The sequence below is a fragment of the Dermacentor variabilis genome, chromosome 2, assembly GCF_050947875.1.
Source record: "Dermacentor variabilis isolate Ectoservices chromosome 2, ASM5094787v1, whole genome shotgun sequence".
Lineage (NCBI taxonomy): Eukaryota > Metazoa > Arthropoda > Arachnida > Ixodida > Ixodidae > Dermacentor > Dermacentor variabilis.
The window spans coordinates 134,407,321-134,479,409 of NC_134569.1; the positions used below are offsets into that span (position 1 = coordinate 134,407,321).

Below are 72,089 nucleotides of genomic sequence, written 5' to 3' on the forward strand. Positions count from 1 at the left end.
GAAAGGCTTGAAGCATAATAATAATAATAATATTTGGGGTTTTACGTGCCAAAACCACTTTCTGATTATGAGGCACGCCGTAGAGGAGGACTCCGGAAATTTTGACCACCTGGGGTTCTTTAACGTGCACCTAAATCTAAGCACACGGGTGTTTTCGCATTTCGCCCCCATCGAAATGCGGCCGCCGTGGCCGGGATTCGATCCCGCGACCTCGTGCTCAGCAGCCCAACACCATAGCCACTGAGCAACCACGGCGGGTGGCTTGAAGCAAACTGTCTTTCAGTGTTTCTGACTATACTTCCACATTGTGTAATGCATTGATCGTACCATTTCTTAGTGTTCCCACATAGTTATGGCTGCTCATGAAGTATCCAATCAGTCACTTAATGAGCGGTTCTGTTCATAGGCATACTGAAGAGCAAATTCTAGCCAGACAGCAGCACCAGCTGCATCCCTGCCAACTCTCCCTAATTTTTTTTTTTTAATTCTTCAATTAGGGCTCATTCTATGACTTTGCATTTTTACAAATTCTAAAGTTCACTGGTTGACAGGTATGCAATGGTACTGCCATCAAACATATCTCACTTCACTGTCTCTTGGCATATTACATCAACTGCATTTATCCTTGAAATTGCATGTGGCTCCTTGCTGCCTCTGTGTGCAAGGTAGCTGCTATGCCTTGCAGGGACTGTGGTATGGTTGCGGCTGTATAACTATTCATTTTGCTTATTAGTGCCTTGATTCCACCAGGACTCCACAGTTCCGTGTTGATTTGTATGGTACATCTTCCAGCTATGTCACTGACTGATGCCTTGGTTTGTGATCGGATAAAACGCCTGTGATAATAGGATGGCCATCCCATCTTTTGAGGTAGCGTGTTTGTTCAAACACACAGTATAAGCCTGTCACTGTTTTGATTCTATTACTAAACGATTGTTACGGACTTTTATATGTGCCTCATTCTCCTTTGTTCTCATCCTTTTCAGCCAGTGTTAGCAGATCTGACAACCCCTTTGAGTGCTGCTAGTCCACCCGTGTGTATAAGAAATGCTGTGTAAGAGCCATTTTATTTAGTGGGGTCAACCACTTACAGGTACTTCATACCTCATTATGTACCTTGTTCTGGCACAAGCCTAGGTTATTTCATACTATTCACTGAGGCCACAACAGTGGTTACCGTTGGCATGGGATTGCTGTTGAACTAAAGCACCGCTGCAGCAGACAGCCCAAGCACTTTGGGGGAAGACGGCATCGTGGCTGTGCATGGTTCATTCAAACAGTTTGTCGAAGACAGGAATGAATACTTGCAGTCCTTCATTGAGCACTTCGAATGCTACCTCCAAGTCACGCATGTGAACACAGAGTTGAACATCTTTGTTTTGGTAACAGCCAGAAGAAAAAAGGCATATCATACACTGAATAATCTGCTCATTCACAAAAAACGGTAACAGAAGGGTTACGAAGAGCTTGTCAATGTTCTCAAGGAATACTGCACCCCGAGAAAGATGGTGATTGCAAAATGGTGCTGGTTTAACCACAGAGTATAGCAAGAGAATGAGTCAGTGGTAGTACTTGCAATTGAATTAAAATGGCTAAGCACCTGATGCAATTTTCTAGATGAAGCAATCTGCTTTGTGGCTGGGAGACCAGGTTACCCAAGCGGAACTCTTGAAAATGAGCAAACTGAGAGAGAGAGAAACAACTTTATTTGACCAAGGGGTTCGGGCACGTAGGTCCCAGGGTCCCCTCACGACCCCACTGCACTACACGCTTGTGAGTTCGTGGAGTTCGATGACGTGGGCGGCCCAGTCAGCGGCGATCTTCTGCCTGGGTCCATCAAGCACAGAAGGGTCTCCCATTCCTCCCAGGTAGTCAGGAGCTCCGTGCCTCATGGGGGAGGGTCCGCCGGGCATTCAAGGAGAATGTGGGTAAGCATAGCATGGGGGTGAGTGCATTGAGCACACGAGGGTGTGCATGCTCCCGGGCGAAGGCAGGAGAGGAAATAGGGGGAGGGAAGGGTGCGGGTCTGGAGGTCGCGCCATAGTATTTGGTGATAATTGCCAAGAGATTGGTGGGGTGAGTGGTATAGCTGGCGTTCGGCGCAATATGCCTGGGTCAGCTCGCTGAACGAGTGCATGCGCTCCCGGGAAGAGCTCGACTCATTGGCGGCTTTGTTGTCGGGATTCCCAGAGTGCGCAGGCACCCAAGGGTCAATTTTGGGTTCACTGTTTTTTATTCTATATGTAAACGATATTGTAAACCTACCGCTTACTCCACATATAGTCTTGTATGCTGACGACACAAGTTTGTTTTTCTCAGGTGACAGTCTACGAGTGCAAGAAATTACAGCTAATAATTGGTTAGATCAACATTTAGTTTGGTTATCAGCGAACCACCTGCAGTTAAACGTCAATAAAACAAAATATGTGGTTTTTAAGCCTAGAAATAGGCCTGATGACTGTGCTTTTTGTGTAAAGTTCAATAGTTGTGTAATCGAGCGGACTTCAGCTTTTAAATTTTTAGGTGTGCCTTTTGATGAGAACCTGAGTTTTACACCTCATGCAACGAAGATTCATTCTAGCGTTTGTAGTTCAATAGGCATATTGTTTAAGATTAGATACCTTGTTCCTACTTGGTTGAAACGTCGTTTGTATTATGCTTTAATTCAGTCCCATCTTAGTTATTGCCTGTTGGTATGGGGGACTACATTCCAATCAAACTTGGATCGATTGATATGTCTCCAAAAACAAGCAGTTCACTGTGTTGAGAACCTTAAACCCCGCGATCACACAGCACCTTTTTTCATAAAACATGCACTTTTAAAAATTAATCAACTGTACGAACTTAAGCTCGCTATATAATACTTTATTTTATTTATTAGATACCTGCATCGCCCATGTGGGCATCACAGCAGGAGGGCGAACTACAAGGCAAACTCAAGAAAAATTCACTCATTTTTTATCAAAGCCACCTCTCAAGTTACACCCAATACAATTTCAGGCATGACCATATTAGAGTTCCATTTTGCAGGACCAACTACGGTAGAAAACAACTAGCATACTTAGTCCCATCCTTCATGAATGCACATCCTAACACGATCACTATCGCGCAAAACTTCAGATCATTCAACTGCTTTAAAAATGCCACGAAAAAATATTTGCTTTCCCTTTCTGATTGACATTGTGCTAATTGGTTTCTTGTGTGTTTTATGTACAATTATATTAAGTGCGTTTCATATTGTGCTTGTATATATATAAAGCTTTTTTCGTGTTCATATTACTCTGTTGATCGTAAACTGTTTCTACTTAGAAAGTTGTATGGTGATTGTTGTATTTTATGCACGTATGTTTGTAATGTATGCTATGTATGTCTAATCCACGCTATTGATATATGTGTATACTATCTATATGTTATGATATGCTACCTCACTGTTGAGCAATGTATGGGTGACAGGGCCTTAGTCAGGCAGACAATGTACTGCCTTTGGCCTTGCCATCCAAGACCTTCACTGTGTCTAAATCAATGCTGAATTAAAAAAAGAGAAAGAGCAGTTCCACATGGCGAGGCGGGTTTGCGAAGGGCAAGCTGAGAATGCAGAAGGCGGTCTTGTGGACTTGTCCTCTTTCAAAATTTAGGAGAGCGGTTTTTGACTCGGTAAGGACGTACCGGGCATCAGTGTGTGTGAGGGCAAGCGCGATCGCCGCTTCTTCAGAGGATTCCGGGGTGGATGCACCGATGGGTTGGAGTGTATTGTCAACGACTACAGCTGCCGCGCCTCCGCCCGTGCAGGCCGCGTCCACCCATACGGCGTCAGCTTCAAAACCATAGTATTTGTGTAGAGCTTTTGCACTGGCTTTGCGGCGGGCCGAATGATAGGTGGCATGGGTGTTCCGAAGGAGGGGTTTTATTATGAACTGAGTGTGTATGGGGCGGGGAACTGGTAAGAGTGTGGGGTCGGCTGCTGGTATGAGAATTCGGAGAGTGTCAAGTATGTAACGCTCTGTGATAGATTGAGCTACGCGAGTGTATTGTGCTTGTCTGTGGGTCTCAATGAGTTCATGTGTGGTGTTGTGGAGTCCAAGCTGGAGAAGTTTGGTGGTTTGCATGTTAGGGGGGAAGTGTAGGGCCACCTTGTAAGCTTTATGAAGCGTAGCAACTAGGGTGGCGATTTCTTCTTGTCGAAGTCGAAGATATGGGATGGTGTAGGGAAAATGGCTCAGTATGAAGGAACGAATGAGATGACACAAATCGCGCTCCTTCGTGCCATAGTGTTTGCCAGTAACTCTGCGGATGAGGTGCCACAGCGCTTCCGTCACCTGCTTGAGCTTCCGGAGAGTGAAAGTGTTCCAGCCGTTGCTCTGGATGCGAAGGCTCAGGATTTGGAGTGTGTCGACCTCCGGGATAGGGTGTCCGGCCAGAGTAATGGTGATGGGGGCCGTGGGAAGAGTACGTGGTGAAGGACGCATGAGAAGTATCTGAGACTTTTCTGGGAAACAGGAGAGACCAATGCTTTGTGCATGTTGTTGTGTGATGTTTGCGGCCGTTTGTAAAGTTTCCTCTATGTCACCATCAATGCCGTGGGTAGTCCACAGAGTGATGTCGTCTGCATAGAGGGTGTGGTAAAGGTGAGGGATATTGTGAAGAGCGTGGGCTAAGGGAATGATTGTGGAATTGAAGACAAATGGGGAAAGGACAGAACCTTGCGGAGTGCCCACTCCGCTGAGGGTGTATGAAGGGGACGCATGGTAGCCCATAAGAACCTCGGCCGTGCGTTGCGAGAGGAACACTTGTATGTAGGCGTACATGCGGGCACCTACATTGAGAGGGGAGAGAGCAGCCATGATCGCTTGGTGTTCTACACAATCAAAGGCCTTGGACAAGTACAGGGCCAAGATGGCTTTAGTATGAGCGGGGATGAGAGGGTCAAAGATGTCGTGCATCAATTGAAGCATGGCATCTTGGGCGGAGAGACCTGGGCGGAAGCCCACCATGCTGTGCGGATATAGGTTGTGGTCGTGCATATGCTGATTGAGTCTGTTTAAAGCAACATGCTTGAGCAGTTTCCCGAGACGTGACGTGAGTGATATGGGGCGGAGGTTTGATATGGTGTAGAGTTTGTTGTGTTTTGCGATGAAGATAATTTTGGCATGGCGCCAGGACTGTGGCAGGGTGCCCTCTCTCCAGCATTGATTAAAATATTCTGCAATCAGTGTGATAGATTGATCATCCAGGTTACGGACCAGAGAGTTCTTTATTCTGTCCTTTCCCAGTGCAGAGCTTGTGCGGATGTTTTGGAGGGCCATGCGGACCTCTTGCTCCAAGATATCGGTGTCAAGGGCCTCATTCGGGGCTCCTGTGTAGGGTGATAGATGGGGGGAGGTGCCAGGTTCCGTGTGTTCTGTCCGGAGTTCGTCCAGAAGAGTGTCGGGGGAGAGCGTAGAGTTGTGAATGAGGCGTGTAATGTGATGTTTTGATGCTGTGCGCGAGTGTGTGAGGTCAACAAGATGCCGTAGGAGTTGCCATGCGTTCTTGGTAGAGAGGTTGCCAGGTATACTGTTGCACACCTGATCCCAGTTGGAACGGCACAGCTCCTCGGCGTGTGCAGCGATTTGCGTCTGTCGCATCGCCAGTCTTCGTTTTAGCTTTCTATTATGTTTTGGCTTTTCCATCTCTCTAGGATGCTGTGGTGTGCCACCCAGAGGTGGGCTAGGTGCGTGTTCAGTGTTGGGGTGTCGGGTGACGTGGTAATGTGTTGTGTGTGTGCGGTTATGTTTACGAGAGATGCGACCCAATGATCAATGTCTTGTATCGGGGTGTCTGGGTGTTCTCATCGTGCGAGCCGGATTGCATCCCATTTAATAAGATTGTGGGTGAGGAGTCGAAGGCTGTGTTGTGTATGAGGTATTTGGATGGCGATAATGTAATGGTCGCTTCAGAGTGTGTTGCGTACGTGACCACGAGATACCTTTGAGGCAACGGCTGAGTGTAAGGTCCGGACTAGTACCCATGGTTAGACTGTTGCCGATTCGGGTTGGTGTGTGAAAGTTGTTATATGTAGTAAGGCGCAGGTCTTGTATGGTAGTCCAAAGCCTGCGACCCCGTGCTGTGGTGTAGCAATAACCCCAGTCTGTATGCTGAGAGTTAAGGTCGCCTCCTATGAGTAGGAGATTTCGGCCTGCGATGCAATGAATTTTCTGGAGTACAGCCTCTAGAGTGGTCATGGCTTGGCGTAGGGTGTGGTATATGTTGGCAATAAAAATCGGAGGTGTATTACGTTTCATGGGGATGATTTTGATGAAAACACGCGGGGTGGTGGAGGTGATTGTGTGTTCTTGGTAGGTAATAGTGCAATGTATCAGTGTGAATACCCAAGGGTTGTCGGTGGTGTCTGAGTGTACTGCGTGGCAACTGGGAAGTTTGGCTTGGTGTTTTGTGTCCTGTAACAAAAGGAGCTAAAGTATGGCAGGGAGGGTAGGTATTAAGAGCTGCAGCGGTAGGCGCTTGCCCCGAAAGCCGCGGCAGTTCCATTGGATTAGTGATAAGTGGGTAGAATTATCCCGGTCTGCTATATTGGAGTGTGGGTGGGGCGAGGATAGGTTTTCACTGTGGTGGTGGAAGTGGGATAGGAGGAGTAGGTAGGTGTAGGACGGAGGTAGGGGACCCCTCATGCAAAGAGATGGTATTTGTCTCTAGCCTCTGAAGGCACGTCTCAAATTGTGCAAAAGTATGTTCAAGAGTTAGATTTAAGTGTGTGAAAAGTGTGTCCATCTGTTGCTCAAGGTGAGACGATAGCTGTTCAGCGAGTGTGGTGAATTTGGTTTCGAGGCGTGCCTCCAGAGCAACCAATTTAGCATCAAATTTTGATTCCAAGTCTTTGGCTTGATAATCGTCATGCGAGTCCGATGTGCGTTTCTTATTATGGGGGGGGGGGGGGGGGGGAGGCTGGTATGGCAGGTGCGGTGGGTGATTCCACAGTGGGTGGGAGGATTCGCTCTGGGGAGGGATGTTGGGGTGGGCAGGGAGGAACGGGGTAGTGTGTTAAAAGTGTTGTGAGTCGGCTTACCTCCACACGCAGAGCCCGAAGCTCCTGGTCACGGGGGTCCGGGGTAAGCGGGATGTTGCTTGCCAGTTTTGTGTTCACGTTGGGCGTCTTCAGCTTGTCGGCCTATGTCGGTCGCTCCGAGCTCTTGAAGCGCCGTTTGCTGGCCGGCGGATGGTTCTGGGCATTCGGATCCTGCACTGCGCAGTGAGTGGTGGTCTACTCATCGCCGGGATCATGCTTCGCGTTTGGAAGTGGGCTTGGTTGTCCTATGGAGGTGGCAGTGCTTGCATTCCCAGGTCCTGGACAAGTGCAGGCCTTGGAAAATGATGCAGACTGGAGTGCATGTTGGAGTTGGCTCCTTCGGGTGTGACTCTCCGCATCTGGGGCACTTTCGTGTCCTAAGTTGGATACAGACATCCATGCGGTGGCCTATGGTCTGGCAGTTACTGCAGGTCTTGACCCTTGGTGTAAGGGTGCGCACCAGATGCAGTCCTCCACCATAAACAATTTTTCGGGGGACAATGGCTTGACCGAAGGTGATGAGTATCGAGTGTGTGAGTCCCATCCGCCGAGCATCATTGGGTTTGCGGGCGATCAAGTGTGCTAGAAGTTCTTGCGGTGATTCTTTCCAGTAGGCATTTGTGATAACTCCCCTAACTGAGCCATCAGGGAGTGCAATATGTGCCGCCATGGCATACTCAAGTTGGTAGTAGATGATGTGCTGGAGTTGTACGAGCTCGAGAACGTCATCTTGATTCGCCGCAGACACTATGCAAGTGTTATTGACGGGGTGAATCCGAAGTGTGAGCATAGATGGGTCGCTCAGTGCAGTGGCCTGCATGAGAACGGTGAGGAAGTAGCATGGCTGGAGCATCGTCAGGTCAAGTCCTCCCTGGGAGCAGAAGGCGACTGTATATTCGTCTGGGGGAAGAGCCGGCAGTTGCTTGACCTTTTGTGCAGCTGTACGGAGTGCACATAGCTGTGTAGAGGAGCGGTGTACTGCGGGAGTTGTGGCGGTTTCCTGCGTTTCCCGCGACTGACTCTGCGTCTCCTGAATGGCAGGATCGGCGTTTGAACCTTGGGTCGCTTTTCTGGTTTCCCGGTGGTTCGCCTGTGTTCTCAGGACTTGGGTCCAGTCCCGAGGGTCATATTGGCTCGGGTCCATGTCCGTACCTTGCACATGAACCTCCATGCTGGTCACAGTAGAGGGAAGTTGCGTCGCGAGGTGTAGCATGGCAGTGACGCAAAGGGGCCGGGTTTGCAGGCCTGGTGTCCTCCCTCGGGCTCGCCCAAGCTTCAAGAGGGGTCAGTAGAGAGCGCTCACCTGTATGAAGACGTTGGTGTACTTGTGCACACTTGAGATACCAGCGAATAGCAAGTTTCGCTGTCACGGTGCGGAGCCGAAGCGAAGAGGACCCAGCGGCCAGTCCCAGGAAAAAGGTGGTCAGTGGGAAACGTTGAGAAGGCCGTTTCCCTGATGTTGTTCTCAGAGACAAGCGACATCGTGAAGAGCATCAAGCTTGCAATGCCTGCACAGAGATAAAGAGAATGCTGCTGCACTCTCACTAGCAGAAAGTGGGAAAAGAGCGAAATTGCAGAGCAGCTAAGAAAATTTATTCTCTAACAAATTGTTTTCAGCAGTTCTCACTAGAAATGCAATGCTTTTGCTGTAACTTCTTTTAGTTTGAAGTTGTTTTTTAATCACTTGAGGCACGTAGCACAATTTGTTTTACTCATGCTGATCATATGAAGATGTGGCCATTACATGCACAGTAAATTGCAGTGTTCGTTTGAATGACTTCCACTAACTTAAGACATGTTTAGATGGCAAAGTTAAAGATATATTGAAGTATTGCGATGGGACAAGGACGAAGAAAACACACACACACAACAGGGCTTTCTTCGTCCTCGTCCCATCGTGCTACTTCAACACACTTTCAAGATGAACCAACTCGCTCAAATCAAGTTGTTGCGGCAAAGTTGATGTTCAGCGGTACTGTCATGTTAGTCATGATTCTTTAACAGGATGATGTGGCCACATTACTCAAACATGTTACAAGCTTCTACTTGTAGTGCACAACATGTTAACTTGACGTGTTTAAATTCTTTTTTACCAAAAATAAGCACTGATTGAAATCATTTCTGAGCCTCCGTCACCTCCATCAGTGTCTGTAGTGCATTCTATATTGCTTTTACTGATTATGCTATGGAGCAACATTGCTTGTTTGTATGCTTTTCTTGTTTTTATATAACTGCACTGTTCTATTTGTTGTTTGTTATAATTTTAAAACTCTACTTTGGGATGCCTGACCCCTGAGAGAAGATATCTTGAATGTTTCCTTGGGACCATTCTGTAAGTAATGGTTCCTTGATATGTTGCAGGAAAGAAAGAAACTTTGGGGGTTTATGGTAAGCAAACTTCAAAATATGAGCGCAACAGCAGTGGTCAGTCTGCAGCCAAAAATGCCAGCTCTCTGCAGGTTCTCTCTAGCAAAAATTTAGTGCAACAGTGCCTGTTGCACAAGACATCACTTGAACATTTCTCTCAAGAGCATTCTGTAACCATGATATTGTTCACAATATTTCCGCAGCCTTTGACTTCCTCCTAGTCACACTGCTCTGCATGGACATGTTTGGAACTGGTGTTCTGGTGGCCTTCTGTGTAACCAGTAGAGTCGACAGGAAAGCCATGCAGCTCTTCAGAGCTGTGTGCGAGAAAATAGGCCATGTTCAAACAAAGGCGTTCATGTGTAATGGTGCACCTGCATTCTACAATACTGGACAGCCATCACGAGGAATGCTAAGCAGAAAATGCTATGTGCTTAGCATGTCAGCAAAAACTGTAGAGGGAATATCCAGAAACCCATTTAAGACCTGCAACCAGCGCTGGATTAAGGGGGGGGGGGGGGTCTAAGGGGGCTGCAGCCCAGGGCCTCACCTCGGACAGTAGAAGAAGGGGGCCCATTTATTCTAACCTGCTTAGTATATGAAACCATGGGCAACGGAACTTCGAGCGACATGTATGAAGCGAGAAAACCAGAACAAGCAGACGGCGCCCCCCACCTAATATAACTACTTGCATTTGGCCTGATCATTTGGGGAGAGCTTGTCGAGCTGCGAAAACAGGAATCCCCCACCACACCGGCGGGGCCCTCTTTTTTACGAAGCGAGGTGCATTTGCTTGGAAAAGTTTTCGTGGTTTCCTGTCAGTCTGTCTGTCCAGTGCTGTCTGGAGAGGAGGGGCAAGGGGGAAACATCTAAAACATGTAATGTGGGATGAGGACCTAAATCTCCCTTGCCCCTTGTCACCACCACACCACCCTCCACCTCTCAAATAGTTCCGCCGCTGTCCTTCTCATAGAAAGGATGTGCTGCTGTACCCAACAGTGCCTCCCATTCGACTTTTCTTTACCATGATGGTAATTTGGGCAGAGGAGGATGAGCCCGATAGCAGATGGTGATGAGTCTGATGGCAGAGTCTAGGCAGGAAAGGAAAGAAGACGTCACACATGCTTTTGTCCGCGTGCCGTGGGGCTTGGAATGTTCACTGTTCGGGCTAGGGTGGTGGAAGTGTGAAGGGGGAAGTTGGAGAGCTGGACGCAAAAGCCTGTCTCCAGGGCCCATTCCTGCTTAGTGGCTGCGTACCTGCGACTGGGTGAAAGAAAAATCAAGAACCACCCAGAACAGACGATTTCCCCTAGCCAATATGAAGACGAGACCGGAACAAGAGAAGGAGTGTGTTTGTACGGAGAAGGAGGGAATTTGTACAAGGAGCTCTATGTGTATGTGAACACCTGTTTGGCGCTAGTAACAGACAGATGAGGCGCGCGTCTATAAAAGGAAGTTGATCGCGGGCTGCAATTCAGCCCCGAGCCGCCAGTTAAGCTTGCATAAGCCCACCCACTGAGGAGCTCCCGGGAGACGCACCACTCTCAGTCAACCATGGACAATCCAGGCAGCGTGCGCCAGTCATCGGGACGGCCACCGTTGGACACCTGCGGTCACATCGGACTGATGAAGTGCCCGGTGAACAATTAGCATCCATTCATGCGAAATGTTCGGTTGGAAGCATCAAAGTGGTGCGTCTAAACGAAAGGCGAAGTTAGAAAGAGAAAGAGCATGAAAAGAAGCTACCAAAGATGACAAAGTACCTACTGAATGCAGCTTCTGTGGAGCAGTATGATCACTCTACCCAGAGTCCGTGTCAAACTCCCAATAGTACCGACTGTGCTTCTGTGGAGGACTTGCCAATTCCATCACCACGGTTTCCTGGCAAGAAGCAAGGTTTGGCTCACCTTGGTTGTCTGGATCCTGTGAAAATGGTGCCAACCTCGGTTGTCCAGATTTCTGAGCAACTGACACTAACCAAGCCCTGTCCTGTTCCTGAGTCAGCAACGTAGCTAAGTGCCAAACATAGCTAAGTCGTATAAAGGAAACCCCACACGGGTTCCTCGAAAGAAAAGCTTCGCAGTTGAAGAAAAATTCGACATGGTCCGGGACTTAAACACGGGACCACCGCCTTACCGGGGCAGCTGCTCTACCATCTGAGCTAACCAGGCGGCTAGCAGATGGCAGGCAAAGTCGAGTTTATGAACTCAGATGCAAAGGCAAGAGTTTGACGTAATAGTTCCGCGGAAACCCGCAAGGTGGAGAGAAGTAATTAAAAAAGAGAAAATGAGACATCCACCTAAACGTAGCTAAGTGCTACAAAGGAAACCCACACGGGTGCCCCCAAAGTAAAGCTTCGCAGTTGAAGAAAAATTTGTCCTGGTCCAGGAAGAATTATATTAATAATTACTTCTCTCCACCATGGGGGTTTCCGCAGAACTATTATGTCTTCCTGAGCAAGTTAGGGGCAACGTGGGACAGGAGTCACTGTGCACTGCACTATGTTGTTAGTCGTGTGGATGGGTTAGCCCAAACCCCATTAGAGTGATTTTGTGCACGACAGCAATGAGCGATAGCTTCAAGCAATGAAACAGGCTGTCGTACAAACCGATTGCTCATTCTTGTTGCTCAATCGCTCAGTTCTGGAAATCCAGAATCCGTAGCTTGTCGCCCGGAAATGCTATGAGCAACTAATCAATTGCGTGAAGCCGGAACAGGATGTACATCAGTCAAGTGCCTGCTGAGGCATGCGCCTGTGGTCAAATAGAGCATGGGCCTGCTGTGCTAGGGGTCCTCTGCTCAATCCTGCCACTGAAAAATTATATATATGCAGTAGCACATATTGGCCCCCACATTTATAGGCTGCATTATAAACGGGATCGGCCCGCAGTAAGAGGCTAGAAACACTAGATACGGAAAAGTGGTGGTAACTCACTAAGAAAAACTTTGTCCATAAAGATATCAACCAATTGGGCATTGGTACCACCTGGTGGTGAAAGATACCACTGTTACATGTATACCATGGCCTCAGAAATCGGACGATGCAACAGACTTGAATGACACAATATCAAGCTCACATAGATACAAAAGGGTGGCATGGTTTCAGAAGCATGGCAGGTGTCATTTCACTCTGACATAGAGGCAGAGTATTAAATGCAATTCAAGCTATGTAAAGGAGAGGAATGCCATAAAGCCGTGGGAGCAGGTGAATTTCTGTTGATAAATCCATTTATACAAAGCCCATTCAAGACCTTTTGTTGGAAGTGTCTCAGAAGATTCCTCCCAGTACTACTAGTCCCATTGGTTTCTCTTATTTACGACAGGTGTTTTATTGATGCAGTCCTGGTACCTTCACTAGTCTCAAAAAGAATCATACACGAATCAATGTGCCAGAAATTATCCATTTAGATGTGCTTCAAAACTGTGTAAAACTTTCACAGCTTGGCCATTAAATAATTGACAAAAGGTAACGTAGTTTTCAATCAGAAGTGACACTAAGACAAGTGTTTACTTCCAATACGACCAAGTGATACAAAATTTTACTGGTGGATACTCTATGATGGAACACACACACACACGGATTGGCAAGAGTAACCAATGTGCAACATGAAGTAAATAAAAATCAAGTCATTTAAACGAGACATTACAAGTGAAGCAGTGGCCAAAAATATGTGAAAAATCCTTAATTCTTTCTATCAAGACCACTGAGCATCAGCATTGTTAATTTTAAATTAAAATTGACTTGTCCAGGCAGCCACATATTTCTTTATCTTATTCAGCCGAAAAGATATGTTGCGCCTCTGTGGCTCTAGAATTGTCACATTATAGAAGGCGCAAAAATGTTTGTAGCCAGCATTTTAAAAGACGTCTCATAGCTTTTCTCTCGCTGAAGAATATACTGTGTCCTTTGCCAGAGTGAATCATGGAATTTTGCTAAAAACACCAACTTTAATTTGGAGAATTTTACAACCAGGTTTGAGACAGCAGAATACTTTTGACTTGGCACTGGTAGGAGAGATATGGGCAACTGTTCTTGATGCCCGTAATCTATGCTTGTAATAAAAGAATTATTCTGTCTAATATGCTCCGACTCCAACACAGAAGTTTAAGAAACATTTGGTATCCTTACGTAGAACATATGTAAAAAAATTCGAGAATGCATGCTAAGTTACCAACTTTTTCAACATCGAAATGGTAAAATATAGCAGCTGGCAATAGGCTTAAAGGATACTAGTCGCATGGCTACTGCAGGATTTATATTACAGTAATGCAACAACACATTTACCACAGGCAGATCAACCATTAATAATGTGTACAGCCAGGAATAAATGTGCAGCAATTTGTTGCAGAAGCACTTTCTTGTGTTCGCACAACATTTAGCCTTGCATCTAGCATACTTATTGCAGCAGAAATTTTCGTGACCGTGTTTTTTTGTTCCCCAGGATTGCAACGAGAAGATGCAATCAAGGACAATTTTCTGGCTGCTGCAACTTCACTCCGGATTGCACAGGCAAAGGGAGATGCAGCAGCTTCAATGCGCTTCAGTGTAGGATATGGCCAAGTGATTCATCTGTCTCACACCCTGCTCTGCGTCTTTCAGGCAGCTCTCTTCCCCATCTCAATCTCGTCAGGTTTGGCATCGCACTGGCTTGAAATTTTATCATGTTGATGTACTCTCTGCCTTGAAGAAAAGAACAGCCCTCCTGGACCCATTCAGCGAACCCTTTGTGTTAGCACACTCTGAAAGTGGTCTACTATCATATTTGCTGTGCAATTCTCTAGCCCCGTACTTGGACAGCCCCTTGCTTGAGGTTATTCGTGTGCCTCTAAAGGTTACTAATCACTCTGCCTGACACTTTGCTTCCATCATGGTGTTCTTTGTGGCAGCAAAGACACATACGGCAAAATTAGAGTGAGACATGTTCTCAAATCGTCTCAGCCTCAGCACGGGAATTGTCATCCTTACACAAGGAATGCCCAAACCACCCTCTTCCCCATCTGCATAGAAAAACTCCAACAGCATGCCTTTTGGCAGTGCCAGACACCTCCCGACTACCAACCTAATGCGCTTGTCAAATGTCAACAGAGACTTAGCGGACACAGGTCCAAGGACCAGCCTATGGTTGAGACGTGGTAGCAGGTAATACCTCCGGACTACCAGTCGTTGCTGTGGCTTTAACGGAGCTTTACTGACTCTGTCAAGCAAGCGCAGCAGTTCTTTTCTAGTAGGACGTTCTGTGCAAACTCTGGTCGAAAAAGTAATGCCTAGGCAATGCCAGGTGGATGCACACATGCTGGGTGCAATCGCCTTTCATGGATTGTGAACTCATCGTCACAAACTTTCGCTTACTTTTTCCAACAAGATAGTAGGATAACGAGTGAATATGATTTCTCTGCATTAGCCTCTAAGACCCTTGCTCTGAGGAATTTCTCCAAGTTCTTTAAATGAACCATAAGACCCTCAAATGAACTGATAGTAAGAATAAGATCTTCAGCAAAGGCCATCACTGAGACCTCTAGACCTTCACTTTGAACTTGGCCCTCTAGATGGTCGCACATCGTCATTCGAGAAGACCACTCTCAAGCATGCATTGAGCATTATCGATATGCCGGATCCATCCAGATAGCGTTTCGTTCTCTCTAACAGGTGGTGCTCTCAGAATGCCCTCCGGGGTGGCCTTGCAGTCAGCTTCTGCAGTTCCTCTCTGACAATTTTTGTTTTGTCCTGTGCAGAACTTTTTTTGGCTTCGTCAGAAGGTTGTCCAGCTTGAGAAGTCATGGTTGGTCGGAGGCGGTTCTTCACTTTTTCACCAAGTCTTCTGTAGTTGGGGGCTCTGCAATGTGATTTGATTGCGTCGAATGTCCTACTCTTGCAGTACTCCACAAGTTTCTCATTCACATACGTTATGCACACTTTGGGATATATACATAGGCTCAGTTTCTTTGGTTGCCACCAAATGTTCTTCTCTACCCCAACATATGCTATAACCCATGTTAAATCTATATCTACATTGAACTCTGACAAGCGCTCGTGATTTATATGCTGACTGAGGCCAATGCGAGCGCTAAAGCTTCTACCACACTTTCGACATAGCAGGTTCAGCTTACCCACAGCACACGGTCCTGCAGCTGCAACCACATCAGCCAAGGCAGCATTTTTGGGCACCGCCTGCAGCGGCCCAAACATCCTCCTCTGAACCACAAAAGATCTCAGAGGCCACTTTATTTTCGAGAGGCCATGCAGCACGCGAGCTCCTCTCCCGACTTGTCCTCTGACAACAGATCAGGCGGTAGTTGATACTGCCACCCATCTTTTGACCTTGTCCCCACACTCATCCAGGCTGACACCTGGTGGTTGCCGGCAGCCGAGCCACAAGGGTTCACCCATGGTTCATCAGCACGGCCTCACCAGGGCCTGGGTGGCCGGAGGGGGCCGAAGGCTGCATGCCGCTGACCAGCCTGCTAGGGCAAGCCTTTCTCCAACTCAGTCCTTGGTCATGCTTGTTTCATCAAACTCATTCGATTCGCCACTCTCAGTCACAGTTTCCCTAGCGGCCACTTTGATTGTTACCACCAGCGTCTCGTCTCCGTCCTCTGCTGCAGCTTCCTCTGGCGCTCTCATTCTTTGCCAATGCAGCTTTCACATCACTTTCTGAGTGGCGCATTCTAGTTTTATGAACATTCAACCCTCTTACAGTGTTGAAAGTACGGCTGCAAACCATGCACTCAAATTCAGGGCCAAGTGTATTCTGGGACTTGGGCTCACTTGTCTCAGCAGACGGGGCCCCAGCAGACACACGTCCTTTCGCTTGATACCTCAGCCACACTGCTGAGGTTTTCTCTCATTGTATTCTGTGCCATCAGTCAAGTGCAAACAGGCTAGCAAAACTGAATCTCGGAGCCTTAAGTTGCCACTCTTGTTGCGCCTATCTCACATGGTTTGGGTAAACAGGGCCCACCTTTCGAGAAACGGTGGCAGGGAGAACCATGAGTAGGTGACAATTGGACTTCTCCATTACTGCTCGATGCCACTCGAGGTCACCTTCAACAGCCCGCAGTGCCAGAAACGTTTGTATGCTAGTTTGAGCCTATGCTGGAGGAGGCTTTTGCAGGATTAACTGTACAGCAATTCACAGCCAGCACACTATGTGCAGAAAAAAAAAAGAAGAAGAGCCGGAGTGTCGTTTCCTTTTTACCTCTTAAGGCACAAGTGCAATGCAGAAGGCAAGATGAGGAGGGCAAAGCCAACACAAAGAGAGCAGATTGCAGTATGCAATCTCCTCAAGAGTGTGAGGCTGTGTCAGTGCAGACTGTCAAAGACACAGTTGATCTAACCACAGAAACTGTAAACAAACAACCTAAATTATGAGCAGCGGCCAGGAACGCAGTCATGCAGCCTATAAAACAAGTAGTGATGCAAACTGGGAACTTTAACGTGCCCCTTGCTAGTAATATTCACGACAAAAGACAACTGTTGTTTGTTTGATCTAAAATTTGGAATACACTACCACGACAAGCTAAAACGACTCAAAACTTCGCTTTGGATGTTCACAATTACATGTTGTATAATCTCTGTCTCACCGCCATGTAAATAACCTTGAACTTGTACTATTTGGTTAGGGGTCTAAATAATGACGTGCAAGTCTAAATATTATGATGATGAATAAACTTTGAAACCTGAGATGAATTAAACTTAAAACTTGAAACTGCGGAAGAGTGAGGGTGGGCTTGTACTGAATAAGAGCTTGCCCCCAGAAATTTCTGCCTCCATGCTGCTTCCTGTCAAGGAGAAAACACATTGATTGGTGCACTCCATGCAAGCAAAGGCAAACTTTCAATTATTATGAGCCTTAACGTATTCACTTACACCGCTAACAATGAACAGTGTACCTTATTGACAAAAGAATAAAAAAGAAAGCATGTCTCCCCTGCTCGACTATGACTGTTTGTTAACATGCTGCTTTCACACATGGGAAGAACAACAAACTGAAAGCTACTATCACCTGCAAGCAAACACCTACACAACCACCACAAATGCATACTAATTCAACACAACTGCATAGAGTATGGGCTCCTTGTGACCCACCACGATCACTTCCATAAATCAAAATAAACAATATGGCAACCACCGTGAATCATGGACAAACAAGAATGTCCGAATCAGAGAAATGGCTGTTTCATAGAAGTAAAGAACAAGCAACTTTATCACGGGACATCCGGTAAAGGAGAGTTGTGCTCCTTTCTTACCTTCTCTCTGCTCATGCATGCTTAGTGATGATGCTTTTAATTCTCATCTAAACATTATACAGAATCCAACGGCGTTTAGCTAAGCATGTATTTCCCACATGGCACAATTTATGGTTGCTAACTGCACTGGCAAGTTGATCTGCTACAACAAATGTAGAGGTAACTGAGGTTTAACTTTTTCACTCGAAGCATCTGTGCCTCATACCAGGCACTTTGCTGTAGGCACTTTGCTGTAGGCACGTTCCTGTCTCACCTCATTTCAAGCCTCCTGAATAAAATTAAAATGTGTGTAATAGTGTGATTGATCCATTGTCCTCTCATGTAATTCAAAGACCAGTGCTCTACCCATCAGCTACAGACGCATGCATACTTCTCTCCTGCCAAAGCCAACTACCGCTTTGAGATTATTGGTGTGTGCATCACATTAGGGTCATAGCCACAATTCCCTTTAAAAAGTGAGAGCACATGCGCATGCACAAATGCACAAATAATTGTAGACTTTACCATTGCATTTCACATGCGTCATGTCACATAAGTTTATAAAAGCAAGAGTGTGGCGGTTTCCACCATATTGTTATGCCCTGGGGCCGGCTCAAGTCACACAAAAGAGATTATAATAGTTATTCGCTGGAAAACAATAAATCAGCTGCCATGCCGCTGCTATCATCATTGTACTATTGTCAATGCCTCGCTGCTGTCGTCACGCACACTGTCATTCAAAGGACAATTGCTAACCTTGCAGGAACATGTTGGTCCATCTAGTAACATTTCGCAGAACCACAGCAATGCTGGACAGCCTGCTACCGTCAAAATGCTTTGCATTACATCAATTCCCACAGTGCGCGGGATCAGCATAATTTTTATTCATTGTTGCATCTGAAGAGGCAGAGATAAAATTTACCACACTTCCATGTACGGGTACACTATGAACATCATTGGAGCTCTGCTGCAATGCAGATCAAGTAATACAAGAAGATACTGATTATGACAGAAGATCAAATTCAAAAATGGAACTCTGCAAAGCCATGCGCATTAGGTGTTACATCTCAACACCATAACCGCAACAGTGGCCAGCTGTAATTACGTAGAAAGATACAGAAAGAAACAAAGAAGGAAATCCAGGGAACTTGACCGTGCTGTGCTGGTTGGCTACACTGCTCTTGGAGACAGAAAAATGGGTATTGTGTACTGATATCGCTTGTCACACTGCGTTTTCATGAGTGTCGCTTATCAGCCATGCAAGTAGCAGTTGGCGGATCACATGTTCATCACCCTATAAAAGGGCACTTCATCAATAAATGTTGTCTGTTCCACCCTGGCGTCCGTAGCGTGTCCTGCGTAGCGAGCAAGATAGCGAAAGAAGAACAGAAAAGAGCCGTCTTGCTGAGTTGTTGCAGCGAAGAAGCGTACGGGCTCATTGTAACTCTGCTGAAGCCAGCAAGACCGACAGCAGCAATCTACGACGAAATTAAGACGGCAGTTCGCAAGCAGCTGCATCCAAGGACTTCAGAGCTGCACGCAAGGTTCTTGTTCTACAAGAGAAACCAGACTGCTGAGCAAGCGGTTGCGACGAGCAGCTCCCGTTGGACATCATGATGCGAGATTGTTTCGTATGCGGCCTCCAGAACGAAGCAGTTCAACAGCGACTTCTCACAGACCACGACCTTATGTTCAAGGTTGCGTACGACACAGCCGCGACTGCAGAAGCAACAGCCAAGCAACAGCGAGACATACGCATGCAAGGCAGAGACGAGACAAAGGACTGCCAGTGCATGATACAAGCAACCCGCACGAAGCAAGACGCCACGGCAGAGGGCTCCAGTTGCTACCGTTGCGACGGTAAGCACGCTCTACATTTATGCAGCTTTAGAAAAGCGGCATGCTTCAAATGCAAAAGGGGTGCAGATATAGCGAGGGCTTGTCGTTCAAAAGATGGAAGTAGAGCAGCCCGGAAGACGGCCCCTGAGCAAAAGAGGAAAATTGAAAAGAGCAAGGGCGTGTACGAAGTGAGTACATTGTTTTCACTCTGTGAAGTGAATTAGCAAGAACAGAAGTTTATGGTTCAAGTACAGATACAAGGGCAAAAAGTCTCGATGGAGGTTGATTCCGGAGCCTCATGCTCGATTGTGAGTAAAGATACATTTCGAGTAATCAAGAGAAATCGGCGTGAAATACCACTCCAAGATTCTGGAACAACTCTTGTAACCTGGTCAAAGGACGCGTTACCGCTGCTGGGTCGAGCAACCGTCTTGGTAGAATTCAGGGGCCGAAAGGCAAAGCTGCCTTTGTTGGTAGTAAAGAATCGAGGCAACAGCCTGATTGGGCGAAACTGGTTTAGGCCGTTAGGCATTTTCTTGCGGGGAATCCAGCAAGTAAACGCGGAAGACATGTTCTCAAGATTTTCCGAGGTGTTTCGCAGGGACCTTCCTGGCTTCAACGGACCACCAGTTCACATCGAACTGAAAGACGACGCCCAGCCAGCATTTCTCAAAGGTTGACCAGTTTCACTGGCCCTCAAGGACGACGTGGGCAAGTAAGTGGATCGCTTGGTGCAACAAGGGGTATGGGAACCCGTCGCATACGCCAACTGGGCCACACCACTGGTAGTGGTAAGAAAAAAAGACGGAACATTACGCTTGTGCAGTGACTACCGCAGCACCGTAAACAAAGCTATTAAAAGCAACGGGTAAGGTTTGCCCACTACCGTGGAAATGCTCACAACTCTGGGTTCAAGCAACTTGTTTACAATGCTGGATCTAGCTCAAGCTTATCAACAGCTTACGCTAGACATGGAGTCGGCTGAAATGCTCACAGTTAACGCGATGAAGGACAGCACAAAGTCAAACAGCTGCCGTTTGGAATTTCGGCAGCGCCGTGGGTGTTTTAACGAGTCATTGACATGCTGTTAGCGGGCATTCTAGGCGTGAAAACCTATCTTGATGATATCTTGATTTCTGGCCGTCACGCAGAAGAGCATGTCGAGAAATTAGAGACCATGCTATCGCGTCTGCAGAATGCCTAGTTAAGAGTAAATAAGGACAAGTGCGAATTCAACCAAGTGAACATTGAATTCTTGGGTCACAGGATTGATGACACGGGAATACATCCGAGCCGAAGCAAGACAGGCGCCATCCATAATGCACCTGCACCCACAAGCAAAAAGGAGCTGCAAGCCTTCTTGGGGTTACTAAATTTTTACAGCAGTTTTCTCAAGGGCATGACTGAAGCAGCAGAACCACTCTATCGACTCCTCGTCTATGACCACGAATGGAAGTGGACAAGTGAGCACCAACGTGCGTTTGAGAGACTAAAAAAATTGCTTAGCTCCGACACTGTACTCATGCCCTATGACACCAAACGTCCTTTAATTTTGTGCTGCGACGCATCTCCTGTGGGAGAGGGGGCAGTGCTAGCCCATCGTGAGACTGACGGGAAGGAACAGCCCATAGCTTATGCTTCTCGGGCGCTTGGAGCCAGTGAATGTAACTATTCTCAGATTGATAAAGAGGGCTTGGCTGTTGTCTTTGGCGTAAAACGGTTCCACCAGTACCTTGATGGGCGAGAATTTAGGGTTATAACAGACCGCAAGCAGCTACTGGGCCTGTTTAACACGGACAAGAGAGTGCCTGAAGTTGTGTCACCCAGAATGCCCCATTACATTTTATGTTTTTCTGCATATAACTACAGCCTTCAGTACAGGCGAGGCCAAGACAACTGCAATGCCAATGCACTTAGTCATCTGCCAGCTCCGGGAGACGAAGACGAGCCACAGCCCCCCGGGGGCGTGCTCCTGTTGGAAGCGGTCGAGTGCGCACTGCTGCAGGTGGCGGACATCGCTATGCTGATCAAGAAGGACAAAGTCTCATCCATGGTAAAGGAATGGATCCTTAGTGGCTGACCGTCAACACAATTAAACAGCAAGTTCTCGCCTTACAAGGTGAGGAAGTCAGAGTTGCCATTGCATCGTGATTGCATACTGTGGGGGAATCGCGTTGTAATTCCTAACACAGCAAGAGAAAGTGTGCTTCAACTCCTGCGTGCAAATCACCCTGGGATGAGTGCCATGAAAGCGTCAGCTAGAGGGCTCATGTGGTGGCCGAAAATGGACCCTGAAATTGAAGAGTTTGTACGGCACTGTCAGCCATGTCAGAGTAACCGGCAAAGCAATCCCAAGGTTCCAGTGCATTTTTGGGTCAAGCCAAATCAACCTTGGAGTTGCCTACACATTGATTTCGCTGGCCCAGTTAATGGAGAAGTATTCTTAATTGTGGTAGACGCGTACAGCAACTGGGCTGAGGTCGAGGTCATGTCATCTATGAAGGCTACAGCTGTCGTCACCAGCTTATGGAAGATGTTTGCGACACACGGTGTGCCAGACATTATCGTTTCAGATAACGGCACAGCATTCACTAGCTCGGACTTGCAAATGTTTCTAAAGTGTAATGATGTGCATGCTATTTTCACTGCACCTTCTAATGCAGTCAGTAATGGTAGGGCGGAGAGTATGGCAAGAGAAGTTAAAGAAGCATTAAAGAAGCAACAGGAAGGTTCGACGCAGTGCAAGATTTCGCAGTTCCTGTTTAAACAGCACGCGACGCCACATTTGGTCACGGGAAAATCTCCGGCAGAATTAATGATCGGACGAAGGCTGAGGGCAGCCTTGGACAGACTTTATCCAGACCGGCAACACGCGCCTGAACTGGCAACATGCGCCTGAACTACAACGACCGCAGATTAAGGGGTTCTGTGTCAGTGACGTGGTCTGTGTTAAAGGCTTTTGCCCAGGTCCAAGGTGGAAGGTGGCCAGGGTTGTGGCAGTCCGAGGCCCGGTATAGTAAATCGTCCAGCTAGACAATGGTGAGCACCATCACAGGCACCGGATCCAGTTGACGAGGCTCGAGCCGATCCAGTCCCAAGTGCAGACTACCACGTCAGGCTTCCTCCTACAGCCAGACAGCCACAACAGCTGCCGGCCAGCATGGAAGCAACCGCAGGGGCAAGTCCGGGCCATGCTACCCAAGACTCGGTCAAGCCGCGAAGATCAACACACTTTAGACGGCCAGTTGCACGTTATGGCATTGATGACTAACCATACATTTTGGAATTGTGTAACGAATCTTCGGAGAAAGGAATGTTGTGTACTGATATCGCATGTCACACTGCATCTTCATGAGTATTGCTTATCAGCCACACAAGCAGCAGTAGGCAGATCACATGCTCATCACCCTATAAAAGAGAACTGCATCAATAAACGTTGTCTGTTCCACCCTGGCGTCCGGCTGATACACAACAATGAGGAAAGATAAGATGGGGACTATCAGTGCAGTGTAAGCTTCACTGAAGCAATGTAAATACAGTTAACATATTGTAACAGATACGAAAGGCATGGACAAGAAGAAAAGAAAGAGAAGACGAAGACAACGAGGAGTTTGAGAGGCCGGGCTGCGCTGCGATCATGCTACGATCATCGTCCATCTCCTGTAATAAAACCATTTCTTCGCAGCTCTTCGTAACAGTCGTGGTGGAGGTGCGGGGTAATCGACACCCGAAGACGGAGGCTGAATCACAAGTTCTTCGACGGAGCTGTCGCCTTGCTGGACTCCCACTGAATCCACCGGAGTTGAATATGTCCTACGACGCAGACGAACAACGGCCCATTCCAACTGCTGCGCCGACCAGTTCCGTTCTACAACAGAGATGCGCGTCTCTTCGCCGGAAGATCGGACGAAGACGTCGAGGAATGGCTCATCCATTATAACCGAGTGAGTGCCGCCAACAAGTGGAACAGTGCTTCTCAGCTTTTGAATGTCGTGTTCTTTCTAACGGCTACTGCGTTGTTGTGGTTGGACAATCACGAGGAAACGTTCACAACATGGGGAAGATTTGTTTTGGAAATCAAAGAGCGATTCGGCGACTCCGTGACGAAAAAGAAAAGGGCAGAACAGACGCTACTGCAACGTGTGCAAGTGCCAGGCGAAACCTGCACGACCTACATTGAGGCAGTAATAAAACTGTGTAGGATGGTGGACTCTGTAATGTCCGAGGAAGACAAAGTCGGGCACATCCTAAAAGGAATTGCCGAGGATGTTTACAATTTCCTCATCGCAAAAGACAACCTGGCTTCCATCACTGACATCATTCGGCACTGTCGTACTTTCGAGCAACTGAAGGCAAGGCGCATCACGCCGAAGTTTGGCAGGCTAGCCAACGTGACGACAGTTGCAAGCGTGGACACCAACCAGCCCCTCGATCTGGCATCAACGATTCGATAAATAGTTCGGGAAGAGCTCAGCCTGCACGTGCAAGTGACACATCCAGGCACTCATAGCTTCCGCCTATCACCAGATTTCGAGGCAAATGTGGCATCCTTCTCCCCGTATCCTGCGGTGAGAGGCACTGAGGATTAAGAACTCGCGCCCCGACAGAAGCCACGTCTCTACGACAGAGGCCCTACTTATGACGCTCAGCCACGAGAGCAGCCGCATTTTCATCCCCGAGGCCCTGTGACATCTGTCAGGCCGCGACAAGAACAGCGCCAACCCTACTACTACGACGCGACTTGTGCACGATATAATGGATTTCAGCAAGCAGCAGAGACACGTTATCCACATGACAACGAACTTTCTTGCCGACCGCAGCCGCCGACCATTCGTTTCGAGGAAGACGCAACGAACCACGACCCTCCCGTGTGCTACAACTGCAGTTCCACAGGCCATATAGCTCGGTATTGTCGCTAAGGCCGTCAATCATGTAGGACACCACCGATGTTCTCGCCACCCAGAACCCGTACTTCATATGACTTGCGGACAACCGATTTGCTCCTAATGGACAACTTCTGACACGAGACCAGGCGCAGCGATTCACCAGCATCTGAGCGGAGTTTGACGCCACCAAATAACCGTTCCCGTCGCTCTCCTTCCCCTCGGCGCCGTTCTTCCTCACCGCCGCCGGGAAACTAGCATCCGCGGCCAATGGAGGCGTGGTTGCCGGACGGTCTTTGCAAAAAATACCTCTGCCTGTTGTGATGTTCAAAAAGAAAGTGAATGTCTCGATTGATGGAATACCGACCATGGCGTTAGTTGATACTGGGGCGACTGTGTCTGTGATGAGCCTCGCTTCCAAAAACCGGCTAGGCCACAAAGTTATGTTTTCTTGGAACGACGGTATTACCTTTCGTGGAGTAGGCAGCGAGTGGCTTCATCCCCTTGGTGTTTGTGTTGTGAGTGTTTTGTTGGCTGGGAAAGTGTTTGTGTCAGAATTTCTTGTTCTTTCCCGCTGTTCGCACAACGTTATTCTTGGTATCGATTTTCTTTAACAGTGCGCCGCTTCCGTGGACTACAGTTGTGGCGAAATATCATTGAACAAGTTATTTATATCAGCACATTCCGAACAAAGCTCGGGTGGTGAAGACAGGGACACAGACACACTCAGTGTTCTTGATGAAGTGACTGCACCATTGTGGTGCCTGACGCCCGTTCGTGTTTCTGCAACTACTGTTGATGCTGATTGTGTCGACCTTGTAGTTAGGCCTCTCCACATAAACTGTGCTAAAAAAGATATACTTGTGCCCTGCTCTGTCGTGTACATGACGAAAGGAGTCGCCACATTGTGGGCGCTGTTGTCCACGCCGGTTGTTCTTCCTCGTGGTATGAAAATCGCTCTCTTCGATGAAGCCGCATGTAGCTCAATAGCGGCACTAACTAAGGACGTCTCTACAGCTTGCTTTCCTTGCGATAATCGCCATTCTGAAGAGCTAATGCTTGGCATGATCAGCAAAGCTCTCGGTACATCGGAATGGCAAGCACTGGTACAAGTCCTTGCCAGACATGAGGCTGCATTCGACTTCACGCATGGAGACCCACCCCTTCATTTACCGTCGTCCCGCGCTCGTCACAGAATAGATACCGGCCCAGCACACCCCATCCGCCAGAAGCCCTACCGAGTGTCATCGTCCGAGTGCAAAGTTATTGCAAAGCAAGTCAAGGAGATGATGAACAAAGGTGTCGTTCAAGAGTCATCTAGTCCATGGGCAGCCCCAGTAATCCTGGTACGAGAAAAAGATGGCTCCTGGAGATTCTGCATGGATTACAGACATCTAAACGCAGTGACGAAGAAGGACGTCTACCCTCTACCGCGAATCGATGACGTCATTGATTGCTTACACGCTGCTTCTTACTTCTCAACACTTGATTTGCGATCGGGGTAATGGCAAATACCTATGGACCCTGCCGACATGGAAAAGACCGCTTTCGTGACTCCAGATAGCCTATTCGAATTTAATGTTATGCCTTTTGGCCTTTGCAATGCTCCTGCCACCTTTGAAAGATTCATGGACACAGTACTACATGGTCTAAAGTGGGAGATATGCATGTGTTACCTCGATGATGTTGTAATCTTTGGCCGCACGTTTGAAGAACATAACGAACGCCTCAGCCTCGTTCTCAACTGCATTGAGAAAGCTGGACTGGTCCTAAACTCAAAAAAGTGTCAGTTCGGCGAACGTCAAACACTGATCCTGGGACACTTAGTCGACAAGGATGGCATCAGATCCGATCCTCGTAATATTGAAGCAGTGAGCTCCTTCAAGCCACCACAGTCAGCACGAGAACTCCGCTCATTCATTGGCCTATTTTCGTATTTTCGTCGTTTTGTTCCCCGGTTTGCTGACATCGTTTAACCGTTGACAAGTATTTTGCGAAAAAATGCATCCTTCAATTGGACACCAGAGTGTGACGCATCATTCACTCAACTGAAGTTTATACTAACGTCAGCACCCCTCTTGCGTCCCTTCGATCCATCTTGCCCGACTGAGATTCACACTGATGCTAGTGGAATCGGGATAGGAGCGGTGCTTGTAAAACGTCGCAGTGGCGCAGAACATGTTGTCGCATATGCCAGCCATTGACTGAGGAAATCTGAACGCAAATATACGGTTACGGAACAGGAATGCCTGGCAGCCGTTTTCGCCATACAAAAGTTTCGATGTTATCTTTATGGTAGATGATTCAAGATTATCACCGACCATCATTCTTTATGCTGGCTGGTCGGTTTGCGTCATCCCTCTGGTCGCCTCGCATGTTGGGCACTCCGCCTCCAGGAATACAACTTCGTGGTATCGTACAAGAGCGGCCGTCGTCACGCTGACGCAGACTGCCTCTCTCGGATTCCTCTTGCGACTGCCGACTGCGATGCTGAGAATTTTGACGACTGTCTCGCTGCTGTTACTTCTACGTTCCCCGACGCGGCAGGCTTTCAGCGAGAACAACGGGATGATGTTACCCTCGATGCGTTTTTTGTCGCCGCCCGTACTTCTAAAGGCAGTGGTCGCTTTACTGTCCGTGATAAATTGCTCAACAAAACTAATTACACCAGGCATGGAGCGCGTTTTCTGCTTGTTGTCCCCGAGAGTCTCTGCTCCAACGTTCTACACGCCATGCATGACGATGTGACATCCGGCCATTTCAGCTTCGTACGAACACTACACCGCACGCAGGAGTGCTTTTACTGGCCCAAGATGTACGAAACAACCAAGCGCAATGTCGCTAGCTGTGAGAGGTGCCAACGTCACAAGCGACCGACCACCGCAGCCCCAGCCATTGACACCACCCAGTACGCTGTTTGAGCAAGTAGGCATTGGCCTTTTGGGTCCATTCCCGTTATCTAACAACAAGAACCGTTGGATAATTGTCTGCGTAGACCATCTTACACAGTATGCAGAAACTGCAGCCATACCGTCTTCCACCGCTGCTTACGTGGCGGTCTTCCTGCTGCATTCCGTGGTCCTTCGTCAAGGCCCACCTCGTGTCATCATCAGCAACCATGGTCGTCAGTTCATGGCTGATGCCATTGAAGAGTTACTTTGTTTGTGCACTTCACAGTTCTGTCATTCCATGCCGTATCATCCACAGACCAATGGCCTCGTTGAAAGGACAAACAGAACGCTGACCAACATGCTTGGCATGTACGTCTCCTCCAATCATAAGAACTGGGACGACGTGCTGCCCTTCATCACTTATGTATACAACACAGTGAAGCACGAAACTACGAACTATAGCCCATTTTATCTCCTGTATGCAAGGTTACCGCGAAGCCCTCTGGACACTTTCTTACCCTTCGTTCTGCACAGTGATGATTCTGTATCGAAGACTTTGTGTCTAGCCGAAGAAGCGCGTCGAATAGCGCGTCTTCGTACTCTGGCCTCACAAAGTCATTCGAAAGAGCGATACGACGACCATCACGTACAAGTATCGCTGCAAAAAGGTGACTTAGTCCTTCTTTGGACACCGCAAGCGTGGATTGTGCCAAAAGTTCTTGTCACAATGTTCAGGCCCATTTGTAGTTGTGGACCGCCTGAGCGAACTTACTTACGTCATAGCTCGCCTACTGTGCAATGGTTGGCGATCAAGCAGAACTCAGCTGACTCATATTGCTCGCCTGAAGCCTTTCTACCCTGCTTGTCTATCCTGACTCGCTCCACGGGCTTCGTCTGCTTGCGGGGAAATGTAACAGATACGAAAGGCACGGACAAGAAGAAAAGAAAGAGAAGACGAAGAGAACGAGGAGTTTGAGAGGCCAGGCTGCGCTGCGATCACGCTACGATCATCGTCCATCTCCTGTAAATAAAACCATTTCTTCACAACTCTTCATAACAATATATTGATTTGACAAAGTCTGCAAAATGAGCTCACACTATTCAATGTTTGGATTAAGCGACGAGTCTGAAATGTGCTGCAAAGTAAACATTTATTTGCCTCAAATACAATATAGTGGTGACAGATTATGCCACACGCTATGCCATCACCAGAGTGCTTCCAACAAGCTACGCCACAGATGTCGCCGATTTTCTTTTGCGCGACATGATTCTGCAGCATGGTGCTCCACACCAACTGCTCACAGCCTATGGTCGGACATTTTGTTCTGAAGTCATTGCCGACATCCTGCAGTCCTGCTCCACCAAGCACAAGCTGACTCCGTCTCACCATCCACAGACCAATGGTCTCACTGAGCGTCTGAATCGCACCCTAACAGACATGCGTGTAAAGTACGCCTCGTCCGACTACACCGATTGGAACCTTGCCCTACCCTGTGTCACTTTTGCATATAATTCTTCGCGTCACGACACTGCCGGTTATTCTCCGTTCTTTCTGCTGTTCAACCCACATTGCCACTGGATGCATCCCTTCCATCCGCCGCAGCAGAGACCAGCGAGTGTGCACTTGACGCCATCACAAGGGCAGCCCAAGCACGCGAAATTGCCTGTGCTCGCCTCCTGACCTCTCAAGAGAAGCAACGGCGCTTATACGATCGCCAATGCAGAGACGTCCACTTTTCGCCTGGATCTCTGGTACTCCTGTGGTCCCCGACTCGTCACGTTGGCCTGTCAGAAAAACTCCCGTCTTGGTACACTGGCCCATATTGAGTGCTGTGGGCCGTGACTCCAGTAACCTACGAAATCGCCCCAGTCAGTACCAGTGCCTCATCTGCCCCAAATTCCACTGACGTTGTGCATGCCGCACGCGTCAAGCCATTATGCTCTCCTGTTATCACCAATATTTGGACACCCCGGGACGGTGCTTCTGCTGCCGGTGGCAATGATACATGCATATTACATATTTTTTGTGGCCGATGCATGCGGGCGCCCCAACGAAGACGACGAATGCTCTCTGGCTCTCGAGCTGTCAGCTGAACTGGCCAGCGCTGCAGTTATGTTTTGTAAATATATACTTTGTAAATAGTCTCCAGTCTTAATCCTTCATTCACGTAACATTTCAGAAGTCTTCAGAAGCCGGCACTATACAGTGAAAACATACACTGCAAATTGTGATAGGCATTGTCTTCATGCAAGGAGGATCATTCTGCTAGTCCAAGTCTAGCTTTCATTTCAAGACCAACTTAGATATGCTGCAGTAGTAAAGACTCGGTTGATGGCTTGAAAGAGGTTGTGTGAGGCTACAGCCTGCAAACGAGACCTATTTAGGAATTGATATCCTCGTACTCTCATTTTGGTCAATGTTCTCCTGCATGTACACATTTATGCGCAGTTCTCACCCTTTTACACTCCTACCCTTATATAATTCCTCATTGTTGGCCAACCAAACTCTTCTTGTTTTCGTTGACTTTTCTGTACACAGCCCCCCATTTTGCCAGAAAATATAATGTACAGCAACTCTACCATGGCTGTTAGCACACATAACATATACGTGTGTCATTCCCTCTTGTTAGAACTATCCTATGTTCAACACACAAAGCTCAAAACAAATAGCTTTTCCTCCTTAGAAAAATATGGGCACAGATTGAACCTTTAAAAAACAGTTGAATTCAGCTGCAAGTGCAGGCTTGCAATTGTTCTTGACATAATCAGATGTTTAAACAGAGCCTCTGTATGTCCTGTGCGTGTCATTTCTTTGTCCTGCTTTTGCATTCCAGTGCATGTTTTTTTTTTTGTAAGAGCTACAAATAGTTAGGCTCTTGACACATCTTCAGGTACACACTCGGTTATGGAGCTGGTACTTTGTTATAAGAGCAAAAAGCAACTGCCTCATCATTTTTGGTAGTGTGTGCTAAACATAATGATTTTTGGCTTATTTCATGACCACTGCAGGACAAGGACCTCTCCCAGCAATGCCCACTTACCCTTGTAGTGCATCAGCCAATTTTATTTTATTGCAAGGTCTACGTGAAAATAAATCAACTTAATTGCAACTCTGCCATTGCCTATAGCCAAAAGAATACAAAATTATAAGTACAAATACCACAGCTGTACATCACTGGAAAAGGCAACACGGAATGGTACCATGAACCACTCATTTATTCTATCCATCATCTGCGCTGATAAGGTTGGCAGAATAAGGGGACACCCACTCGCACTCACTCACCAATATTTTTGCAGGCTTTGTACTCACAGACATATGTGCACTCCCACTTGTTGGCCTTCATTCATGCTCCTACTCGCACCTACTCATACTTATAACAACACTTACATTCATAGTCACTTCGACTACTTACCAGCACCCACTAAAGCCCATAGTCCTGTCCAAGCCCACTTTCCAGCACTTATACACACATATTCACATCCACTCAGACTTGCCAAGAGTCATTCAAGTTGATAGTCACATTCACTCAAATTCAACATCACTGATTCACATTAACCATTCACATTCTTACCATTCAAATGCTCACATTAACACTGACTCCTGTTCATGCTCACATCCACTCAACCTCACCGACACTCACTCGATCCACTCAAACTCATGCCCACTCGCACCTTTAATTCATCATTCATTGATGCTCTATCTTATGCCTCTAAAGTGAGTGCGGAGCGAGTAAGAGTCAATATGCTCCTGAATGAGTATGCCGACCTATGTGCACACTACTAACCTTCACACAGACTCCTCTGCCCATGTGGCAGTGATGGACATAGAACTTAAGCTACTGGTAACATTCCCTTCACACCTGGCTTTGCTGTGAAATTAATTTACATTGCTCAGAAAACAATCTTACGTTATATGCTTTTGATTTGCGAGGATGTAATAGCTGCATATATTGCCTCTAAGTTATGCATGGGCATTTCCAAAAAACCACTTGGAACAGTTAAATCAAACTAATGGCATGTTTGACTAGTTACTTTGGAGCACTCTGCTGTGCTTCAATGGTCATGCTAGACAGCAATGGAGCTTTAATGTGAAATTAAAAGGCCACAAACCAGCTCTGACGTCTTTTTACACATTTCAAATAAACATGTGCATCGTGTATAGAATGCCGTGACAATCACTTTTTGGTGAATGCGGCAGCACCACCATGTTGTGGTGACACCGCAAATTAAAGAAGAAACAATCCCATGCTCCTCTCCTGGCCTTTCTAGTGCCTTCTTCGCCTCAACAGTCTCAACATTGTCTCAACAGGGTTCACCAGGTGACGTCACCAGGTTAAAAGTTCTCAATTGGTCGGTTGAAGAGGGATGACAGCACCAGCATGACGAGGACCAACCGTGAGTTCCAAGAATGAAGAAGGGCTTCCTCTCCCCATTGTGCACCGCTAAATCTTTCATGAAACTTCTAATGAGTGGGCATCACACAGAGTACACGGATAATCGTCTCTTTTGGTGTGTTGATAGGACCTGTAGCTTTCACTGCACTACACTGAGTTGCATTAGAGTATGAGTTGAGGAGAAGAGAACACCAGTGGGGAGAAAATAGTGAAAGTGAGTGAGAAACTGCAGTGGCCGCATAGTCATTCGTCAAACGCCTGTAACTTTGCTAATATGGCCCCATTTAAAAAAAAAAATATTTAGGTTATGCATTCATTGTAGACTGGTACACATTAGTCAAATAAGTTTCGAGCTCAGAGTGCTTTAGGAGCCCTTTAATTGGTCTTGAATGGCAGTAATGAAGCTAAGTGAGTGCCACCTCACCTACTTATTTTCATGGTACAGCTTTAGAACCACCTTGCGTGGCCTTAGTAGCACTGCCAGTGTACTTTCAAATGGCCAGCCAAATATGCCACAAGGTCCTTCCTTCGTGATATTACAGTTCAAACAATTAACTAGATTATAATTGAAACATAGGTAGTTTCACCAGAGTGCACAGGTAAATTGTCAAGAGTACTATTTTAAAACTTTCGAATCTATAGGAAAGACTAGAAGCACTGCAACTATTCTGTACTACTAATTTCAGTAGCAGTTTTCTACATTTACTTGTTATGTTATGTGTAAGAAAACAATAATACTGGATCAATTATGAGGAACAAAGAGTTGTTATAAGAACATAGTTACAAAAAACATTTATTCAGGCTGTTATATGGTCATATGTTCTATATGAAACCAAAGGCCCTATAAAGTAAAACTATTCCAATATGTTTTTATTCCAACCTCCTAACATAATATTTGTGTAACCGCCGATGCAAGCATCGGGCAGTGGCTCGCAGGGTTGTCTGAACAGACTAATCAAGCGTTCGCCTCGATGATAGGAGGTCACTTTTGTTTGCTTGAAAAATGAATAACATTGCCTGCACTGAGCGGCTTGTCTTATCTAACTGGCTGACAAGAGGCGAGGAGCACACTCAAGTGGAGAGGGATTCAATGGGGCTGAGCCAGTGCACTGAAAATCGTTAACCGGATGAAGAGGGCGGTGCCAGCATCTGCAATTGGTCTGCTTTCCCTTACTTAGCTTGCGGTGGCCGGTCCAAAATCGACGCGGCATGCAATGGAAGCTTAATGGCACTAAAACGGATCCTCAGCAAAGAAGCATTGGTAGAACAAGGTCGTAAACGTGCTGAAAGTGCTCAAAAATGTTACATCGCCACACAGAAAGCTTTATTATATGCAAATAAACCCATGCTCTCCGGCAGGTGCGAGTAGCCAGTGCCTGAGTGATCGGTAGCAGCCATCTTTTATTTGTTTCGGAATGGGGCAACCTGCGGCTAGTCAGAAGAAAATTCCACTTTTGTTCGGCATATTAATGCATCTTTAACGCGTACGCGTCACTTTGACGTGGTGAGTTTTCACGGTTTTGTGACGTTGCATGACAGGCAGGTGCAGTGGGTGCAGCCTGAAAACTCTTGACCAATAGCCGAGGGCTAATGGCGAAAAGGCGTCGAATCAGAAATAACTATCTTTTGTTTGTTCGGTCAAACCATGCATAATAAGCGTGTACACAGCATATCAGATGGGGAGCTATCGCGGTTTTCGTTATGTTGCGTGACAGACAGGCGAAGAAGGGGTAGTCCAAAAATGTTTTTGACCAATCGCGGAAGGCTGATTGCAGAAATGGAATAGAAAAGTTTGGAATAGCTTTACGTTATGGTGCCCCAAGTTCAGAGAACGCCCACCCCCTCCCCCCCACACACACACACGTATATGTTACAAATTCTTGCACCACATTCTCATATCCCGTAAACCACCATTAACTTGAAGCTGTAAAAACCGGGGAAATTTTTCAAGGTAAGCAAAATCATGAAAAGAGAAGCCCACTGGCCACGCATAGACCACGTGGAACCTTTCTAAAATACCGCCAGTAATATCCTCGGTCTCTCTCGAGTGCATCGATCAACACCAGACATGTTGGGGTCTATGGGCAATTGTGTTACTGGCCGACATTATGCTTGTCAGAGAATTAAGACAATCCTAATGCAATATTTGAAGCCAGCCATCCGAGCATAACCATTCCAGACATCGAAAAAGCGGACGCTGCTACTTTCTTCATCATAATGAATTCAGGACAACCTCACTTCGAAAAGTGAAACTGAACTAGTGCAAGAGCTAATGCCTTTAGCAGACGCGTGCGAGTGACGCGGCATTTATGCCTCACACATACAGTTACGCGAGCATGAAGTGAGACTTCATCCAGAGGCGAGCTTGCTGATCGCTGTGACCTCGAATGCTGGCTTCTTTTGGACACAGTGCATCTGCTGATCATGCCTGCTCAAAAGTGACCATCATCGTACCTGAAGGTCACGATTATTTTGCTGTGACCATACTGATGCATCACTGATAGCGTCCTAAATGATAGAAAAAAAAAAAGAAAGACTGCAGCTCACCACTGCATGTCGTGAGGCTACAACAAAGTGGCAGTGAGCAACCTAGCAACTGCTCGGTAGCGGTGGAACAGAAAGAGAGAAGGGGCAAAGATAACTGGGGAGCGTGGTCTGGCACGGGGTCTGTGCTAACAATCTGCCACCAAAGCGAGTGCAAGCGGCGCTGCCCCGTTGTCTTTTCCTTGGTATTTTCGAAGTGGAGATTTCGAGATATCTGAAGTTAGGCATAGAAGGTTTTCGATATAAGATGTGAAAAACACATGGGTTGACAGCATGGCCGGAAAAAAAAAATTCGACTTAGCTGATATTTCGAGATATCAGAGTTCGAGTCAACAACAGTTTACTGTAGTTGGGGTTCTGCATTTTCAGCATTTAACTTCGGCAAGATATTGAGCTCATGTTTTTGGACTTTATCATTTCTTTATTTTCACTAGATTTTCGAATTATGCAAACTTCGTGTTACATTGGGAGTTGTTGGATATTATAAAGAATAGGACCCATGCAAAGATGTGTTTGGGTATGGGTATGTTCACTGAAATGTATGTGTACTTGAGTCTTTTACTTACTATAGCAGGTGTCTACAATATGCGATTTAAACATGAGTATATAGTTAACGCGGTATCACTGATGGCAGTATGCACTACTTTGATAAATTACTGATAGCATAGTCTTCACGGTAGCACTAAAGATTTGGAAGGCTAGAAGACTGAGTGCCCAGTGAAAGAGAATTAACTGACTGCCATAGAAGACAATGCCTCCAGAACAACAAGAAGTCAGCAATGTTGGCAGTTATATATATTCCTGATGGCAAATGAACTTGCTACCGAGACCCCACACAAGCTGTTGCTCTACGAGGCAGCTCGAGCTTTACACTGACTCACAACTTTAATAATAATAATAATAAATCATGGCGTTTTATGTGCAAAAACCACGACCTGATTATGAGGTACGCTGTAATGGGGGACTCCGGAAATTTGGACCAGCTGAGATTCTTTAATATGCACCTAAATCTAAGTACACAGGTGTTTTCGCATTTCTCCCCCATCGAAATGTGGCCGCCGTGGCCGGGATTCGATCCCGTGACCTTGTTCTTAGCAGCCCAACACCATAGCCACTAAGCAACCGCAGCGGGTGACTCACATTTCACCTTGCACCAAAACAATCTGCATGTATATACTTCAGTGCATATGTCGGCAAAATAAAACTCACTCAGACTTGCTCACCAAAATTTGATTAGCTAGGCTCACTCAGACGGAGACTCACAGGTCGGTCTCAGTCTGTGTAAGTCAACTCATGAGCGAGTTCGCCGATCTATGCTTCAGTGTATCTGTACGTTCACAGGTAATGTTGAACTTCTTTGTATCCAGTGGCAGAAGCACAAGATTTGAAATGGTTCTGGAGCAGCTACAGTAATCTAGAACACCTAGCAGACTTATGACGTCAGGTGTGATGATCATATTAAATTGGTCATGACCATAGTTGAGCAGTGAGTAAAAACGGACTCCTTGTGTTGCGAACTGCTTTGCGTAATTCAAGAGTGCTTGACTGTGTGGTGCTGTGGTCCGTATTGGTCCTTCTTTTGTTGGACGTGATGTCGAAGATCTTGTGTTTTGTGAGTAAATATAGCAAGCGTATGGCAAGGTATTGTACAATATTACAAAAGTTCCTTGTTTTCCACTAGAAAACAAGATATGCCAGAAAATGTCCACCTGTGAAATATTCACCGATTTGGACATGTCTTAAAAACACAGAAGAAAAAGAAAACAGGCATTTAATAGTCGGCAAACGTCATCACGTGAGCAACCTTCTTATAATATGAACTGAGTGCCTTGCTGTTTCGAGCCAGACATATGTGGCACCACTTATGGTGAGGTACAGGGCAAAAGGCACCTGTTCCCAGGATGCAGTCATACAGGAGTTAGCTATATTTGAACCTGAGAGTTAAAAGCAAAGGTTGCATCAAAGAGAAGTCGCTTCTGTGCATTGTGGCTACAGATGTCACAACGAAAACATGCACACCACTGTGAAGCTACAAATGCTAAATGTTGTTCAATTATCATGGTAATATAGCGTGGGCTCGACAAGGAACGTGCTGGATGAGAGCTGGACAGTACACACTTCCAAAGATTGACACTTTTTGTTGGGCCCATAGATTACACATGCAAGTACACGAAGTAAACTTAAATGTACAGAAATGTTTGCCCCTGTATATTCCGATTACTCTGTTGAAGCTTTCCAGACATGTTTCTACATGTATGTGTGCTTCCATACGTGCATTGGAGGAGGGTGGGCAAACAATGTGGACAGTGGTAAAAATATTAAAACTTGTAAATCATCCTCATCACTTTTTGCGGGTTACATTGAACTCTCTATGTCACATTAATTTTGCCACCTTGTTGTTTGTGTCATAAATTTCGAGTGATTCATTGCTCTCTCGACAGCATCACTAGGCAGAGCATGTTATGCCCGATATTATAAGCAACTGAGTATCAATGGGCACAAAATTGTATCCAAGCAACTGATTACAATGAAGGTTTGCAACATATCCTACCCTAATTACACTACAGATGTTGCTTGAGATGTTATAATACCGGTGGCTCAATTCTCACCAAAAGTTTATCCTTGAGCGAAACACTATGAAAATCTGTGTGCAAAGTGAAATGCATATGGATCAAATACAGGTTTTGTAAAAAAAGTTTTTGATTTCAAGTGTTTAAAGGTAACACACTACTTTTATCAGCTATATTTACCGATGTTCTGAGAGAACTCAGCATTACAGAATGATTATATTTAGTAGAAATGGGGAACATGTTACTATGTCATGAAAGTTTACCATTTCTGACCTAATTACAAGGTCAGAAATGCGAACATCCTCTAATAATGAATCAAGTTAAAAAACGCTTGCAAAAGAACATTTCCAAAGCAACATTTTATGACTTGCAGTGCATAACCCAAATTTCCAATGAGGACTGGTGAAAGGTGCTTTAAATTGTTTTTGTACAGGCACTCGTAGACAGATGCACAAACTTGAAGATGAGCACAGGTGCTAACTAAAACAAAAGATTAAATGCTGCAAGACAAGTTCAATGGCACAATGAGATCAGAGCGGGGACACATCAAACAGATGAACACCTGTCTTGCGACAACAAACATTTACTTGCAAGTCAGCCGTGTTGTTTGTTTCTGTTTTCATAAGTGTGTTGCTACAACATGCCTGCACATGTCTTTACAGCAACAATGACTAACGAACTAGGTGCACAAATATTATCTTCATGAAATTCTTTCAATTATTATGCTCGAAAATACAAATACAGCACTACACAAAATTAATACCAAGAAGAGGAACTGAGAGACTCGATATGAAACCAACAGACAGTGAAGCCAAAGAAACCATAGAAGAAATTAACTGTGGTTTTATTTTAAATGTAGATTTAATAGGGAGAAGTGAAATGAAAGTGGACTAAAAGATAACTTGCCACTGATGGAAGCCAGGCTCGTAACCAATTCAGCTAAAGCGACAGCTATCCCTCTGTTAACTTCCTAGAGTACTTGGGTGTACTAGATCTGGCCCTGGGAATGTTATCCAGCGAGTAACGCTGGCTAATGCTACCACGGCCAGATTTAGTATACATGCACTTATACTCAAGAAAGTTGGCAGAGAGATAGCCATCTCAGTAGTTCAATTGGTAGAGCAACACATGCATAATGCAAATATTGTGGTTTCTGTTCTCACCTGTGGCAAGTTACTTTTTCATACACTTTAGTTTCCCTTTTCCTCAATACTTCTAGATTTCAATTGAAAGCAGTTATACCTGCCCTATGCTTTCCTTCACTTCATTGTCTTTTGGCTTTATTATGCAAAAGGCATACACTAAAAATAAACACTAATCTTTAAATTCCTTTACAACTTGCAACAACTTGATTTTCATATCAAGATGTTTTTCTTCTCTAACTTCTCTCATGTGCTTGACCAGAGACACTGCAAAATATTCGAGATCGTCCAGTGGTTTGCACGATTTGATTGCATTAGAGACTTGGACTAAGGTGTTTAATATTAATTGATCCTCGTCCTTCTTTTCCATTTTCATTCCCCTTGATGTCATAGCTGCAAACCAAATGCTTTTCGATGTCTCTTGCTCATGACTGCAAGCCGAAGCTTGAGTTGCTTGTGACGGTGGCCTGCTGCTGTGCGCCGGGGAATCCTCCAAAACCAGCAATTCTTGGAGCACCGGCGACTCCCAAGGTGCAAAGGAGTCTTGAAATTCCAGAGGCTCCAGTAAGACTGCGGGCAATGTCGAAGCTTGTGCGTGGGATCCTTTGTCTATGGATGACAACAACTCAATCACTACATCAGAAAACTGGCACAGCTCCAGCAAGATGCCAGCTGCACTTCCCTCCTCACTCGGCGAGAGCAGTGGTGGAAGATTGTTGGATGTCCTGCATGTGACTGTAATAAAGTTTGCTCGCACCATGAACACACACATAAATAAAGTAACGGCCTCAAGGCTGAAAAATGAAATTGCGAAAGTACCTTCACAATAGTTTTAAGGCGCCATTTTCATTAGAAAGCAACGCCCAGACTATGTCTGGATTTCATAGGGATGTAAGTAGCATGCGTACACAAGCAGAATGAACATTTTTTACATCCACTTATGTAAAACTGTGAATTGTAGCTTCTGAGCTTTGTTTTGCTTCTGATGCTTTCAAGCAGTTCTTAAAGGGGCCCTGAAAAGCTTTATAATAAATGCAGTAAGAAAATGCTACCAATCTGTTGTAGAGATTGCTGTGAACATGTGAGCCCAATATTACTGCACTGGGGCCGTATTCTGAAAAAATCACTTTTGGTGATACAATCACCTTGGCTACACTTTCGCCATTGGCATATGCTGATTGGCTGGTTGAGCACTACGTCATCCGATTTTGCTTTGCCAGCCAATCAGTGTGCGCCTGATAGTGATGCTATCGCCGAAGTGGATTGTTTCAGAATATGTCCCCTGCATGCAGCAGGAAATTAACCATCTATTGTCAAATACAGCAAAAAATTGCTTGCTCTGGCTTACACACTGTTGCGATGCTGCGTCATCAAAAACAGCTGGACCACCAATGCTATTGGCCGATTTCATGGTTGAGAGAGCATTCTAAGTAATACATAATTGCCAATTTTGAGTTAAACAAATGAAAAATATATATATGTGTGCAATCTCAAAAGGAAGGGGAAATGATCTCATCTTTTCACTGCACATAGCTGCGTCTGCTGTGCATGGCCTCTGAGATGGCAGCGGCGGGCTGCGAAGTGTAGCCCACTGCAGTCGCCACAGGGTACTACAATGACCCCTGTGACACCAAATTTTGGTCAAGGCTTTGCCCTTGTGGCTTCTCTGCTATGCAGCTTCCAGCATGCTAGTGACGAGGAAAGTAGAGGGAAAAAGCTGGGTATGGGTGTGATAACTCCACTTATGTTTGAAGGATTCAAAAAATTTTGTGGCATGAGATTCTTGAGATGACTTCCTTTAAGAGTGAGGCCATTCTATGATTACTTAGAAAAGTGTTTCAGAGCCCCTTTAAGAGGTAATGAAGCCGAATGCATAAAGATACTACCCCATATACCCGAAACAATGACATCTGGTATGTTCCAACGTATAGAAGTAAATATAAACATCAAGCATTGCACTACAACTTACAAAGTTTACAAAATCAATACAACCATGTAATAAACCTCACTTTTAAAAACCTGCACTAGTGCTTTATAAACATAGAGTAGTAGCATTGTTGTTCATGTTATGTTTTAACACAAGGTTCTATTATGTTGTGCTGTATCTACTTGAAATGTTTTTGGCTTGTTACTTTCCTGTTCTTCTTCCATTTTTTGTTTTAAATTCAAGTCGTAGTAAATTACTTTTGTTAACTCAATGTATAATATTGTCGAAACATAGTAGATAGGAGTCAGTGCATTTGTTGTTTGTAATATGGAAGTTACTTATAATCATGTCTGTCGTCTTGCCATCTGCCTTGTAAGGGTTTCCTGGCCCTGTCAAGCTGTTTAAAGCAGTTTTTCGCTGGTGTTATGCCACACTCTGTGCCTTCATCCAGGCAACAGGCACTCCCCCCTTCTCCCCCCTCCTTCTTCTGAAGTGGTAGCCCTTGTGCTGGGCTTCAAACATCTACTGACGACCTTCAAAGTTCCAAGAAACTGCCGAGCCTTTTCCTTGGGTCGAACTGAAGAGCCCAGGAAACAGAGCAACAGGACGAATTCACTCATAGCCTTCAGAATTCCACAGAACTGCTGACCACTTGCTGTGGAGACCGGTGGTATACAGCTTGGATTTCTCCCTCGAGAAAAGAAGAGAGCAGCGTGGTTGACATCAGCACTGATCCTGCCTTGTTCCTGCCAAAGGGCTTTAAGGCAGAACTGGCCCATTGTTAGAAAGACAGTCACCACCGGCTGCCCCGCTGGTCTGGTGCACTGTTCAGCCCTGCTACTTGTATGCTATTACCTGCTATATGTAAATATTGTATAAAGCTTTTTATCTCCTCTTCGTCTGCCCTAAGAGACCGTCTCTTGTCTTCGACCCCAAGACACAATACTGGCAAACCCCTCCAGAAAGTTTATTTTTCTCTCTCTCTTTCTGGGAAATAAAGTAAATTGAACCGTTATCTTGGAATGTGCTAGCAGCACTTGAAGTGGTTATGACAATCTTACAATTCAGTTGTCTGGAATAAATTGCAGTTTCTTTTTTTTTTTGCGATTTTCATGTATGGTTCATCAAAATTCGTGCCGATTTTCCCATATGGGAACCCTGTTCACAAGACTGTGAACAAGGTTACCATGTGGGAGTCGATCCAAACCCCTTTTGTGGCCAGTGTCTTCATCTTTTACCAAGTTCTGTCCAGTCTTGATTTTTTCATACTTGAGATTACGACCTATAGTCACTACTGAGGTCATGAAGTGCAAGGAATGCATGCATTTACTTGAATCCAGAGATTTAAAGTGCCACTGTTCAATTAACATTTTATTACCATAGTTACAGAACACTCCCACCAACATAAAGCTGCTTAAGTTGATTTTTTGTTTATGAGAAAAAATATGTGAACATATGGTTGGTTTCTCATAGGTCCAATGCAAAAGAAAGCTGCCTACGATGAACTGCTAATTTGGCTTAGCCTAATTTTGCCAGTCACCAATTATGCCCGATACTCAGCTCGGCCGGAATCAGCAGACTTGGAGGGAGGCAACTCCACTGGCTACACGAGAAGCACATGGTGTTTCTGAGGACATAAACAATGATAGCAGTACTGACGATGACGTGGCTGGAATCATGCAGTGGTGACAATATAGAAAGATTAACTGACGAAGTCCTCGATGTGCTTTGCAGGCTGGTAATAAGGCAAGGACACTGCTGAGGTAACACAAGAACTGGCATCATCAATTACACAGCTGAAGATGCCATCAATGCTTTTGTGCATTTTGTGACAGAGCACAGATTTGCAGGGTGCCAGCAAGCAACAAAATGCTAAATCAAAGCTGCTTACTGCAGAGCGATGTGTTTGCGGAGAACTAAGCAAGACTCAGCTAACTACTGCCTATTGAATTGCACACTACAGATAGGATCAGGGCACAAATCAAAAGAAACCATCTGAAAGTAGAAGATTATTATTACTCTTTTTATATTAGTATTATTCTTTATAACTTAAACAAGTGCTTTTTTGTTTATTTTACTTGGCTAACCTCTTGTTTCCAGTCATTGGTTGCATTCTCAGCTGCAGTCTTAATATGCGACTGTTTATTTTAAGTAAATTCCTTTGTGTGCTTTACCGCATCAGTTTGTAACTGCTATTGTACCTGCTCATCAATCTTGTGCTTTATGAGTTTTATGTTCGTTTCTTTATGTGCCCCTGCACTTGCTATTTTGTACCTGCACTTATGCTTTCTCCCCCCCCCCTCTTCCTTGACGTTGAGAGACTTTGACATTGCCAACTTTACCTGGTGTTGAAACTTGTCTGACTAAACCTGCATGAAGTAAGTATCATTCTTTGTCCTGTGAATGTCTGAAGATTTCTGAGAATCTCTTTGGAGAGAAAACAGCAAAATTTTCATGAAGAGAATTTTTTGTAAAATTTGACGCAAGTTTTGTAAAACATACGAGCCAGAGTTCGTAAACTTTACATATTCCGGAGTTGCTGCAGGTAAGTACAGTGTATGATCATATACGGCTGCATTATTCCACAATATACCGGGGAATTTGTTCACACGTAGTTGAAACTCTATAGCTATAGTTTTCATTCAGATAGGAAAAGTTGCGCCTATGAAGACTTGCTCAACAGAGGCATATCCACATTATTTTGTTGTACGTTATGGTACCTGTAGCCAGTAGAGGGTGCGCGATAAGCAAGCACAGGGGGGTGAAACGGCGGTGGTAGCATCAATACATATTGATTTACACTTGTTCAGTAGCCTTGCCTGCATTAACATTGATGCTATGGGAGATGCTTGTGGGACGTCTGTCCCACAAGTGATTTCAATAAACGCAATTGCTAGCTTTGTTAGTCCGCTTCAATGTAGCAGACATGGGAAGATGTAGAAATTTAGTGTTCACATGCTGAATATGTGCCAACTCTGATAATCCAATCACAGCCACATACAGCCTGCTTTAAAAGCACAATAAATGTATATTAAGCAGCGAATGCGACACGCAGACATGCAATGTTTCAGCATGCAACATTCTTTTTATTTTGCACAATTTTTGTTCGTTGTAATCATACTCAGCTGAAGTCTGTCCCCTGTTCACATGGCATATTGTACATGCCTGTCGACTGACAATGCAAGTCGCGAGCACATAGTTTGGTAAGGCAGCGAACGCATGGCCTCCGAGATCTGGCGGCGCACAGTGGCACGCAACGTAAAGCTTGACTGGCCGTTGGTTGAGCTAGAGTTACTGCATATGGCTCCCGCTATGGCTCCCTGCGGGAACCATGTACAGTAACTCTAGGTTCTACTGACACAGCGCGCCGCCGCACGCCCTGAAGGTGTTGCACGATCCCAGTACCGATTCCGCACGCAGATAATTCTCGATCGCGATCAGCTACCTTACGCAGATTGCGCAAAAGAGGCAATCGCGATCGAGAAGTCCGATCGGGTTCGATCGCTATCTAGAGTGCACCCTTGTAAAATTAGGAGCATTTACATGTGACGGCAGCGTTGGGTAGCACAATTTTCGCTATCTCGGCTTACGTACATCGTTACACGTATGCGAGTTTTTATTATGCTCGCGTTTGGCCTGCCAAAGCGCAGGCCGAGCCTCAACAGAGGCATCGGTTTTGTGCCCGACAAAGAACCAGCGGCGACTCCCAGCGTCGCAGCAAAGATACGAAACCACACAACTTGTTTCAGCACACGTGCGGAAGTTTACATGCATGTCCACGAGATGTCGGCGCACAGACGTCTGTGCATAACGCTTGTAGCATAGAGTAACACATAGTAACCTTTTACTATTTTACCAAAATATTACGCTATGCTCATACCTGGCACTACCATACATTCGCGCCGCTTGCGCGTCTCCTCTCTACCTAAACCATTTGAATATTTCTAAAGCGCGGGAATCGGTTCCCGTATTTTCATGCAGTTATTGCTTAACTGTGCATTTTCACAGCTGCTGCTTTTCTCTTGCGTACTATGTAGTACATAGGTGTTCTGTGGTACTACCATAGAATACAGGTACTACTTTCTTTGAGATAAATTAGAAACAGCTACACTTACTTGAGGCACCGACGATACACTTCAGCCTGCGTGTTCTTCCCACAGTCTTGTCTGAACTCTGATGAGAAGTAGTAGAAACGGCACTCCTTCGTCGGCGATTCCGCCGAACATGCCGCTGAAAATGGAAAAATTAGGCTTTCAGGTAGCAAACTTGTTCAGTGTGCGAACAGGCAAATGGAAAACAGTGACTAGGGAATAATCCTCATTGCCGGGAGCATATGCCAAGTTTACGCTACGGCGCTATGGCCTCAGAGAACTGCGCTTCGCACATTTCAATTGCAGAGGCCATGAGTAACACTAATTATTTGCTTATAAATTGTTCTTATATCGTACCTGTTTTCTAAAAATTACGTTAAGATTGAAATATGATTAGTTTTATGATACTATTGTGTTAAAAGATTGCGTTTTCTTAGCAGCGTGAAGAATGACAGCTGCGGTAATGAGTTCTCAGAGTGCACATGTTGTTTGAAATGCGCTACTTATTGTAAATACAATGCTTATCATATTAAATATACTGTTTGTCAATGATAGTTTACGCGTACTTCTTATTTAAACATCAGTTCTTGTGTGTCAATTTCAAGCTTAAATCCCAAATACCCTTTGCCACTGGACCATGATGGTGGGCCCTTTTTCATGAGGTCCTGAAAACTGACTACCACTCGTTGAGGGTTACGGAACGGAGTATCGAGGTCTAACTCGAATCCCCGCCGTTATTTCTCTAGCTGGATCGCCGACAGGCGGTCCTATACGTCTATCAAAAATCAGTGCATTTGGAGTGCGATTCGATGTCTCGTAGGTCGGAAAGTCTGACGGCGTCCCGGCGCTATGGCACCAAAATTCAAACGTGCGTTTAACAAAGCCGCCACCATGATTTTTTTTTTTTTTTTTTTTCAGACAACGGACACCCTGTTAAGTAATCAGGGGACGTATTCTGAAACGTTCGCCGCCGCGAAAGTTTCGCCCTGGCCACGCCTCCGCCGTTGCGGCGCGCGCTGAATGGCTGCTTTGACAAAACCGGAAATTCACTTGCGCCACCTGGTAGTTCCTGTCTACGTCATTTTAACGTCATGGTGTCATTCGGTGCTCCGGACATATATTGAATAAGCGAACACGTCTTTTGGCGTTCGGTTGCTGGTGGAGTCTAGCAGGGTAGTTAGGTGGTAGCTTATAGTAGAGTTTTTGATGGCGTGGTGCATGTGTTGTTTCCAGGCGATTATTCATTGAAATATAACATTTCTCACTTTTTTTCTCTCATTTCCTTTACATAAAGCGACCGGAGCCAACCGTGGCCAGTGCCCAGAGCCGAGCGACGGCCTCTGCTATCGATTACAACACACCCGAGCCGTTCTACACTCGCCGGGCGCGATCTCTCGTGCGATGTGAAGCGTTCGAGAGCGCGCGCTGGTAGTGCACGCTGACGTCACGAGTGAGCAGGCGGTCGGCTTATCGAATGTGACGTTCGCGGCGGCGAAACTTTCGCGGCGGCGAACGTTTCAGAATACGTCCCCAGTATGGTCACAAAATTAACGCGTGTGGTTTTCCCAGTTTCGTTCATATTTACTGAGAAATGTACACTTGTCTTATTACGTTTCGGGGAGCATAAGTACGCCTGCGAGAACTGGAAATAAATGTCTTGTTGAAAGCATTTGAAAGTTAGCGCTGTGCGTTTGCCTTCCTGTGCCCCTCTCATTCTGCCTGCGCTACAAAACAAGTAGAAGGCACCACGTACGCAAGCCCACGTAGCTACTATCGTGGATTACAGCGTCAAAAAAAAAAAAGTTTTGCGTATGTGTCTCAGTGGTCTTTACGGCTTGCCACGACCGTTCTGAGATGCCATTAACCACGCAGACCCAGTGGCGATGTCTAAGCGACAGAAAAAGAGAAAACAAATAATACGAAGTAACAATGCATTTGAATGATACTGTCAAAGTAATTTAATGAATGTCTCGTGAGCGCGCAGGCTTTCTCGAGAAACTTCATCTTCTTTAGCGCGCGCTAAATTGTGACTAAACTACTTTGGTTATACGTGACCCGCTGTAATGTCTTTATTGATTTTAGGCATTGTCTTATTCGCATGCATACGTACCAGCGCGGCGAAAAATGAACACTCGGCAGTTAGCCAGTGTTTCCGTAAAGTGAACTTGAGAAGCTTGTTCCAATCGCCACTTTGCTCAGTTTCTAGCTTGCTCACTGCTGCTAAAACATGACCAGGCGCGAGCAAGCTACCAGTGGGCACTTAATACGAGTTGATCGGCACCGTGGTGTACCGTGTTCTTGAAGAAATCTGCGTTTCGCACGCACACACAAAAAAAAAAAAAGAAAGAAGGGGAATATGGAAAAAAAACTACGCCCAACGTGGGGCTCGAACCCACGACCCTGAGATTAAGAGTCTCATGCTCTACCGACTGAGCTAGCCGGGCGGAACGATACCAGAGTTGTATAATAAGGTATTTGTATACAGTAAAATGTCTTTTACTTGTGTCGACGTGAAATGCTTAAAACAAAACGGTTTTACTGTTCTCCTTCCCGCTAGCCATAATACAAACCACAGCAGAAAACCGTGTACCTTCTTGAAAGCATTCAAGCGCTTCATTCGCAAGGTGTCGGCTTCTGTAACTTGTACATATAATGCACCAGTGGAAAGCAAAACTAAACGAGCGTAATGCATGATCATGCATCATGATCGATCGATCGTCTTACAGCGCACACACCCAACCAAGCAGAATAGGTATAATAAGCAACGACAATCTGGCTATCAAGGTTTAATATTTTCTCAATTGCACTTCTCCATTAGACAAGGAAAGGCTTAAATAACTTCATCTTGACACGCCACGCATTTATCATGCACCAAGTATCATGCAGCTTAAATGCTATTGAACGCAACACGGTTTCTGCGTGGTGCAGCATGAACCCATGTCATACGTGGCGAAATTTGTTCTTTTAGCTAGTCGGCTGGACTCAGTGGTGCCCGGTCATCTTCAACGCTGCGGTCACTAGAAGTAGTATCGAGGGAGAAATTCGACGCGCTCGTCGGTAACGGGTCATCGGCCGAGACGGTAGATAGATAGTCTGAACAGCGAAATATATCCGGTTCTTCGTAGCGCAGTTGCTTTTTGTACTGGGGAGCCGGTTTCTTGGCAAACAACGGAGAAGGAAGACTTGAGAGGAACTTTTTGACGGTGCTGCCACCGAAGGCGTTCTCAGCTTCAGTAACCTTCTCCTCCATCGCGTCGACACTTTCGCGAACTACACTGACGAACTTCTCCAGCGCATCGATTCGGTCATACACCTGTTCCAAACCTTTGCTTTTCTCGCAGATGTCCGGAAGCGTGTGTGTCAAACACAAGGTGTCGTCGCTGCGTACCATATTGATGAGGCCAGTGAACTCGTCCAGCCGCGCCAGCAGCTCATCGATGCCTTCGTCTAATATGCGCTTGTCGTTGCATATGTCCACCCTAAAGAACTGGCTGTAGTCGGCAGCGAGTTCTTCCATGAGCTGACGAGTTTGCCCGTTTCCTGACGATGCACCGTCATTCACACCAGCTGCGGACGCCTCCATGGTCACTCACACTGGCGGCCACCACGCACAGCATTTAGCGCAGGGGGCGTAACCGAGTGGTCATATGCTTTTCAAATATCCCGATAGATGGCGAGACCTTTCCGCTCACTTTGGGTGACCTCGGTTACTTGACGTTCTTTTACTTGACAGCATAAAGCACAAACCTCAAAAACGACTTGGCACATAACAGTTCGTTTGTTTCACTTCTTTCCGGTGTAGTTTTTCGCTGCATCCTCTCAACAAACTATCGGCAAGCAAGCGTTAGCCATGTCATGATTGACAATATATACTTACTTAGGCATGCTATGTACAAGGCGCCGCTGGTGTAGTGGTATCATGCAAGATTCCCATTCTTGCGACCCGGGTTCGATTCCCGGGCGGCGCACGCTTTTTTTTTTTATAACGGTAATTTTATTATACCCTCATTTTATCGAATAAATTACACTGTCTTGACTGACGAGCCAGAGAGAGACTGGCTTTGCGAGACATTTGAAGAAAGTATGTTCGCCGGTCACTCATTCGATTTCATATACCGGCTTTCACGGCCTTCGCAGCCCCCAAACAAAAATTAGCGTATCTATGATTTCAATTATAATTGTTGAGGAGGGGCTGCGAAATATTATTCTGATATTACTAACGCGGAGCATCAACGCCCGATATCGAGAGCAAAGCTGCAAATACATGCAGCGTTGCACAATTTTAGATTCCTTTTCTCTTTTTCTCGCATTTGAAACGGACCAGGATAGACATATTTGCCTTGGTTAACATAAGACACCAACAGGCATGAAGCGTTCGGGTGCGGAAAACTGATTAAGAATGAACTAATGCCATCTGCGATTTTATGTTCATTAAATGCAATAAAAAAGCTTTAGACCATAAGGCGCCCAACAACTTGCTTCGAACGCCATGACTGCATAAAACAAAGTAGACGAAATGATAACACCTAGACGTGACCGTATATTGATGAAAGTTCCGCATGCAGTTACGCTATAGCCGTTATATGCATCGGCGCACACATCAGCAGTATACATACCTTTCGCGACGAGCTCTGCCTCCGCTTCAGCTTCATGTTTTCCAACACCGATGCTTGTATATCTTTTCGACGCACTGACTGCTTCCTGTAGTTTCGGAATCCAACATTGCTGATTGGGGCCGGGCTTCACCACTGGAAAGGCTGGCGCTACCGTCTACGTGACAGTAAGGTCTATTGTGGGTGCGCACTTCGCTGCGGGGCCAGTGGGGCGGTGAATGAGGAAGACATCGTGGTACGTTCTTTATACTTAGGTGGTACCCTACCTGACAGTAAACCTCATAGTGTAGGGTGTCTGAGTGCTCTCCTCCTCGCCCCCGCTAGCGAGGGAGAAGCAGAGTTCAGGCACGCTGCCTGACAGAAGCGGGCAGCGCGAGAATCGAGGCACCCTACCTCATAGTGCGGGGCATGAGCAGGGCACAGGTGTTCTGCTACGAAGCGTGAAAGAGATCACATGCCCACAGCTGCCGCGTCGGCCGCTTCGGAATTAGGATAGGCTGAGAACCTGCTGGTTTTAGCAACGGCCTTAGCCGCACTGTAGTTCGCAGCTCACCAATGATACATAATGAAACATAAAAAAAAATTCAGAAAGAAAAGTTTGAATCGTTGCGAAGGGCTATCGCTTTGTCTGTATAGCTGCACAGCGAGAGTGCTTTAGAACAGTTCCAGGTGCGTTCGCACAAACATGTTTGCTTTTGTCCTGTCAAATGCTCGTATGCTGTGACCTAAAGCTCGCAGCACGGTGCAAATTCGTGCGTTAGGTGTACCACGTTCGTGATGAAAAAAAAAAAAAAAAGAGGTGAGGAGAAAAAAAAGGAACTACGCCGAAAGCGGTACAAGAGCGGACAGAACACTGCCTTGCCCTGTCCGCTCTTTATTGTTTTGCTTCTTTTTTTTTTCGCTTTTCGGGCATAAATAAATGTAGGCGCGTTTGTAATGTAGCATGTTTTATTACGCAGTTTTTTTAGTTAGCTAATATCTTTTTTTAATGCCTTGAAGCGCAATGTTCCACCTGCTCAGATGAGTTATCTGAAGAGGTGGAAATTACTTGCACGGCCAGTCGCAATGTCGATTGAGGAAGCTGTAACTGCAAATAAAGTATTTACTCGCAGGTAGCCCGAATACGAATCTAGCTAGGTCGACCCCCTATTTATTGAATTCGCGGAGTAATAAAAATATTTGAAACTTGAATTCAGGTCGGCCCTTATTATTTCTTTAGAAAAAAAAAAGTTAGAAACATACATGGCACACCATTATTTGCCGTAAGTAAGTCTCACTAGGCGATTCCCCAAGCCGCTACGATACTCGTCGGAACTGCCAGAGAAGTCGACCTCATCGGATGCTTCGCCGGCGTACTCGGCATCTCAAACGACGTCGTCCTCGGTGCTGCCTATAGTGCGTCCGATATGCAGCGCTTGCTAAAGCCAGTCTGGGTGATCTGCAGACTGGCTTTACGGCGGGCACGACGAAGAAACTACATTACCTCTGTGCTACCGCTAGCTTTGTTCATTTATATAGGTCGACATTCTTTGATCACGAATGTACGTCGATAGCCGATTTTGTGTAACGTTCTGAAAGAAGGAAAGAAACAGAAAGGAAAAAGGTGGATCTATATTCAAATAAATACAGTATTCACCTTATTACCATTTTAACTGCTCACATTATGTTACATGTTGAAATCGTTAAATTGAGCAGTTGAGTCTGCTCAGTCCAGCCCCAATTTCGACATCAGCGTTTTAAAAATGTGGCACGAAATATATTGGCAATTCAGTTAACAACTTAACACAAGAATGTACCTCTGACAGCTTGGAATAATAATGAATGCAAAGCCAATGCGCATTGGAGCACATTTTGCATCTTCACTAAGTCTCGGTTCCAGTTTTGACATTCGCACAAGTGAATAATTTTTTTTTAATGTTTACTAGTAGATTGTTTTTATTGCTACGTGCCGATTACAATTTGTCGTGCATGTACGCCTCTTCATATAATGCACCTGAACAGACCGAATCGCTTTATATTCCACAGGCGATACCGAAAGAAAAGTGTGTTCCATTAAAGAAAGGAAAGAAACGAGACACGCGGGTGGTACCACTCGCTCCGAAATGGAAATGTCGCGCGATAATTAAATGAAAATGGAAGTACAGCGTGACATTTCGATGCGAAATGCAGCAGAGAAACGGAAATATCGCGCGACATAACACACTTGCCCGTGCACGTGCAACCGCTCCTTGAGAGTTCGTCCGATCACTGCATCGAGACAGAATTGGCTGCAGCTTTATAGAGAGCGTGCAACACGAACATATTTCATTACAATTACTTCAGACACACAGGCAAAAAAAAAAAAGAAAAAAAGAAACTGGCTCGGCGGGCACCATTGCGCGCGGCCGCACAGAGTGAATGCAGTGATACGGCGGGCGTCAAGTGTTTTCTGTGCTCGCAGCTTGTCCAGGACCACGCCGTTTGGCAGTTGGCAACTTCACTTGTATTGGCGGAACTTGCAGAAATGTCCAGGAAGGGAGCACTCACACGCTTCGTTTGAGTACCGGCAGCCTAACCATAGAATAAAGAACCAACGGCCTAACTATGACGAGAGCGCCGTGTTATCCCTAGCTCATACCCCCTTCGGTGGCGCGCTCCTGGTGGATGGCGCCACCGCATGACCATGCGGCATACGGTGGCGCAAGGCCATATAACGTGCCGGCTAGGTGACTATTTGTCACCGCCCCGTTTCAACGGGGATGCCAATAAATCATCATCAGCGACAGCAGCGCCCAATCCCGTATGCGGGGATCCGCGATGGCTAGAGCGATCGCCGCATATCGAATAAGGCGCTACTGTCGCTGATGATGATTTATTGGCATCCCCGTTGAAACGGGGCGGTGACAAATAGTCACCTAGCCGGCACGTTATATGGCCTTGCGCCACCGTATGCCGCATGGTCATGCGGCGGCGCCATCCACCAGGAGCGCGCCGCCGGTTCTCAGTGACTCTTAACAAGCCATCCAAAATTTCTCGAAAAACTCACTTTGTCTCCACGCCGCACACATCCTCCGCGGTTGCGCTCTCGACAGAACTGTACGCTTAGTGGGGGTACCTGCTCACGCGGGGAACTCTGGGAACGAAGGGGTCGACCGTTTAGCCTGAGGCCTAATAACTAACCGTGCGGCCGGCCCCTAGAACCCGGATGCTCTCGTAGAGGCCCCCAAATCCTATGGTGACATTACTAACTTCTTCAAGGAGACGAGACGCGTGTACCCGATTCCCCACCCCGACCTCGACCGAGCGCAAGCAACCAGGCTTCGCAGACTGCAGATCGATTCCGTTCTCAGTCATTCTAGGCTTTATTTAATCACTGGCGGGGATTACGACCCCGTATATACAAAGTGCGACCACGGAGTGTTCGCCACTCGAGCACACATTCTCTGGGAATGCGAGGGTAACCCTCCCCCACAATCATTACTGCCAGCTCCCTCCGAGGAGGGTTGGAACCAGCTGCTGACACGAGCAGACAAGAAAACAAAACTGGCATTCGTCTGGTGGGCCCCAGACGTCGCCCCCGCCTGGTAGCCACACTAGGCCTACCTGTCCTAACTTCCAACCTTGCAGTGGCAAATAAAGCTCTCTCTCTCTCTCTCTCTCTCTCTCTCTCTCTCTCTCTCTCTCTTTCTCAATTCCGTAGGGAGCCTTGAAGTCCGTCCGTATACACCATGTATGCACACACGGCTATAAACGCCTGAGAGCGTATACGCGTGCGCATATGTGTAGGCTCCCTGCTGTTCTGTAAAATTTTTTACTATTCCGGTCGGGATACTACTACTCTGGACGCTGTTAAATTGGTCATATTCTTCCGTATTGTTGATTTTGCTATCTTAATTGTCAGTTTTATTTCTCTCACGAAGCTGCTATTGGCTCAAAACCCCAAGATGGCGAGTTCAACAACTTGGCAGAATTTGACAGTGCCCAGAATACCACCCAGGTTGCTAAAATTTCGAAGAGAGAGAGGAAGAAGCAAAACGTTAATGGGGATATATTCACACTTTTCCGTATCGGATAACTGGGTCTTTAGGCTTTTTCGGGCGCCAATCCCGAAGATAGTGCCGTCTAGAAATGTGGCCCGATCCCGAAGATAAAGAGCAGTCGAAAAATGTGGACCGATCCCGAAGGTAGTTCTGTCTAATAATGTGGGCTGTTCTCTTAAGAATGTGTAGTCCAAAAATGTGGGCCTATTCCAAAGATAGCGCAGTAAAAAAAAGAAAAGAAAGAATTAAACAGTCCGACGCTCCTCCTACTCCCTTCAGGCGAGGGGTGACGCGCCTGAGTGCATGTCGGTCGAGGTGACTCCGCCCCATTGTCACCCACAATTCGCTCAGGAAGGCATTGTCCTTGATCAATTAGTGGTAGAATCACACCTCAACTTTTTTTTCTTTATTTGGGGGGGGGGGCGGGGGGGGGGGCAGGAGGCGGCTTGCCAAGAGGTCTAGGATATTTTGTCTCTTTCTCGGGGATTCGAAGAACTGTTGATAATATCCACAGGGACTATTTTAAAGCTTCTATAGCTTGTGTGGCGCCGACTTAGTTGTACTGGTGCGTAAATACAATGACATTTACTGGGCTTAACGCTGGACCAATGCTGTGCATTGGTATATGACGAATGCGGTGCGTGGAGGTGGCTTACGGAATAATTTGAAGAGGTAGCTTAGCGCAAATAAAACCACGGACACAAGGAAGACAGACAAGGACTTGTCCTTGTCTATCTTCCTTGTGTCCGTGGTAGCGCTTGTCCTTGTCTGTCTTCCTTGTGTCCGTGGTTTTATTTGCGCTAAGCTACCTCTTCAAATATGGACGACCAACTAGCCCAACAGTCAACTCTTCTAGAATTAGGGAATAATTTTCACCGTGCACTCACATTTAAACGTGTGTACGAGCATCTCTGCTTAACTAAGAACTGTCTGAACACGTATAACACGATGTGACCTTGTTAGATACGGGACCGTTTCCAGAGCCTACTTCGAGTTCACCAGACCACATCGAATCGCGCCACAGCTAATTAAGGAGCGCAGAAGCACGTATACCAGATTCCAGAGGCGCGGCACGTGCAAACGAGTTGGCGTCCCCCACCTCGTGTGCCGCAGGTGGAACTATTCACTGCTTGACTCTTCCCGAAAGTGAAGCGAGAGCCTGGCACTGTTCCAGGTAACTTGGGTCCAAGAGGCAAGACGGCTGTAATGCACCGTGAAAACCTGGCAGCGTCGCCCCCACCCGGCTATTGTGACGGCGCATTGCAACACAGCAAGGCAAGACCGCAGGGAGCCCTCGGACAATTGGGGACCAAGCAGTGACTCTCTTCGCCGGATGTGAAACAATCGCACGGGCGGCTACCATTGGCCGAAAATGACAACACCTGAGCGGGCTCGCCGATTGGCCCAGAATGGCGTCACCTGAGCACGCTTTCCCATTGGCCGAACGTGACGTGTCTTCGAGACACCGAAGGGCTTAAAAAGACACAGACCGGGAGCAGCAGGAGAGCATTCCTAGAGCATTCCTTGATCCTTCTCTTTCGAGCTTCTTGCCGCGGGCCGCAGCGTCCGAGCTGCTGCCGGCCCGTAATGACTTTTATGACTGTTAATTTCTTGGTCGTCTCACTGTATATAATGTAAATAAACCTCCCAAGTTTTCATCCCAAAGTCCTCCTCAACTCCTACAACCTACACAAATAAGCAAGAACCGGCAGTGACCGCTGCTGCCAATTCTACCTAACTTCTGCGCCTTGACAAACAATGTATGTCTACGCGAACATATTCTGCACCGCTGTTCTATAGTAACAATACTGATCATTAATGAGTTGAAACACGGCAGCTACTACGAATGGAAAGGTTGACTCAAGATAACTTGTTCTTGGGTAAGTTGACTGACATTCGGTGAAGCCATTTGAAAACGCAAATAACAGAAGACCGGAAACCAGGTGTGCTCGATGGTGTCAGTTACTTCTCTTCCTTGTGTTTGTTTTGTTCGCGCCTTGAAATGGCTTCACCAAGTGAAAAGGACTTTTAGTGGACCAGAGTACTTATATAGCCATTAGTCTAGCCCGTAAAAAAATCTTGCAGTTTATCCTGTCGAATGGTGCCGATGGGAATCCTTTAGCACAATAATCAGCTGCCGAAGTCGATGCAAAGTATATAGGCCGTTGATGGACTCTTCAGAAAAATGACATGCATCCGAAAGAGGGGTTGTAGATTTTATAAGTGGTGCCGCGGGTGCATGAAGCATGTATATTTCTTATCGAGAACATACATAGTAACAGTGGGCTCGGGCATGAAGATTTAATTGCAAACCATGATCTTGCGGTGATATTTAAGGATAAAATTCTTCCTAACACTGGTACATGCTGTCTGCCATAGGCTAACATTATTAATTAAAGCGAAGCTTTCTTTTCCTTTAGCCTACCAAAGTTTCGCATCCGTCAGTGCGTATAACTCGCAGCGTAGACTTGTGGATAATAAATATTGGCACGTACTGGCCTTTATAACAACTGCGTGTTGACCGGCAAAGTCTACAGTGAGAGACAGCGCACCTCTGTTTCGCGTAATAAAACTAGACGTCCACGCATGTAGTCTCCGCATAAAATGCAGCCTCATATAGGTAGCACACAGTCCGCTTAATGAAATCGCGCATTACGTTGAGTGACTTAACTAATTTTCTTAGTTTGGGCTACTCCATTCTAAAAAAAACAAAACGAAACAAAACACGCATATGTGCCATATGAGGCTTCGGCTTAGTAGTACAAAATTTTGTGCAAGAAAGCGCACTATAAGCGCACCTTTGTTCTGCATTTCCGAAACACTTAGCTATACTACAGAAAACCTCTAAGTATACTGTTGGCCTATAGCCCACATACTTTAATGGAATTGCGCTATACTTTCAATGGCACTTTTCTTTTTTCGTATACTTGGCACCCCTCAACCTCGAACCACTTCAGTATGTGTCACTGGGACACAAAGGGGATATAAAACCATTTAAATGTGTTTTCATATATGTACAGCCGCCCAGGGAATATTTCGGAGCACGCAAAAGGAGAATAAGTTAAATTTTCTTGCGACTTTACCACAGAGTGTGAAATGTATGTGAGGAATTTGATTATTATGTGGAGAAGTACCAACGGCTAACTTTCGTTTAGAAGACCTGCATGTGAATACGCTGCGATGAAACTTACATTTTGCTCGGATCCCGTGTTCCGAAAACTTTTGAGGTAAGGGGTGCTATTCTTGTCCCGCCTCTATATATACTTACATTTTTTTTCCTCTGCAAACGTCATACTTCGCCTTCGTCCGCGTGACAATTCTCCGTCGACGTCTCACATTGTGCATTAGCACGGACATGCCGTTTGCATTTCGACATAGCTTGGAAACTGTGTATGTGGGCATGACATGAAAGTTGGTGAAGTGCGCGATCATAAAATATTGTATGAGCATACACGTAACATTCGATTAAAATGAAGCCAATTTTACGCGTCGATTTAATTTATACGGCATTTAATTAACCGCTTCACTAACGTTTCCCTTCACCTAGGTTCCAGCATATGCGTTGGATCTGCATTATTTGCATGTATTGTGTGTCTATTTGTATAGAATTTCACTTTTCAGTAAAGGTTTGCTTAATTCCAACAAGCGTGAACCTGTGCTCATTCATTCATTCATTCATTCATTCATTCATTCATTCATTCATTCATTCATTCATTCATTCATTCATTCATTCATTCATCGTGACTGGTTCAACAAAGTTAGATAATCTCTTAGTTGGTGCTTTGGAGTGTCATTTCGTGGGCAAGCATGTGTGTGTGTAGCAGTATAGTAGCGGCAGTGATTAAAAGGTCTTCTCTCCGTGAGTGTGTGACGACCATTTGTAGCCGACGGCAAAATTACTTTCGGGGTTGGTGCAACTTTCTCACACTTTCCTTTTTTTTCCCACACCCACCGTAACCAACTCCTGGACAGTGCTGCGACAAACACAACAAGGCACGCACCGCAAGTGCGGAAACGCATCGTTTGGCTGCATTAACCTCTCCATATATAACAGGAGAGCACGCTACCAGAGTTAAGCAACGAAGAGATGAAGCGCATTTCGAACCGACCCAGAATGTCATCGGCGTGAACTCGGAGTGGGATAAAGGAAAAGTGCCCCATTAGGTTAAAAATATCGCTTATACAGCATATAACGGCCGGAACGAAGAAAACATACAGCTTCCTCTGCGCTGAGAAGTTTCTCTCGGCCCTTTCTGTGATTCTTTAAAAAAAGAAGTAATATTTTCTCTTTGCCCTCGTTCCTAGCGATCACCCGAGCGTCGAAGAGTGATTCTTAATTTTGTTTAGAACTATATTATTTTTTTCCCTGCTCACTCATCTTTCGTGCATTCTTTCGCAGAGATGATCTTTTCTCTCTTTCTTCATTCCAGTAGTCGGTATAGTTTGCACCGCGTCTAGCGGGAACACGAATTCCTTAAAACAAAAAGAAACGAAACCGAAAAATAGCCAACTGACACGCAGGGAAAAGAAGACGCACTGCGCTCTCAAAATGGAACACAGGGCAGGCGAACGACGTCTCCTCCGGCAATCGCGTATATATACGGGCATACTCCCTCCCCCCCAACCCCTCCCTCTCCGTCTCTGCTCATACGTCTCCCTTCCTCCATTTGCCTCCCATCTTCCCGTCGAGAGAAGGTCTCCTGGGCACAGTGCCCCAGTTCTTCTACTCCCGGAGGAGGAGGAGGAAGAGCGTGGATCCTCGCAAGTCGCCGAGCAAGGCGCGCGCTGTGTTGCGCGAAGACCTACGTATATCTGCCCGGCTGCCTACTATATAGCGAACGCTGTGCTACACTCTGGGTTTGAGAAACTTTTCATTTTATTCAACGTCCTTTTCTTTCCCCCTCCTTGTTTTTCTTTTAAAGCGTAGTGCGAGTGAGGACCTGCCTCATGCGCCCCCCCCCCCCCCCTCCGGAAACCGTACGTTTCCTGCGCGAATCGAGTCCACGCATGCACGGTCCTCGCGGCTTTGCGCCGGTCGATCTCGCGTGCACCGACCGTCTCGACGTCGTTTGCAGCAGCCTCTCCTCGTGGTATGGAGAGATGTGCGCAACGTCGAAGGTGCTCTATATCTTTTGTGGGAGAGAGGTTTTTTTGGGGGCTGCATGGTCGTCCGGCGGTGGGCGGCGAATGATGTGTGCGTGGGAAGAGTGCTGCAGCGAACTTTCCTGCGTGAAGTGGGGTTCGCATACATATCCGCTGCTTCGATTTTGTTTCTCATTTAGGAGAGCACGTCGAGGCTCTCTTTATGGAGGTATACAAGAAAACGAAATGAAAACTAAAAGAATAAAAGAGAGAAAAGAAAAAGCGAACAATATCTCTTTGACGTTTTTCGAATGAGTCAGAAGGAATAGCGATAAGTGGGATCAGCGTTATCGTCACTATTAGCCTATCTTTGTCCACTTCGGGACGAATGTGTCTCGTGGCGATCTCAAATAATCCCTCGTTTTGCGCCAGCTGACGCTACTTTATGCCTGCAAATTAGCTAATTTCGTTGCGTCACCTATAGTTATTCTCTGCCTCTTACAATACGTTTCCTTTCTCTAGCACCTATTCTGTAACTCCCTATGTAACAGACCGCCGGTTATCGACATACCTGCGCGTTACATATTCTGCGAAAAACCACTTTTTCCTCCTAATGTCAACTAGAATATCGGCTGTCTCCGTTCGCTTCCTAATGCACGTTGCTGTATTCCTCTCTCGGCGTTGTACGCCTATCATTTTTCGTTCCATAGATAGTATAGAGCGGTCCCCAAAGTCTTCTCAAGCTTCTTTGTTAACTTCCAAGTTCTTGCACCACCATATTATATATTGCACCGGTAGAATCTAGTATGTACACGTGGTTTAATTACTCCCGTAAAGAAGTCGGCCATTGACCTCCCTGATCCCACTGTGCTCCCGCCGGCTAGGAGAAAAACAAAATAACAAGAAAGCTCCGAAACCCATTTGTTATCGTGGTGCGGCATTCTGTCGCCGACGGCCATGCGCCACCTGTGTTATTCCACTAGTGTGGCCGTATCCTTACATTTAAAAAAAAGGAAGAAAAAGGAAGAAATAAGGCGAAGAAGAAGAAGAAACCCGCGTAAACCAAACACAACGCTTTTGACGTCCTTGCCAATGCCAGCACCAACGATAACGTCAACAAGAGTCAGAAAAATCATATTCGCGACCACAGAAAGAGCACACTGGTGGAGCAACATGCAGGTCCTCAAAACCAGACGATTTGGCGCCTTTCCAGGGGTTGCCACGCGCCGTCTTTTGAATGTTGAAGAAAGAAAAAAAAGAGAGAGAGAGACAAAGAGATAACACTGCAGTACCGGGCAAACGGGGTGTCACACTCGTTTCCTCGCCTTCCTTTCTTCTCCGCTGTCGATACCCGTTTTTCTCAATTAACCCGGTCCATGAACCCGTGTAAGAGCGAGAGGAAACGAGGAACGCACACGCAGAGAGAACACGACACGTACGTACGTAGGCGGGGCGACTTGTGGGCATCGGCCGCCAAACGTTTCCGCCGCCGCGGGCACGGATCAACGGCATCAACGCTTCGCTTCCGAGCCTTTCTTCGCATTCCATTGTGCCCGGCCGCAGGCGGCGACTGAACTGTTTGAACACGACCGCGGCACGAACGGGCGCACCGACAGCGCGGTCGGCTTTGTTCGTCGAAGAGGGCGCCCCTGACAATCGCTGTGTGCCACCGTCGACAACTTTCTTGAACGAGCGGTTAAGCGCTGCCGACATGTCACCCGCCTCGCTGTGGGCGGGCGGCAGGGGCTTGCAACACCACCCCGGGGACCGGGCGGCGCGCCGCTGGCTGACTGGGTGTTGGGGGCGGTGCTAACGAGTTGGACGATCATCTCGTGTCCGCCGCGCAATGCGACGAGTTCGGCACCACCGCAGAGGGGTCGCGACCGGTGACTTTCGACCACATCTCTTTTCCGGGCTTAACGTTGGTCCCAAAAGCGCCGCGTCTAACGACTATACTGCCCGATAGTCAGACTTGTTTGGCGCCGGCGTGGCCGTGCGCAAGAGCCGTCCCCCTGGCTCTCCGTTGTCCGGGTCCAAACCAAGCCTCTCCCTCCAGTCTATGTGTGGGCTGGTTTGGAGGCGCCCCGTGAGTGGCGTAACGGATTATGACAGGAGGATAAGCTTTGACTTTGTTCGGCGGGCCCACTTCGTATGTACTTACCCTAAACCCTTTCCTAGTCTGTCATGGGTATCGAGCTTAACAAATGTTCTAAAAGACAGAAGGCTGCACCAATCGCCGCTCTTTTTCTTTATTTCTATTTCTTTCCCAAGGCTCATAATCCGGCGCCTCTTGGCTGTCGCACTGTGTTGTGTGTTGACAGACAACAAAAGGCGCGACGTGGCGGATGGCTCGCTCACGCCGTCCTCGGTCTGTCATTTGCTAACGTTAGCCAAGCTGTTAAAAAAAAAGAAAGGAAAAAAAAGCAACGGAAACGCGATTATATGACCTGTACGGTGTTCGGTCGTCATAGGTCCGACGACCGAAAAACACCGTCTTTACTGTGTCACCTGTCTCATTGAATAATATAGGGATGAGACATTTCAGTTATATATTTTGTTTTTGCGCATTCGTTCTAAGGAAAATTGTGTTTCAATTCCTCCCCCAAAGGCCCCATTGGTTTTCAGCGCCATTGCGCATCTCTGCCTCCATTTGCTCTATTAGATTCCGTCAGTTCGCACGGTGCCTCACCTACTCACTGCTTGCATGCATAGGCACCCGCTGTTGCGCATGAACAGAGTTCACGAGTGTAGCAGTGGCGTAGCCAGAAATTTCGTTGTAGGGGGTGTCGCGTTCCAGCTCGGCCTGCTCCTTATAGAATTTGTCGAGGGATCAAATACATGAATAAAAACTGCACTGCCATTGCCAAAGATGCCTCACACGAATTCTTGAACGCTACACACTGTCAATACGTGTAAAATATGTATTTTTTCATAAAAGAATATATTCGTTCGTCCCAAAAGACTGTGTCAGAAATAAATGATGCCACCATATGTCCCACGATATGCCTCCACTGCAGCCTTCGTCATTCCACATATGTTCATCGCTCGGCGGCTTAAACTGAACCATGGATCAACAACAACTGCCGCAGAACCTGTTGCTATCGTGGAGGCACTTCGATTTTTCTCCGAGGAGCCTCCTCACTCATGTACGATATTCTGCGATTGCAAGCCAGCTCTTCAAACGATTGACTGTGTCTTCAGACGGGGCCCGTATTATTCCAGGGCTATAGAAATTATAGAGCATCTCGACCACGCAAATAGAAATGGCCACAATGTCACCTTTCAGTGGATACCTTCACACTGTGGCGTGATAGGAAACGAACAGGCAGACGCTGAAGCGAAAATTGATTTAGATAGTACTTCTGAAGTACGCATTCCGTTCTCACGAACAGACACAAACGCCCTACTACGTCGCGTAATACGCAACTGTACGTTGGAACACTGGACCCAACCTGATCGACGACACCAGCGAGTATACACAAACGGGACCAAGAAATGAAATTTCGTATGCCTCACAAGCTCAAAAGAAGCCGAACGAGCATGATGCACCGGATTCGCCTTGGTGTCGCATTCACCAACCGTTATAAACATATGATAGATGGCAGTGACACTAGCCCAAACTGTGAATATACTGTGAGGTGCCCGAAACACTTGATCATATATTTTGCGTGTGTCCCGCGCATACGCGCAAGAACGACCAGCAACTGGTCTCTTCAATTGCAAAGATCCATAAGAGGCCGCTATCAGACGAGTTTCTTTTAGGTCCTTGGCCTGTAATGCGAACAGCACTGCCCTGATAACAAGTGCCACTATAGCTTTTCTCCAAGCCACTGGGCTGGAAGCACGGCTTTAAGGATGCTACAACTCTGTGAATTTGTATATACGCATCTCTTCTTCATACCATCATCATCATTCATCAGCCCTTTCCCTCCCCGCTCCTTTTCCCCAGTGTAGAGTAGCAGGCCAGAGCAAGTTATAGCTCAGGCCGACCTCTGTAACTGTCTGTAAATAAATTTCTCTCTCTCTCTCTCTCTCTCTCTCTCTCTCTCTCTCTCTCTCTCTCTGATAAGTAAAGAAAATATCACAAGAACTTTAGAACTATATCAGTTCGAAATCAGCAAAGCAGTGCATGAAGCTTATATTAAAAACGTGAAGGCCATGAAATGAACAAATTAAGGGGACATATTTAATGAAACATTGTAATTCAAGAAATTTGTTTATACGAGGGGAAGTGAAAAAGTAAAGGGACTTTTGAGAAAAAGTAGATATGGTTGAATGATAGAAAACTGAAACATGCATTATTTTTCTACATAACCTCCCTGCATGTTCAACGCACTTTACCCAACATTTCACAAGTTTTTTTTTTTCATTCTGTCGGGAAAAAAGTTTTTTTTTTGGGGGGGGGGGGGTCGCACCTGGTCGCACCGACAATTTTGCACCGCATCAGACTTCTGCATCGGCTGCAAAGCCTCTTCCCCTGAGCGCTTCCTTCAATGGCCCAAACATATGAAAATCACTTCAGCCAGGTCTGGACTGTACACTGTAAAATAATTTACACCCTTAAAAGCGAAAAAGGGTGTAAATGTGTCTATAAATGTGTATAACCGACACCCTCAGGGTGTGAGTTATAGACACATTTACACCTTTTTTTACTTTTAGGGGTGTAAATTATTTTACAGTGTATGGCGGATGTTCCAGCAATTCGAATCCCAACTTGATCCTTTATTGTTTCGGCCGTCCGTTTGGCAGAATGTGGTCGATCGTTACCTTGCTGCAAGAGGAGACACCTCTTTGGCAATTTTCCACCACGTTTGGATCTGATTGCAGGTTTCACTTTAGTTCGCAAGACATCACAATAGTTCTCACTGTTCACAGTTACCTCTTGCGGTGAAAAGAACGGCTACCACACCTTCCATGTCGCAGAACAGTGTAAACATAATCTTCTCAACTGATGGCCGACGTTTAAATTTCCTAACTTCTGGTGATGATGAGTGTTTGCAAACCATGCTCGCAGCCTTACGTTCCGGTTTGTGATGATGTACCCAAGTTTCATCTACAATAACAATTTGCTGTAAAAGTGCATCTCCCTCGCGACGATAACGGGCCAAATGTTTGCGAGAGTTGTCCAACCTTCGTGCCTTATGCTGCGCTGACAATTCTTTCGGGACCCACCTTGCACGCACTTTCCGAAAATTTAGCCTGTCGTGTAAGATGGAATACGCTGAACCATGACTGATATGTTAAGTATTGGCGATTGCGTCCACTGTGATAGGTCTGTTTTTCATCACCATACCCTCAACGACTTTCAAATTGTCCTGTCTTTGAAGTCGATGACCTTCCCGACCTTTCCTCGTCACATAAAGAATTTCTTCCCTGTTCGAAATGCTCTATCCATTCGTATATCTTGGTTCGCAATAAATAACTGTCACCACACTGCGCTTGCACTCGATGAATAATTCCCGCAGGTTTATCACCCTCAAAAAAAAAAAAAAACCGAATCGCTGCTCTCATTTCCTCCGTGGTGCAGATCGACAATGGAGCTGCTATGTTTAACGGTCTGCTACACTCTGACGACTAACGCGGAAATAAGTTGCAGAGTGCTGGATACTAGCAGTGTTACTAAACCTTAGTGCGACAAATTGCGAAAGTCCCCTTACTTTTTTACTTCCCCTCGTAATGCAACGGCCATGGAAAGATCTCAATGATGCTGTTCTTTGTTCCAATGTATTGCGCGGGAGCAGCCGTCACCAGTCGTGTATAGCAAGTAATTGCACCAAAATTATAGTCACAACAGAGAGCACATATAGAAAGAAGGAGTTCTGCAAAATATACATTAGAAATGCGAAGATACAATGGAATAAACAAATGTGAAGATACAGCTTAATAAAGTGCAAAAAAGCCTCACTGAAAACAGTTCAATGCGTGTACACAAAACTCCGCAACAAGATATTTGAATATCCGTATAAGTCTCCTATAAACCTACGTATCTAGGCAAAAGCCACTGTATATAATGCGTCAAAACAGGCAAATAAACACGTTGCGAAATCCCAGATTCACAGAATCATTATGCCCCCTCCCCTCCCTCCACTATCCCCGATGCATCGCGCGCGATGCATCGTTAAGGAGCCCATGTCGCAGAAAATACAGCGTCGGCGTCCGGCATCGTTTCCACAAAAAGATTTTCGAACCACCTGTACGCAGGCCATCGATGTGATGCAAGAAATTTGCTGAAATAATTGAAGTTCTCAAAGTAAAATGCCTGCAAAAATGGTAAACTGCGACATACACACCACCTACAAACATGATAGCTCTCTGACTGTAATTTGACTACACGAGGAAACATAATTATGTTACGCCGCGGCGTCCGCAATTGGCGCACGCCGGCGCGCGGGTGTCTCAGGGGCCATGGAGCGGCGCGCGTGGTTCCTTGCAATACCTCCAGCTGGCGCCCCACGCAAGAGGCCGCGTTTCTACCACAAAGCCCGCCTTCCTGCATAGCGTTCGGGGCCAGAGTTTCCCGGTAAACATTACGGTTACGTACTCTCCAGTTGCCGGGAAGCGTGAGAAGCGGTCGGAGATCTTTAATCTATCGCGTTCCACTCTTAAAGGCGAAGCTTAAAGGGACCCTGAAACGATTTTGTCGATTTTCTACAAACGTACTGAGTCGTTAGAGTAGGTCCTTCTGATCATTAATTTACACATCTAAGTGCTCCGCGTAAAGCGTGTAATTTATTGCAAGGTTTTAAAAATGCACATCGCTGCCGACCACAGCACACTGCGCGGCTGAATTTTAAGCCGCCCCTACGCATATGACGCAAATCACCCATATAACGTCAGTGGGGCGATCTATCCGATTGGCTGACCAGGGCGCGTGATCGATAATTTTTTCAACTTTATGGTAAACAAATTATGTTCGTAATAGTTGGAATGTTAGTTAATTTGTTTTTATAAAAAGAAAATAACATAAAGAGAATGCACAAGAACAATTTTCCAGTACACTTAAGCACTTCCGGCAAACAGCAAGTGCCGTCTGCTTGTGTTAAAACGTGCTCCGTCTTTGACGAGAGCTCCGCCGTCAGTGTCGGTCTGTCTTTCGCGAGCGCTATGATTCGACTTTGTTGCATTGTGGACTGCAAACGTAGCGACTGGCAATAGGTCAAGCTGCGACATGCTGTCCTTCTGCAAGCTAGTAGACGAGCGGACTGGCTGCAGCGCATCGAACTACCGCTATCCGATCGGCGCCAGGATTTGCGCGATTGCGGCCGTCCCACTTTACACCGGAAGATTACTAACGCAATAGCGTTTCGCGAGTCCCGTATTAGGGTAAACTCAAGCGCAAAGGGGACAGGGCCTGGCCGTGTCCCCTTGCGTGTCGTTTCATGTAATGAACAGAAGCGCAAATGTGAATGGTTTGCACGGTGCAGCCACCTGGTGGTATAGAGCTCAACCAGACACAGTAGCAGTAACAAAATGTATTCTTCTTTGCTGCTGGTGTAAATCTTTCGCAAGAGTTCAATCGTTAACACGTTGTTTTTGTAATTTTTTAAAATGTTTTACCCTTGGTTAGAGCAATATTAGCTCTTTCTTTGGCTGGTTAAGCTCTGCGCCAACGGGTGGTTGGACCGTGGAGCCCGATCAGGCAGCTCACGTACGCCTAAGCTAAAGTTCCTTCATTAGCTTGAGTTTATGCTTCCACCGTTCCGTCGAAACGTTCCGCTAGTGTGTTGTTACCGGAATACCAGACACGTCCGGCGCTGCGACAGAATGCTTGCAACGCACGCTGCTTCGATAGCTCTCGCTTGGGGTCGACGGCAAAGCGGCTAGCGGAGAGGTTTCGCGCGGGCGGGGGCGGGCTCCTAAACAACCGGAAGTGGATGATGTGACGTCGCATCGTTACGCAGAACCAGTGAAGGCGGAGCTTAGCCCCGATGGCTCGGAGAACGAATTGAGGAGGAAAAGCATGGCTAGGGAGGAGGGTACCTTGTAATCGCTTGTAGCTCCATTAATACGTAACGTTTCACTTAAATTGTGGTGCGAATGTTCTACTTAAGCTGTACCCTATGCGTCTACAAAATTTGTCCGAACCGTTTCAGGGGCCCTTTAAACGTCTTCCAAATTTTCTTCCTTGCGGACACTAGACTGAGCCACCATCGTCGGTTCACCTATGCCCCCTACCCCCCACACGCTTTCACTCGCGCATGCACGATGTTATCGCCGTTGCAGTTTATATGGAACATGACAGCGACGGCGGAAACGCGCCTGGACTGCCCGTATAATTGTCATCGCAATAATATAAGAGTACCCGGCAAATGAAGAGTCCCGTGGCCCATTACTTTCCGCAAAAGAAGTAAAAAAAATCCATCATGTACTTCTTTCTTTTTATGAGGCGGGGGCACTGAAATGAAAAAAGAAAACGCAAAGGAAAGCTTTTTGGTCACAATCGAATGATTACTTTGGGCACTTAATGTGGCTACCGAAGGAATATCGAAGAAAACATGAGACGCTTGGTCCGCAGGGACCCATACGCGTATGTATCCACCGGCGAGACAAAAGACTTTCCGGAGAGGTTGCAATAACATATAAGTGAAGGTGATTCCCTCAAGCGAACGAGTTGCAATCCGTCGAGTCCCAACAGGGATGGCGGCGAGGGACCATTGTTTATTTTTCTCGTCTGCTAGCCAGAAAGCGTCGAAAACTCTGCCAGACCAAAATCCATTCGGCCAGAGAAAGACGAACGCCCATCGAAGTGCGCCGCGCGTTGGTCGGGGCAACACGAAAAAACGCATGCACTCTGGCTGGTTCCGGCAGCCCGCGAGTAGGAGAACAAGAAAATTGAACAGGCTGCATGTGTCCTCGCGAATAAAAGTCAAAGTAGAAAAACATAAAGAAAAAGCGTAGTTACCTTTGCTCGCTTTAGTGTCTTGCCGTGGATGCTGTGGCGCAAGGGAAAAATGTTGATATTCGATCATTTCTGTGACATGACGGCACAAATGAACCACCACAATGCTTCGTCTCATCGGACCTCGCTACGTACTTTGCCAATTTGTTTGATATGGTGTTCATTTGGCTTGTCTCCTTGTATACAGTCCGATGTACGACTTTAGAAAAGTCAATGCACCTTTGGCATCAAATGTTTATGAGAACATGAAACCCACGAGGTTCCGGAATTGAAAATGTAAAGCACGACTTTGCAAACGTCAATGCACCTTTTGCATCAAAGATAGAGAGAGAGAGAGAGCAAATGATAAATGAAAGGTTGGGAGGTTAACCAGAACTGAGCCCGGTTGGATACCCTACATTGGGGAAAAGGAAAAGGGGACGGAAAGATTAAAAGAAGAAGAGAAAGTCCACTGGGATATCATTCAGCCACTCAGTCCGGATCACAAACGCTGACTCAATCCGGTAGCTTTGAAATATCGCAGCAGCGCTTTTGCGGCCTTTTGTAGCTGCGATATGCGAGGCCATGGTCCCAAGATCTTGTTCAAGGTGAATGGCTTTCTATCTCACTGATTGAGAGCTGTGCAGAGGTCGTGTCTTTCATATTCAAAAGATGGGCTGTAGCACAGTAGATGTTCGATAGTCTCCTCGACACCGCAGGCATTGCACTCGGCGCTCTCACCCATTCCAATAAAAAAAGTATACGCATTTGTGAATGCGACGACCAAGGGTAAGCGGTACAGCATTGTTTCCTCATTATGAGAACGTGATGCCCATAAAGTTTCGAAATTGAAATCCATGCGCTCCGTAGATTCCGCGGCCTCAGCGAAATGCCGTGACGAGCCCGCTGGCCATCAAAACGCCCCGGAAACTGTGCTCGCATGGGGCTCCTTGCGTTATGTGACCCTAGGTACATGGACGTTGCCACGAAATCCAGCCCCAGTTCTCAATGTTCGCGCCGAAACGTCTTTTCGAGCACGAAAAGGCATTCTAGACTAGATAAAACGCAGAATTATTTCTGGCGCCGGGGCCGTTTTTGTCGGCGGTGCATGACAGCACGAAAAAAGAATTTTGGGGGAGGGGGCGGAGCCCCATAAGCACCCCCCCCCCCTCTGGCGGCGCCCATGGTGTGTAGAGAAGCGTAGGGCGCACGCACGTGGGTTTTAAAAGGCTCAGGCAGGGTTAATTCTCATTCAATTTTTTATTGATTTATGGCAACTTTCTCCGAGTAAACAGGGTAAACATATGCGTGGATTTCTTTTTACTACAATAGTAATTTATTTGCAAGACAAACGGCGAATTAAGAAAAAATAGGAACGAAAAAAGAAAAAAAAAAAGAACCTGGTGGTTTTAACACACTGAGATTTTGTTTGGCACGTGAGAATAAAATGAAAAAAAAAAAAACCGTAAGAGGGGTCAGAGTTGCGTGCACGCATGGTTTTGCAGCGACAGAGCCACCCTCTGTTAGCAGACCCTTAAGTAAACTGCTGAGCACTCGGAACAAATGCCTTTCCATTCTACTCAGCAGTTTGTATACTTTGACGTGTGTCGTTGAATGTTCTAACACCTCGTTTTGTTTGTATTGCCTTAGTAAAGCATTTCCTTTTTCGCCTTCTGGTAGAAATTCTGTCTGTCTTTCTTTTTATTACACCCCTCCCCGCATTCTTATGTAACGCAGTCTTCTATATATGTTAGTGTCTTCCAACCTCATATTAAAAACTAAAATCAGCTGCTCCCTGTTGTTGAGGCATATATTATAATGTCATCTACTAACAGTTATGGTAATTTGAAAGCGTCTTGCGTCGCCAGTATATATCGCGATACTACTAACAGTATTCTCAGCAATAGTACGGCAAAAATGTAATTTAGTTTAAAATTCGTAACTGGATAGACCAGCTGTGCTGCTATAGAATTACTCCAAAGCATCCCATAGCTCGCGACCATTTATTTGGTTATATTAATTCGATTGACTGAATGACCGACCGAATCACTGTTATATCAGAAATGTTGGCAATACATATGCGCCGCATATGTATTGCCCCAACGTAAAGTTGTTGCATGAATGGAACGATGATCAGTGTGAGTTGCATCGAATTCTTACAGTTATTGAGCAGTCCGCTTCCACGCGAGGAGCAGTCACTATCAACTCCCATCTAAATGCGCGTTTTTCTTTCACTTTTAGTTTGATTAACTTAGTGCCCCTGTAGTTCTCTGAAACGATACCATATGCTTCACAGCGGAAGGGACGGACAATGAAAACGCAGCCAAAAGTATTAGGCTTATCTAAAGCTCTCGTATATCGCTGCGGTTGTTGGACAATATGATGAACTATACACTCTTAAATATAAAGTCAGCAAATAGCTAGTAAATGCATGCGTTTACTAGATTACTATGTATTTTGCTACCTTCTTACTATAGTTCTTTAATATAGTCAGCGGCTAGTAAATCTATAGTAAATGCGGCCTTTGCTATCCGGAAATGCTTTCTTAGTAGTTTTTTCTTACCACTAAGCAACTACCACCTCGTCTGGCCGTGTTCTATTATACTGTGAGCATGACAGTCTGTTGCAAAATTTAGATGAACTGTAGTATTGTTCATTATATTGAATTAACTAATAGTTCTGTGCGACGTCGTAAAACACATATATGCAGAGAGCAGGCTATAAAGGTCTGGGCACGAAGCTTTGATTATTTATCCAAACACGTAGGTGCTCACCGGTGCAACATGTGCTCCCACAAAATAGGGCTATAATTACTCTTGAAGCTACCCGCATAACACGTGTAACGTAGCGCCTTTGTCATTGTGTGTTCTTGTTGATGAAGTTGTGTAGTACATTGTTACCCGGAGTCATTGTGGCGTTATGTCCCTGGCAAGCATCACTGCCACGGCTTGTCCCCCGTTCGCCGTCGGCGCGAAGTTGTCGATAGGGTATACAAGCCGGCTGGTTGTTCCGTACTCAAACGAACACAGCGAAGGAGTCGGAATCGGGAGAAACACAGAAGAAGAAGTAGTTTAATGATTGGAAAATGTAGAGAGGTCAGCCGGAAAATGGAGCATCTGGCCTGCTACTCTACGTAAGGGAAGGGGAAGAGGGGAAGAAAAGGGTTACAATGGGGGATGATAATGGGAGGAACAATGTGAAGGACACATTGCACAAATGTTATCACAAGCGTGAGTCCAGGCTCGTGTCGCCTAAGAAACTTGAAAGAGCACGCATTGTCTCTATCGTCTGCCAACTCTGTGGCCATGCGCCTAGCAAGAGGTCCTCCGACAGTGGTCTATTGTATAAATGTCTCAAGGTAGCTGCCATTGTCAGCCTTTCGCGCGCATACTCAGGGCACACCACGAGCACATAGTCTATAGTCCGTATACAACGCCACACACTGAACAGTCCGGGGAGTCTGTCCGTCCAATGATGTGCAAGAAAGACAGAAGAAAAAAAATTTATCGACTGACAATGACACACAAAAAAGAAAAATGGAACAAGAACACTAACACACGTACTTAATATAAATCAATCACGACGAGAAAAAAAAATGACAAGCAATTAACAGTGGATATAAAAACTAACGGTACACTGTTCCACTAAACGTAGTTCAAAAGAAACCAAATTTATTTATTTATTTATTTATTTATTTATTTAAACTGTCCTTACAGGCCTCGTATGGGGCATTGGGTAAAGGGTGCGTTACAGATGGATGAGTATATAGGGTATATAATCAAACACAATAGACATGAATTATTAATAGACAGTGAAGAAATGTGTGCACATCTTATACAAGCATTAAATCATTGTACAAAAATAACAGGGTCGGTAATGTACATGTTAGAAAAAAGACAAACGATACAGTTATTTCGATAAATAATGTAAAAAAATGTAGCCACTCCAGTAGAAATACTAAACAATACTAAAAATGCAAGAATAATAAGCGAAATAATGAGCTCATAAATAAGAAAGCACATAACTGGAGAAAAAAAGAAAATGCATCATGCACTTTATTGAAGTTAAGCGGTGGAATATGAACTGTTGAGCTGGCGGAATTTATCAGGATTAGACTAGGAGACGATGAAATCAGGAAGAGCGTTCCACAATCGAATGGCCCTATAGGAAGCGCTGACCAATTGAATACGTGAGTGTTCCCGTAGGCACACACCGGGATAGAGGAGAACTCAAGGGTGGACAGGCTAGTTTGCGAACTCACGCACGGAGCAGGGCAGTCGGAAACCCTAGAGGCCCCCTTAACAGTGGAGCCGACGTATGCAGAAATACTTAACCACTACAGAGGAAGGAGACTTAAATACCCCTCACCCCACACATCGCTCACACAACACGAGGCAGTCAGCTGGCGAAGACTGCAAGCAGGTACGTTTTTCAACCTGCACACACTACACGAAATGTTCCCTGCCCAGCACAGGGATACATGTCCGTGGTGCGGGGCGACCCCCACGTTATACGACATCACGTGGGAATGCAAGCGTAATTTCGCATTCCATAAAGTAAATAACCCAAGTGTGGAACAATGGGAGGGTCTCCTCACCAGCAGCGAGCTCGCAGCCCAACGGGCAATTGTGCAGCACGCCTGCGAGGCAGCAAGACTCAGCGGTGCCCTGGAATAGGGGCGCCGACCTTGTGAAGCGGCCAGGACTCAAGACATGAAGACACCGGCCCACCGCCAATCTCTCTGAGATATAGAGCAATAAAGTTTTTCCATTCCATTCCATTCCATTCCCGTAGACGCGTGTGACGCTGAGATGATTGCTGTACTGGGTTTCCCGGGAGCCTAGATCTGACGACGTCCCTTGAGCAGGTTGAGCTAACTTGAGGGGAACTGCCGGGAGCTTCGTTGCAGACGTTGGTTTGTCGTCTCTTGCGTCAGCTAGCCACTCAGAGTTCAGACGCGTCTAGGCGGCCCAGGCGATACTGAAAGGCACCAGCCCTTCGATGGTTCTCAGCAGATCATAGGTTCAGCTTCTAGACTCCCGGGAAACCCAGCCCAGCTGTCGCATCCACCGGAACGAGATCCGCTCGCCAGCGTACTTCGGGAAAGCTCTCCCGTCGACTCAACGCTGTATGGATTTGCTGCTGCTGCCCGGCCATGCGTATGCCCTCATTTGTTTTCTTTTGAGCTCCGTTTAGTGGACCACCGTTAAGTGTATTCTTGTGTACTGTTAGATATTACATCCAGTGTTACTTGTTCATTGTATTTCTTTTTGTCGTCGTGATTGATCTATAGTAACTACGTGTGTGTTAGTGTTCTTGTGCCATTTTTTAAAATTTATGTGTCGTTGCCAGCCGATAGTTCTTTTTTTCTTTCTTTCTCCCGACTCTGACCCCTTCACTGTGTTCGCTTGAGTACGGAAAGACCAACCGGCTTGTATAACCCGTCGACGACTTCGCGCCGACGGCGAACGGGTGACAAGCCGTGACATAAAGTGGCGTCCGCAACAGGACACGCCGCAAAGAAAAGGCGAAAACACTTTCTGAAATTGTGCAGATATTG

At 46.3% G+C, this 72,089-nt stretch overlaps 2 protein-coding genes and 2 non-coding genes across 12 annotated transcripts; 1 reads left to right on the forward strand and 3 right to left on the reverse strand.

Annotated features, from left to right (window-relative positions):
- Positions 1-1,559: 1,559 nt before the first annotated feature.
- On the reverse strand, positions 1,560-49,068 carry LOC142572725 (uncharacterized). 9 transcript variants are annotated; one of them, XM_075682027.1, is made up of 3 exons: positions 48,554-49,068; positions 43,962-44,076; positions 1,560-8,571 (listed from the first exon to the last, which is right to left on the reverse strand). In XM_075682027.1, exon 3 carries the CDS (start codon positions 5,667-5,669, stop codon positions 3,531-3,533), a length of 2,139 nt encoding a protein of 712 aa, XP_075538142.1. In that variant the 5' UTR covers positions 5,670-8,571; positions 43,962-44,076; positions 48,554-49,068; the 3' UTR covers positions 1,560-3,530. The 9 variants fall into 6 exon arrangements, 7 of the variants coding, with proteins under 7 accessions (XP_075538143.1, XP_075538148.1, XP_075538142.1 ...); XM_075682028.1 differs by having other exon boundaries at positions 43,962-44,047; XR_012826132.1 differs by lacking the exon at positions 1,560-8,571 and adding an exon at positions 35,962-38,654.
- On the reverse strand, positions 46,309-46,381 carry TRNAK-CUU (transfer RNA lysine (anticodon CUU)). The gene has a single exon. It is a non-coding gene; the product is annotated as a tRNA-Lys (tRNA).
- On the reverse strand, positions 46,709-47,539 carry Blos4 (biogenesis of lysosome-related organelles complex 1 subunit 4). Its single transcript, XM_075682026.1, has one exon. It carries the CDS (start codon positions 47,518-47,520, stop codon positions 46,906-46,908), a length of 615 nt encoding a protein of 204 aa, XP_075538141.1. The 5' UTR covers positions 47,521-47,539; the 3' UTR covers positions 46,709-46,905.
- TRNAG-CCC (transfer RNA glycine (anticodon CCC)) lies at positions 47,835-47,905 on the forward strand. The gene has a single exon. It is a non-coding gene; the product is annotated as a tRNA-Gly (tRNA).
- Positions 49,069-72,089: the final 23,021 nt, after the last annotated feature.

Coding starts and splice junctions, on each gene's coding strand:
- LOC142572725 (XM_075682028.1), bottom strand. CDS start 5,669: ATGGAAAAGCCAAAACATAATAGAAAGCTAAAACGAAGACTGGCGATG.
- Blos4 (XM_075682026.1), bottom strand. CDS start 47,520: ATGGAGGCGTCCGCAGCTGGTGTGAATGACGGTGCATCGTCAGGAAAC.